The 64,018-nt window shown below is 38.1% G+C and overlaps 1 protein-coding gene and 1 long non-coding RNA gene across 7 annotated transcripts; both read right to left on the reverse strand.

The window, feature by feature from the left end:
• Positions 1-39,868: 39,868 nt before the first annotated feature.
• Positions 39,869-43,733, reverse strand: LOC111883218 (uncharacterized). 6 transcript variants are annotated; one of them, XR_002847372.3, is made up of 11 exons: positions 43,250-43,733; positions 43,066-43,136; positions 42,853-42,926; positions 42,676-42,756; positions 42,332-42,587; positions 42,181-42,226; positions 41,784-42,043; positions 41,380-41,435; positions 41,112-41,240; positions 40,839-40,944; positions 39,869-40,699 (listed from the first exon to the last, which is right to left on the reverse strand). It is a non-coding gene; the product is annotated as an uncharacterized LOC111883218 (long non-coding RNA). The 6 variants fall into 6 exon arrangements; XR_006189907.2 differs by having other exon boundaries at positions 42,129-42,226; XR_006189903.2 differs by having other exon boundaries at positions 42,181-42,587.
• Positions 43,734-48,005: 4,272 nt separating this feature from the next.
• LOC111883219 (serine/threonine protein phosphatase 2A 57 kDa regulatory subunit B' kappa isoform) lies at positions 48,006-51,016 on the reverse strand. Its single transcript, XM_023879561.3, has 2 exons — positions 49,153-51,016; positions 48,006-48,523 (listed from the first exon to the last, which is right to left on the reverse strand). Exons 1-2 carry the CDS (start codon positions 50,296-50,298, stop codon positions 48,173-48,175), a joined length of 1,497 nt encoding a protein of 498 aa, XP_023735329.1. The 5' UTR covers positions 50,299-51,016; the 3' UTR covers positions 48,006-48,172.
• Between the last annotated feature and the right edge of the window lie 13,002 nt (positions 51,017-64,018).

A 64,018-nucleotide genomic window follows, 5' to 3' on the forward strand; every position in this document is an offset into this window, starting at 1 on the left:
TTTCTCTATTGTACATGCAATTCATCCAAGACTTTAAACCCTAGTTCTAGCATGCAATTAATCATATTAACATGTGAAAGGGTTTTAGATCTTACCTTGATTGTTATGTAGCAATAACAATCACAAATCCTCCTTATAATGACTTTAGAAAGCTTAGAGTCACAAATGTCACTCCTCTAATGGTTCACAAACACCAAGAGCAAGAGGATGAAGAATAAAGAGAGAGGAGGCTGCCCAAAACTGTCCAAAACCCTAAGGGGTTACTTCCACACGTTTTTGGTGCTCAAGGGATCTTTAAATAGTGAGGCTATTAGGGTTATCTAACAAGGAAACCCTAATTTGGATGCTTAGGCCCTAAGCAACCCATGGACTCCTTCCTTAAAGGCCTAGGACGATTTCTAATGGGTTTCCCCATAGAATTCGTCCACCCCTTTAACATGGAGTCCATTAGCTCAATATTCAACTATCATAAAATTGACAGTTCTAGTCCCTTAAGTTTAATTAATGTCTCTTACCCACAAAATTAATTCCTAATTAATTATTGACTAATATTAATTAAACAATATGATTTCTCCTTTAATATATTATTCTCATAATATATTAATAAATCATAATTAATCCTTTCTCTCCATAATTCATCCTATCAAGTTGCTTTGGTGAAGGCAACCCAAAAGGACCATGCACCATCGGGTCAAGTACATACCAAAATAGTTATGGACTTAGACACTAATCCAACAGTCTCCCACTTGGATAAGTCTAATAACTATTATGTGTATGACCTCAGATCCTGATCTACAATCGTAGCTTTCAAAAGCCACTGTTAACTCTGATCTTATCAGATGCGCGTGTCATTTAGATAAGGGATCATATATTCCTCCATTCTAGATATCGTATAGATATGAGACATGAAATTAATCATTCCCTCTATACTATTTCCCGACTTCCAATTTATGACGACTGACAACAGACTACATTTGAACCATCAATTTAGTCTCGGCTCGGTCAAGCGCTTAGGTGCCATCACTAAATCATCGAGGGGCCCAAAGATATCGCTTTTATCCTACTTTGGATAAAAGGAATGGATAAACATTGACTCAATGCTCGCTTGAACTCACTTACCGAATTACACACAACAATATGTTTTATAACACCAAGTTACTGGTGTGTTTACATATTATCAATGTGCAACCGACTCGCAAGATACAACTCACACATCTCGGTTTCAAGAATATAAGATGTTATCGTCTCACCAATCACTCGTGATAAAATCCATGAAGTGATCCAAGCGAGCGTGGGTTTAATCCAATGCTCAAATCATATTTATAAGCACTCATGAACGTTGCAGCAAACATTTGCTTATGTCTAATACACTTTAGACAATCCACACACCAATTCACGGCAATCTTCATTCATACCTACTTCCAACATATGAACGACTATGGGCCGTTCGAATAATTTGACTGTTCTGAACCAATTAAATTATTCAAGAAGTCAAAACATGCAAAGTGAAACACAAGAATAATACTAATCCCATATGGCCTCAAACCTTTGAGTATAAATAAAACACCTTTTATTTATCACCATATCGATTACTCATTATTTGTTGTTTCGGGTAATCAACTTCTTACTTGAATTATTACAATACTTGTCCCATGCTCATAACATGCACACAATGTTTACCTACGGTCCTTACTTTGTGAAATAGGTCAAATGAACACATTTCCTATCACACTCATTTCACAACTCCCAATCCCTATCACAAGTGTAAGAATATCAAATTCTTGCCACTTATAGAATATGCTAGATTCTAACATTTTATGCAATGATCCTTTCGTAAAGTCATAGCTCAAAATCATCAAGACTTGCCCGATCTCTATCAGAAACAATTCTATAGATATGATGTCTCTCACTCAAAGTACATTCCTTTGAACATCCTTTTGCATAAAATTTCCTAATCTAGACATAGACTCTCAATATCCAACTCCCAATATGGAAACATTTCCATATTTTCCATACGACAACTCATTCTTAATAGAATCTTGTCTATTCATAATAATGTCGATATGGTCCATCCAATACTATACTTCCAACTACTCACAAGCGACCAATCCTTGGCGAACTTTGGATCGTCCTTTGATAGTTGTTTAATTATCTTAGTCAAAACCGATTCTTGTCCTTTTTCCCTCTAAATGCGCTAGACATTTGGAAAATTTTAGAATGGTCAAATATAATAGCACTGGCAATCAATCCTATACCCGAAGCGTATAGGACTCGATGCATAATGTCATACATAAAGATATGATACTTTATCAATCTTCTGCCATAGTATTTTATGTGTCTCGTTCTTACAATTCGAACAATGAAGAGGGATACCGTAATCAGAATCGAAATTTAAGAACACACTATGTATCTTTGACTAAATCTGTTAACATTCCACAACCTAAGCCTTTAGATTTGAAATGAAGCATAATATTCTCTCCCTTAATTATAACAAAACAACTATTTAACCTTTACGACTTTGCAAAGTATAACTCTTGTTTTCTATAATTAATATTGCTAACTTGCAATACTTGCCTTAATAATCATACAATCACAACATTTATGCTCCCACTATCATGATGATTATTATCAAATAAGCATAACACTTATGCTCCCACTAGCTTTGACATGTATTCAGAAAACAGCTTAACTTCCAGAAAACAATGCCTATTGAATTTCATAGGTTCATATTTCTAATACGTAATGCTTTGATAATCCTTTATCTAAGCTTCTCAAACTTATACACCTTTGCCTTAAATAGCTCATATGTGTGTCTAAACAATTCAGACTAGTTGCCAAATCTCATAATTCGAATCATGGAAAGGGATACCGTAACCATAATCGAATTCGAGAATCTAATTTTCACAATCACTATCTTCTTAAAATCTCTCTTAGTGAAAGCATTTCCTCACAGTCATTTTCATGAAAGATGGAATCTTATGACACTTAGATTTTAATGGTGTATGTGTTCCTATCCATGCGAATTTGCCAAAACCAAATTTTGCGACAAACCCAAACTCATATGGACCGAACCTTCTCAATCTTGATTTCTTGCCTTATGGTAACTCGGCTGCCCACCATCTCTTCCAAGTAGTTAAGCAGCTCATCCTTTCTTATCAATGTACTTTTCATTGATCAAGGTCCTTGCCTTTTATGAATTCAAATGAGAACTTATAGAACTCACATGCATAATTAACTCAATTGGAACCGCACAGAAACAAGATAGTGTCAACACGATAGGTTGTAAACCTCAAGTCGTGTGCTAGTGAATTTCGATAAGGTTTATTTTGATTTGTTCTTGAACCCTTTCAAGACCATTAAGACTCCCACTGACTCGTTGACATATAAGATTATCTTGTCAATAAACATTTCTTGACAAACAAATATTCAAGAGTTAGTGTAGCTTTTATCAAGACAAAACACTTTAGAAAATTGGTCCTCGTTGGTCTTTGTCTAATCCAAGAAATCACAACTTACCATATTTTATGATTTTTATAAACCTTCTTAAGACTTGTCACTCAATGTCACAATCTTAACTCTAAGACTTGTTTTGGAACGAAGTATGATTGACCTTTTGATTTAACCATTTCTTCAATTCTTGATTCCTCTTCTTATACATACCATTGCACTAAGACTCACTTAGAGGATCAATTGAGATATGGTTCTTAATCATTAAGACCTATCATGGAACATAGTAAAAGGTACTCTCCCTTCTCCTTAGAATAGAGAAACTTTTATCTTTCGGCTTACTTGATTCTTCTTATTCCTTCTGCTATTGATTTAAACTCTTTCAATCAATTCAGAATTACACTTAGTCTTATAAGTATAATCATATTTACTAAACTTTTAGTAAATCATGACGAATATCTTTGTTACTCTTGTGGTGGACTTGATCAACACACAACCTTGTGTACTCGATCTCCTAGTCCTTCACTTGACACTTTGTCAATGAATTAGTCTAATTTCAAAATATGAAATTTCTCATTCATCATGCAACCAAGTTGTATGATTCCAAGTTTCTGTCCAAATGAAACTTGGGCGATGAGAAACTTTCCCTATTTGGTAAATTCTTGACCTTTCCACAAATAACATAATTAAGAATCAAACCCATTATTGCTAATAATAGAAACATTCAAACATCAATTTTTCATACACGCCATTGCAAGGATAAATAAATAATATAAATCAAAATTTATTTTATTGCGGAAAAATTTGTCCTTACAATGCAATTCAATTGAAAAACTATGTTAATACATATTTCTTAGCAATCTTATTCTAACTCCAAGTAGTAGCTTAAGAATCCAATCTTTAAGCAATGCGATCGAAATCCATTTTTTCACGATTAGATTCCGCTCACTTCTTCCCTTATGCTTCCTCTCCTTTTCTTTGATCCTATAAAACATCAATTGTAATCCTATCACATTATGTATTAAGAATCTAGAATAGGAACTTAAAAGAGTTAGTTAATGGATTTTACCTAACCCAGAGCCAGACGTTTTGACTCTCCCATCTCTTAGATCTCTTAGGTAAATAAAGCAGCTTCGTCTCCAATGCCCCTTCTCTTGGCAATAAAAACAAATTGAATCTTTTGGAATAGCACATGGAACTACTTCAGACTTTGCCTTTCTCTTATGATCAAACCTTTTGATCATGGCATGCCTTTCGTTGCCGTTGCTTATATCCATATAGGTCTGGAAGGCAGATTCACCAATCAACTTTGCTTTTCCATTGCGCCAAACCATTACTGATTCAGCAGCAATAAGCATATAGGTGAGATCTATGAGGGTCACGTCGCGGTTCATCATATAGTACTCTCTTACGAACTCACTATACGAGTTAGGATGTGCATGAAGAACCCACTCAACATCCAGCTCCTCACAGACAACGGATCCCAACATTCTTAACCTATCAATGTGTGACTTCATCTCTAGGACGTGTGCACACACCAACTTTCCTTTTTCATGTTTACTTGCCAATAGGGCTTGAGTGAGCTTGAACTTTTCAAGCCTTCGAACTTGTGGGTTAAGGAGAATAATTGGAGGAGGTGAAGGAAGTAAAGCATGATCTCTTGTTCCTCGATCGAATCGTGCAATATCATCTTCATGTGGAAAGCTTGTTCCACGGGATTTGGGAAGACTATAGTTGTCGTACTTTGACATCTACAAAACGGGAGAAGACAAATTCAAGTTATTTGATTGATTGAGTCTTTAATAAATCACCCAAATGAGATATTAAGGCTAGGACCCAACACAATACGCTACAACCTAGAAAAGGGATGTCGTAATCTAGTTGCAGAATATTTGAAGGTAAGTGAATGACGATTCACTAATTTTCCACCATGAAAAACAAAAAACAGATTAAGTTTTAAATTCTTTGAAAACTCCTAGATCCTTGGAGATTCATTGAACTTTTCAATGGCATGTTTAAATCTCGATATGCCCCTCGATTTGTGACTAGGATGCCGAGGATCACAAAACAGGGTGTGAATAACCATGCAAACTTACATGGTGCCCCCACATGTTACAGTCACCTATTCGATGTGCCGGTTAACCACACACGATCCACCGAACTATGACAAACACTGAGTCACCCTTTGCTACCTTCGCTTAAAACCATTTAGTGTGCTGGTTAACCACACACGCTCCACTAACGTCTTCGCAAGGGTACAAAGTGTAATTTCATGGAATTGCATCAATTCACTTTTGCCTAGAGTAACTAAGATTGGGAATATGTAAAAACATTTAGTTACTTTTGTACTTCATTATACTTATAATGGAAGGTTTCTATCCTGTCCTGCCCGTTCGGATAACGACCCTCCACTAGTCAAGAGTGCGGTGGGTAAGAGTGGATACCCATTCAATCGCCATTTTATAGGCAATTTCCTTAAACACCCCTTATAGACCAGCTTCGTGAATGAGGCCTACTAACGGTAAGACTGACTGTTTACTCATACATATATATAATATTAGACTTTTAATGTATATATAGTATAGGGTGTATTTTACACTTTTAAAGTATTAGGTGGTCAAATTTAACAATTATACTTTTAATTCTATCAAACTGTGAACCAAAACTTTATGGATTTAATAAATCTCTTTTAATTATCCATAAGGGTGAGAATTGAACTTTTCAAAACAATACTAGGGTTTTAGAATTTAACATTTCTAAATTAAACTTTTAATCAACTTTTAAATTCCAAAACTTGAGGGCAAGTGTGAAACTTTTCAAAACACAAAGGATCAAATAGCAAATAATTTAAATTAAAGAATTAATTTAATGATTATCTAAATTTGACCTAAAATCAATTTCTTGCAAGATAAGTTACCCAATTAATACAAATAATCAAACTTTAATTATATAAGGAAGTTATTATCTACTCAATTGGTAATTATCTTTTGTTTAATCAAGGATATACTCAAAAATATGTTTAAAATCGGATTTTAATGACCTAAAACAGATAAGGCAAGTATCCATGAGTAAAACAGCAAGAAATCCCGAAACTGCCTCCTTCTGATGCTCGAACTCGCCGAGTTCCTCTATGGACTCGCCGAGTTGGAGCTACTCGCCGAGTCTACATTGGAACTCGCCGAGTTCATCAGACAGGGGGCCAAAAATCGATTTTACAGCTTGAACAAACAAACAAGGCATCAATACAATAGAAACCAATCAAGGCCCTGATACCACTGATGGGTTTTGTCCATAAGAACATCATATGTGCTCATGCAAACCCTAATGCTTGGATCTAGGTTTCTCTATTGTACAAGCAATTCATCCAAGACTTTAAACCCTAGTTCTAGCGTGCAATTAATCATATTAACATGTGAAAGGGTTTTAGATCTTACATTGATTGTTATGTAGCAATAACAATCACAGATCCTCCTTATAATGACTTTAGAAAGCTTAGAGTCACAAATGTCACTCCTCTAATGGTTCACAAACACCAAGAGCAAGAGGATGAAGAATAAGGAGAGAGGAGGCTGCCTAAAACTGTCCAAAACCCTAAGGAGTTACTTCCACACGTTTTTGGTGCTCAAGGGATCTTTAAATAGTGAGGCTATTAGGGTTATCTAACAAGGAAACCCTAATTTGGATGCTTAGGCCTTAAACAACCCATGGACTCCTTCCTTAAAGGCCTAGGACGATTTCTAATGGGTTTCCACATAGAATTCGTCCACCCCTTTAACATGGAGTCCATTAGCTCAATATTCAACTATCATACAATTAACAGTTCTAGTCCCTTAAGTTTAATTAATGTCTCTTAGCCACAAAATTAATTCCTAATTAATTATTGAGTAATATTAATTAAACAATATGATTTCTCCTTTAATATATTATTCTCATAATATATTAATAAATCATAATTAATTCTTTCTCTCCATAATTCATCCTATCAAGTTGCTTTGGTGAAGGCAACCCAAAAGGACCATGCACCATCGGGTCAAGAACATACCAAAATAGTTAGGGACTTAGACACTAATCCAACACCATTGTCCTTCAAAGGGACTGGCGGAGTCATTGCCTTCTCGCAATGGTTCGAAAAAACCGAATCAGTTTTCGAAATCTGCTCTTGTTCCGAGGAGAGCAAGGTGAAGTACGCTGCTTGCACCTTCGAAACTAAAGCCCTAACATAGTGGAATGGCCATGTTAAGTCACTATCTCTAATAGTGGCTAATGGGATGGTCTGGGAAACTTTGAAAGACCTCATGATTGAGGAGTACTGCCCGAGGGGCGAGATCCAAAAGTTGGAGGAAGAGCTATGGAGCCTAACCATGAAGGGCTCCAACGTAGTCGCCTACACCGCCAGGTTCTGTGAATTGGTGGCCCTCTGTCCCAACATGATTCTTTTAGAGTGAAAGAAGTTCGAGAGATACATATGGGGATTGGTGCCCCCATACCAGGGAGATGTTTTGGCATCACACCCCACCACATTTGACAGTGCCAAGCGATTGGCACAACGGCTCATAGTTCACGGGGTTCGTACCCCGGCCGCAACAACTACCCTAGCCATCTCAGAACCTGCAAGAACCGCTGACACCAAGCGGAAGTTTTGGGATGACAAGAAGAAGGCTAAGGCTGCCAAAAAGCAGCAGGTCGTGGCAGTACATGCTGCGATAGCACCTGCCGTTGCTGCTCCGGTGAAGCAGTATGCTGGAAGTTTGCCTAAGTGCAACAAGTGCAACTTCCTTCACGTCAGCGCATGCCGGGAGATGCAGTGTCTGAACTGCAACGGGAAGGGGCACACAGCCCGTTTCTGTAAAGCTCCGGCGAAGCCAATCAACCAAGCCCCCGGTGTTGGAATGGGCCAAACTTGCTACGGATGTGGCGAGCTAGGCCACTTCAAGAGAAACTGCCCGAAGGCAGGGTTTGCCGGTGGAGCGGCAAGAGTTCTGGCCATAGGCCATGAGGAAGCGGTTGCCGACCCCACAGTGGTCACTGGTACGTTCCTCCTCGATAACTCTTATGCATGGATTCTATTTGATAGTGGAGCGGAGAGGAGTTTCGTGAACCAAAAATTTTCTCATTTACTTAAGCAAAAATCACGAGCACTTATTGAACCGTTCACTATAGAAATGGCTAATGGAAAGACAGAGAGCGCTAGCAGTATATTCATAGAGTGTACCCTAACTTTAGATAACCATTCATTTTCCATCGATCTTATGTCGGTCTCAATTAAAAGTTTCGACGTTATTATCGGCATGGATTGGTTGAGTCTTCATCGTGCCGATATCATGTGTTACAAAAAGGCTGTTCACCTTAATCTGCAGTCTGGCGAAACCTTAGTAGTTTATGGCGACAAACCCGGCACGAACCTTCGTATCATCTCGAGCATCCAAGCTCAGAAATTCTTGTGAAAGGGGTGTCGTGCATTCCTTGCTCATGTGGTCGATGTGAGCCAAGAAACGAACGACATTCAGAACATTCCATTAGTACGCGACTTTCCCGACATCTTTCCAGAAGAACTCCCAGGATCACCTCCGCAACGTCAAGTCGAGTTCCGAATCGACTTAGTTCCAAGGGCTACCCTAGTAGCCAAATCGCCCTATCGTCTAGCACCTGTAGAGATGCAAGAACTGTCCGGTCAACTTAACGAACTACTCAGCAAGGGCTTTATAAGAACAAGCTTCTCACCCTGGGGAGCTCCAGTCTTGTTCGTCAAGAAGAAAGACGGATCGTTTCGTATCTGCATCGACTACAGGGATCTCAACAAACTGAGTGTCAAAAATCGTTATCCTTTGCCTCGGATTGACGATTTGTTTGACCAACTTCAAGGGGAGAACTTCTTTACAAAAATCGACTTGAGATCCGGATATCACCAACTACGAGTGCTAGGGGAGGATGTTCCAAAGACAGCCTTCCAAACTCGTTATGGGCACTACGAATTCGTAGTGATGCTGTTCGGATTAACAAACGCGCCCGCAGTATTCATGGACTTAATGAATAGGGTGTGTCATCCTTACTTGGATCAGTTCGTCATCGTCTTCATCGATAACATACTTATCTACTCTCGTAGTAAGGAGGAGCATAGTCAACATTTGCGACAAGTCCTCAAAACATTACGTTCGGAGAAGCTCTACGCGAAGTTCTCGAAATGCAAATTTTGGATTCGACGAGTCGAATTCTTAGGGCACGTGGTTAGCGAAGAGGGTATACACGTGGACCCTTCCAAAATCAAGGCCATTGAGAACTGGTCAGCACCGAAGACGCCTACGGAAATTCGTCAATTTCTAGGCCTCGCTGGCTACTATGGTAGGTTCATTCAGAACTTCTCCCGCATAGCGAAACCTCTTACAACACTGACCCAGAAGGGCGTGGCCTTTGACTGGGAAGAGAAACAGGAAAGACTGTTTCAAACACTCAAACGAGCCTTGTGCACCGCACCAATACTATCCCTTCCCAAAGGAATAGAAGACTTTGTCGTCTATTGCGATGCGTCGAATCAAGGACTCGAATGTGTTCTGATGCAGCGAGGTAAGGTCATCGCCTATGCCTCGAGACAGCTAAAGACACATGAGGTCAAATACACGACCCACGATCTTGAATTGGGAGCAGTTGTGTTTGCTCTGAAGATCTTACTTGTACGGGACGAAAAGCACTATCTTTATAGACCACAAGAGCTTACAACACATATTCGACCAGATGGAGCTCAACATGAGACAACGATGGTGGGTTGAGCTACTCAGTGATTACGAATGCGAAATTCATTATCATTTGGGTAATGCCAACGTAGTAGCTGACGCCCTGAGTTGGAAGGAATATTCTGGTCGTAGAGTCAAATCATTGACTATGACTATCCATTCACACTTGTCCATGCAAATTAAGGTAGCCCAGCTTGACACTTTGAAGCCTAAAAATGTCGCGGGTGAATCCCTAAGAGGGATGGATAAGAACTTGGAGGTTAAGGGTGGCGGAGCTTATTATTTCATGGACCGGATCTGGACCCCAAAACTTGGTGGTTTCAAAGACTTGGTCATGAACGAGGCGCACAACACTTGTTATTCCGTGCACCCGGGATCAGATAAGATGTATCTGGATCTCAAAAAGCTATACTGGTGGCCTAACATGAAAGCAGAGATTGCTACCTTCGTGAGTAAATGCCTTACTTGTGCAAAGGTCAAGGTCGAATACCAGAAACCCTCCGGTCTACTACAACAGCCTGAGATACCAGAATGGAAGTGGGAGCGGATAACTATGGATTTCATAACCAAGTTGCCCAAGACGACGGGTGGACTTGATTCCATATGGGTTATCGTCGATAGACTGACCAAGTCTGCACACTTCCTGCCGATCAAAGAAACAGACAAGATGGAGAAACTTACAAGAACTAACATTAGGGGGATTGTAAGACTGCACGGTGTTCCCTTATCCATTATCTCGGACAGATATAGTAGATTCACTTCGAGGTTCTGGCAGTAGTTACAAAGTTCCCTAGGAACTAGGCTGGACATGAGTACAGCCTACCATCCACAGACCGACGGGCAAAGTGAGAGAACTATCCAAACCTTGGAAGATATGTTGCGAGCATGCGTGATAGACTTCGGGAAAGCATGGGATACTCATTTACCCCTTGTCGAATTTTCCTACAACAACAGTTATCACACGAGCATAAAGGCGGCTCCATTCGAGGCCCTCTATGGCCGAAAGTGCAGATCCCCTTTTTGCTGGGCTGAGGTGGGTGATACCCAGTTAGCTAAAGGACGAGTTCCTAAAAGCACTCTCACAGGTCCGTAAATCATGTGGGAAACGACGGAGAAGATCGTTCAGATCCGTGAATGATTGAAAGCCTCCAGAGACCGACAGAAAAGCTACGCTGATAAACGTAAGAAACCGTTGCAATTCCAGGTGGGTGACCGTGTTCTATTGAAGGTCTCACCCTGGAAGGGCTTGATACGCTTCGGAAAGCTAAATCCAAGGTACATAGGGCATTTTGAGATTCTCACAAGAATCGGCCCAGTAGCTTACAAACTTAACTTACCGCGCGAACTCAGTAACGTACATTCTACCTACCACGTGTCGAACTTGAAAAAGTGTCTGTCCGATGAGACTCTTGTTATTCCACTCGACGAGATCGAGATCAACGAGAGCCTCAACTTCGTGGAGGAACCAGTAGAGATCATGGACCGAGAGGTCAAGCAAACGAAACAAAGCCCTATCCCGATAGTGAAGGTTCGCTAGAACGCCAAGCGAGGACCGGAATTCACTTGGGAGCGTGAGGATCAGATGAAACTGAAATATCCTCGTCTTTTTACTTAGTTATTTGTAACTACTTATTTGCTTAAATTCTAATTTCGGGATGAAATTCCTTCTAAGGAGGGGATGATGTGACAACCCGAAATTTCTATTCGGTACAAACAATATCAAGTCAATAGAAGTCAGAACAGTTGCAGTAAATTTTCAGACTTTTTAGTATAAGTTTGAGTATTTCCGGATTTACACTTAAAGAGATATCAGGAGAGAGGATGCACTAGGGTTTTGTGCAACTCTGTTATTCCAAAATTCTATGATATTAGAGTTCATTGCTTGAATAAAATATTTTCTGCCAAAAACCCCAGGGGTATATATATGGATCTTAGCCATATTTATTCATTTGTTACATTTCCAACTAGAGAAAAGCAAAATTCTCTCTCACGGATCTTAGGACTTTCGTCCCAAAACATGAGTACTTCTATCTAGGTGTATTAAAGGGCTTAATATGTGTCTTATAACCTAGAAATCATATCAAAACAACATGATCAAGGAGTTTACGGCCCAAGAACATCTTGGACCGTAAACCCTTCTTAAGGGGACAAATGAGTGCCTAGTCCTTTCCTTTTGCAATGAAATTGGCCTAGACTTGTATCCTAATGTATGTAGGACTAGAAAACACCACAAGAACACCAAGAGTAAGGTGTTCACGGCCCAAGAAGTTCTTGGACCGTGAACTCCAAACAAAAGGGCCAAAGTGTGCTTTAAACTCTCCATAAGCCTTGGACACTAGCCTAGATTCATTCCTAGTTAAATTAGGGACTTGAAATCACCAAAAACACCATACCCATGAGACATTACGATCGTAATCTCTAAGGGAATTGGTCCCAGGGCCGTGAACTCTCAAAGGAGTTGAAAGGTGCCCCAATCTCTTCCACGGACTAAGCCATCAAGTAGCAATACTTCTAAGGGACATATGAGACTTCAAAACACCAAATAAACTAAGGCTTAGGAGCTTACAGCTGTAAACTCCTTGTTGTTATGGTATTGGAGAGTAAACTCAAGAATGGGGTCCTTTGGAACCCTAAACCCACTAGCCTTGACCTACGACAACTTAGATGCCATCCTTAGGGCTAATAACACTTATATAAGGTATTTAGCATGTTCTAGGAGGTCTTAACATTTTCAATTAGTAGTTTAAGACTAATTGGGTACATATATGTGTCATTATATGTTAACTAGGATCATAGAGTGTGTTCAGGACTTCACTTGACACCTAGCAATCCTACATCTTCAGTTCATCCGTACCACTCACTGCAGGTGAGTTCATACCCCTTAATCAATGGTTTAAATGTTTTTAAATGCTTTAATGGGGGGAATACAAGTTGAATACTTATAGTTATTATATCAATATCATGTCATTAATAACTACAAAACCAATGGTTTTTCTTACTGTTCAAACTGTTTATCAAACTGTTTTGCTTCAAACTGTTTTACAAGCTATCTTACTTATCAAATATATTTACTTAAGCTCTGTTATACTTATTATCAAATGCATGCCTATGTATGTATAGTTATATAAGCAATGTTTAAAAGGCTTAGGAAGGCCAGCCCACCTTATTTCCTTTTCTCCGTTGGGATGTGGTCTGGTGGGGTATCGGGTATCCGTCCAAAGGTCGTTTAAATATCAGTTATATATCATGTGTACATATATAGTCATAAAGGTTCTTCCAGTTCATTCAATACCCTTGGGTAGCAAGGGTATACTTCCGTGTTAATACGTACCAGATACATCACTAGTAAGTTACCATAGGGGTAGCACAGGAGGATACTAATATTATTACTAGAACAATGAAACATACAATGAGTCAGTTCATTCATGAGTCAGTACATTACTATACATGCTAGATAGAGAAAGAACATACATTACAGTTAGCACACGCAGAACATTTCAGTACATACAGGCTAGACATAGAGAGAGTACACTTTCAGTTAGCACATTCATTACACATACATTCATGCAGTTATGTGAACCATTGAGCGGGTCATGGCACTTCCTGCCATGACCGCTTTTGTATCCCGAATCTCCTTAATTGGGGAGCGTATGAGTTTGCGTATAGATCTATACTGGATCGACTATCCTACACCTTGCTGCTCTCTACAGTGGGACTTGCATGTCTACGGGTGCCAAATGTCATTTCTTACGGCGTCTTACATCGTCGTTTTACTAGAGTCGGTAGCAGGATACAGGTCGATCACATGTTACTTTGAACACCTTTTGTTTTAAGGTAGTGCAACGGTAGTCACTTATTACAAATACTACGGTACTATAATATTTTCCCATTACATTCACTTCGTGAATATTCACACGATGCAAGGTAATGTAAAAACTATATTTTTGTATAATGATAGTCAGAATTAGGAAAACACGCACTCTAACAAGAGACATACACATAAACACTAGATGCCTTGGTAGAAGGCTACAGTTAGTAGGAAACATAGGGTTTTCTAGGAGAGTTCAAACATTATACAAAACATTGTACAAAACATCTTACAAATGTTTTCATACAAACACAGACATTAATATACTTATGATCTCACCAGCATTAAGTTGATACTCACTTTCAAAATAACTTGTATTCTCAGGTCACCACTAGACAGGTACAGGTGTCAGGCTTTTGAGAAGATGGAGTTCGTTCAAGACTCATCTTTTATTTTGATATGTATATTTTTGGTGTCTATAACTTTGACAGAACACACATGTATGAAATTATATTATTAATGCAATGGATGATGTTGTTGCTTGTTTACTACTATTCATTGTTGTGATACTGTACATGACGTCCTCCGCCTCAGAATGTTTCCGCCATTCATGGTTTTGGGGTGTGACACAACTAATATTCTCTAGAATGCTCCAAACTCACAAAGGTCCAAGCTTTGGGAAACAAAGGTTATAAAACTCATCCATGGAGATCTAAAAGGAAACTCATCAAGGTATAAAGTTCATACCTAAAAAAGATGCACAACGAAGAGTAGTTTCTGGATCTACAAGCTTGCAAGAAACACATCCCTCTTCACTAGCCTTCTTCTTCAACAAATAAGCACCAAAAACACTAATAAGCTCCAAACTCTCTCAAACAAAGCTTTGACTCGAGATTAGGGTTTTTGAGGGAAGGGTGGCTGATAAGGAATGTCCAAGGAAGGCATAAGGTGGATTAAATAGGGAGCAAACCCTTAAAATTAGGGTTTAGATTCTGGGCTAGTACATCCATCGTACTTGCATGGCTTTCGTGATCTGACTCCTCACAAGTATGTTGCACGTACCCCCATGTACGCCCAACGTATAGACTGAAATGCGAAACTTAAACCACGACCAATGTTCAACTTTGATTAAGTTAAGGGCTAAAATGATAACACTTGATAATCGGTTGTTACAGGTATTTATCCTTACTCCTTGTTCCCGAGTTCTACTTAAGGAGGGAAATGGATGGGTATGGAGGGGAAGTGAGGGGTATTGAAGGAAAATCGTGTCCCCGATTTTAATTGATGGAAGGAAAGTGAGGGGAAGGAAAGGATTTTGGAGTCATACTTTTCTTCTAAATTTCCCTCTCAAATTGGGCGGATTCGGGAAGAAAATAAGGGGAAAGATAATTTTTTTTAGTTTTGTTTTCTTTTCCTTCCTAACTCGCGAACACCAAAACTTAAATTTTTTCTTTAATTTTCCAAATTTCTCCTAGTAGAATATCCATTGATGAATAGAATTCTACCTCCTCCCATGAATTTCTTCAAACCATCAATGTTGGGAATGAAATCGCTTCCTAATTTATGACAACAACCTGGTTCTTGAAGCAGTAATGAATGGAGAAAACAGAGAGAATGAAGTTTCCCAATGAAGTGTTTATCCTTAAACATCAGAGGTGTGGGTGAAACTCATAAAGGGGAATGGGTTTGTAGATTGAAATCAAGATATAATATTGGGTTTATCACTTTGCAGGAGACAAGAGTGGGTGATGTTATGGATATCGACATTACAAATTGTTGGGGAATAATAATTATAGAAATTTTTTAACCCATGTGGAAGATCAGGCGGTCTGCTAAATATTTGGGACAATAATCTTTTTCCTATAACAAAGTCGGTGGAGTCTAGATTATTCTAGCAACTTATGGGCATTGTACTAGTACTAATCAGCCTCTCATTATTGTTACTGTATATGCTCCCCAATCTCGTTCTAGGAAACGGAAGTTATGGGCAGACCTAATTAAACTTAGAGCTGGAACTAATGTAATGTGGATTTTTTTTGTGATTTCAATTAAGTTGTACACATACATGTGTGATGATGGTCTGAAGTTGAGCAAATTAGACCACTTTCTAGTTTTTCATAACTTTATATTAAAACAACCACAGGCTTCGACAACAGCCCTACCTCAGGAATACTCTGATCACTCCCCGATAGTACATTGTTCTTCAGTGGCGGACTTTGGCCCTCCACATTTTCTATGTTTCAATTCGTCGATGCTTAGGGCTAACTTTAATGATGTGTTCCTAGATGCTTGGATTTCCTTTGTTAGCTTTCGATCTCCAGATATGTATCTTGCTGCTAAATTCAGATTTCTCAATACAAGATTGAAAAAATGGAGACATGGGGTTATTAAAAAGGAGACATAGCATATTGACACCTTCCAGAATATAATTTAAGACATTGATGCTATTGCGAAATCAAGAAGGCTTACTGAGGAGGAAATTATGGAACTTTAAGGGAACAAACAAAAAAATCTAGAGTTCATCGTATTGCAAAACTCGATCTCAAGAAGAAGGCACGAATACGTTGGATCATTGACGGAGATGAAAACTCACATTTCTTTCATGGATTATTGAAAAATAGAATCCGTAAAAACAAAATCCATAGATTACTCATAAATGGCTCTTGGCCTGTCTAGGTGCATCAAACAGGAAGTGTGGAACTTCTTTTCAGTCAAATTCCATGTGAAATAGCCTCATAGACCCAAGCTAGTTAGTCCACTCTTTAAAACATTATATGTTGAAAATGCCTCCTTTCTTGAGGTTCCGCTCGACTGTGATGAAATTGGAGCTGCCATATCGGATTGTGGAAATGATAAGGATCCCGAGCCTGATGGTTTTATTTTTAAACTTCTAAAAACTAAACGGGATGTCATCAAAGCTGATATTATGGCCTTTGTTAAACATTTCGATGTGTTTGGTACTCTAGGTAGAGGATGTAAGTCCTCTTTCATCATGCGTGTACCAAAGATTAAAGATTCACTCTCCATTAATGACTATTGACCTATTAGTCTTATTGGATGCTTATACAAGATCATCTCCAAAGCGCTTGCAAATATACTCAAATTGGTGGTAGGTTCTGTTGTCGATACGGTTCAATCTGCCTATATAGAAGGGAGAAATATCCTTGAGGGTGCATTAATCGCTAATGAAATTTTCTAATGGGCAAAGAAAAATAAGAAAGAAATATTTCTATTCAAAGTGGATTCCAAGAAAGCATTCGACTCTGTGAACTATAATTATTTAGATTTGTTGATGCTTCAAATGGGATTTGGCAATAAATGGATGTCATGAATCAAGGGGTGCCTATACTCTACCTGTTCATCGGTTTTAGTCAATGGTTCCCCAACCTTAGAGTTCCCTATTACTAGAGGTGATCCCCTATCGCCCTACCTGTTCATTTTTGCAATGGAGGGTTTGAATGTCTCCATGAAAGGATCTTGTGAAAAATCACAATTTCGGGGTATTCAACTTCTGAATAACGATCATTCTATTTCACATCTCTTTTATGCTGAGAAGGCCATTTTTATGAGTGAATGGGAAAATTATTACATCAAAATTCTTGCTTGAATCCATAAATTTTTCCACGCCTCCTCAAGACTTAAAGTAAATTTTCACAAGTCGCAAGTCTTTGGCACCTGTTCATCAAAATCAGAGTTACTTAGATGGGCTCACACTCTTGGCTACAAAATGGGAACTTTCCCTTTCACTTACTTAAGGGTGCCTGTTGGTACTAACATGTCTCTCAAAAAACACTAGAAGCCAATCATTTAGTGATTTTGTTCTAAGTTATCTTCATGGAAATCCAAGTCTCTTCCTTTTGGGGGAAGATTGACTTTGGTCAAAGCTGTCTTGGAAAGCTTTTCGACCTATTATTTTTCTCTATTTAAAGCATCGTATGGAATTATTGAAGAGTTGGAGAGAATTCGGCGAAAGTTCCTTTAGAGTAGCAACGTAGATAAGTGTAACACCCGTTTATTTATTAGTTAAATAAATAAATTAATGAGCGAATGGTAGCCTAAAATAAATAATTATATATGCAGGGTGGTGGGTTCGAGGAGTTAATTGCCACATTTTTAGAAGTCAGGGGTTAAAAGCATGAGTTTGGGACTCATTTTATAAATATTTATGAAGACAGGGGCTTCGTGGTAATTATTTGAATTTAATTTAAAGGGAAATGAGGTGGAAGGGCTGATTATGTCATAATTAAGATATTGGGGGCTGTTGGATAGTTTATGGGACTTAATTTGTAATGGATTTCAATGGATTGGGTTAAAAGGTAAATTTTTTATTAGTCTAGTAAAGATTTTTAGAATTCAGGGGCTGTTTAGTAAAATGCGGAGTTATCTTGTTAATATTTTCAAAAGGAGGGGTCAAATGGTAATTTATTGGTCCTGCTTTGAAAGAAAATGGGAGGGGAGGGGCTAAAGGTGTCATTATGGGATTAAGTTTGGGATGGTATCGGGTATAAAGCTTTTCCGTAACCCTAACCCTAAGGAAAACCTCTCCAGCCGCCACCCTCACTCCCGACGCCGCCAACTCCTCGGTTAATGCCATCGTAGATGTCGGAAACCACCACGGGATGCCTTGCATTTTAGCTACCGACGTGACGTTTGTGTTACTGTTTCATTGCCACGTCGCCGCCGGATATCATTGTTGTTGCCGGAGACGGAAGGGAGGTTGGAAGCGCCACCAAGACCGGTGACTGCCGCTGTAGTCGTCGTCGTGTGGGTTCTGTATGACCGGAGGTTTTTGGTAAGGTCATCCACCGCTCCTTCTCCCATTCTTTGATCGTTTTGATGTTGTGACGCCGTGTTTGAAGGCTGTGAGCGCCGACAGCCCTCCAACCGCCACTTCTTCCCAATCCGACAACCCCAGCCTCCTAGTTGGTGGATGGGAGTCTTGATTTCGTGTTGTTTCTGGATATGGTTGGCTGCCACCATTTCATCTCCTTTTGCCGCCGCCAGCCACCATGTGGAGGTGGTTGTGGGCGTGAATTGTGGTGTGTATGACGATATCTTGTAAGAATAATGTTGTGAAGATTTTTGCTTGCCCAGGAATCGGATGGAAACTCGTTCCCGCCGCCTGCTGCCACCGCTCTGCCACTGCTAGCCACCATCTCGGATGGTTTTGGGCTTCCGGGTGCGTTTGGATGAATACTTGTAGTACCTTAGTGTTGTGTTAACCGAAGATCATAGTCACCATCACCGTGAGGTTGTGGCTGCCACCGCATGTACCGCCACCGACCACCACAAGGGTGGTTGCGTGTGTGTGTTTATTTTAGTATTGTGCGTTTATTTTAATATTTTCATTGTAATTGTAAAAATGAAATAATGGAAAATTGAGAACCACCACCTTAGGGTGGTGGCTGCCGCCACCGACCGCCGTGTCGGGTGGCGGTGTGCTTTGCCTCGTGGTGTTGATTCGTTTGGGGCGCTTGAAACCCTAATGGGCCCAATGAACCTTAATGGACTCTAATGGACCCAATAAAACCCTAATGGGCTTAATAATATTTTAGTGGGCTTAATAGGCCCAATAAAGCCCTAAATAACCTAAAAGTCCAACAAATTAATAATTGGGCTAGTACTTGGGTTGGAAACCTTAATTAGGGTTTAGAAAACCCTAATGCAATCAAAACCCTAATTTTTCGGAAATTAATCGGGAATTATTTAATAACCGGGGATGTTAAATAATAATCATTGGCAAGATTAATCTAAGCGGCAATGGACTTAATGGATTAAGTCCTTAGAGGATTAAGTCCTTAGGTTAAGTAGCAAACTTAACCCTAATCGTCATTTTATGTGAAACCCTAATTTCACTTGGGTTTATTATTGGGCCTTTCTATTGGGCCTGATGATTGGGTTGTTAAATGGGCGATCCAAGATCAAGCAAAAGGACTAGAATAATTAATGGGCTTTGGGGTAAGGCCCATGTAAGGGGTTTGGGCCCAATTTGGAAAATTGGGCCATAGTTTGGACCTTAATGATTATCTGATGTTGGGCCTTAGAGTAAGACCATGTATAGGCCTGGGCCCAATTAGGAAAATTGGGCCATATGTTGGGCCCTGATTCCTAGTCGGACTTTGGTCCTATGGATTGGGCATGGGCTTGAATAAAGCTGAGTTAGGGTTAAAGTAGTATTTACCCCAAGTATGTATTTATGGTTATGTGTTGGAACCCAATTATTAATTGGGTGATGTTTTGATGTTGACAGTTCGGGAATCTATCATCCAGCAGCTAAGGTTAGGTCTGCGGGACTTCAGCAGTATGGGGTTGAGTCTACGGGACTTCAGCAGTCTGAGGTGAGTTACCTTCCAGTAGCGGTGGGTCTACGGCCACAATGTCGGCCCTCCAGTAGGAGTTGTATGTTAGATGATTGTCTTTGTGATATCATCTAGGTTTGCTACTACCTGATATGCTATATCCTGGCATGGTATGTTATATGTGATAGTAGTAGAGTTCGGTTGTTAGGACCGAAGGGTAGGTCAAACACCCTAGATATATCTGACAGTGTGTGATGATATGTTTATATGATGGCATGATATGTTATATGTGATAGTGGTAGTAGGAGGGGAATAGTCCCCAAGTTCGGTTGTTAGGACCGAAGGGTAGTTCGGACACCCCAGATATGTCTGATAGTATGTTCATGTTATGATATATGCGATAGTAGCAGTAGGGGTGAAATAGTCCCCGGTAGTCGGGTGATATAGATCGACGGGTACGTCAAGCACCCCATAATGGCTTGACCTGGGTAAGTCAGACACCCCAGAATTGTCTGACAGTACATTATGTTATGATATGTGTTTATGTGGTAGTAGTAGGGGTGAAATAGTCCCCGGTAGTCGGGTGAAATAGACCGACAGGTACGTCAAGCACCCCAGAATGGCTTGACCTGGGTACGTCAAACACCCCATAATGGTTTGACCTGGGTAAGTCACGCACCCCAGAATTGCCTGACAGTATATTGTATGGTATGTGGTATGATGGGGGAACTCACTAAGCTTTGTGCTTACAGTTTTCAGTTTTGGTTTCAGGAACTTTGTTTTTGAAGGAAAGGAGCTGGCTTGATCGCAACACATCACACTATGGTTTTCCGCACACGGGATCTTTGGGATTACACTCTGATATTGTTTTATGATAACATGTTTTGATTATTTCTACTTGGGTTTTAACATGACATGATATTACAGATGTTTTCTTATACTGTTGGTTTTATAATAATCTATTTAAAAATGAAATTTTTGGCTTGTATTTTTGGGATGTTACAAGTTGGTATCAGAGCCTTGGTTTGAGGGACTCGGGCATATTCTCGGGTGTGTCTGAACTCAAACTAAGGACTTGGTATGAAAATTTTCAAAAGTAAAATTATTTTATAAAAGACGTTTGAAAAGAGAAAAGAACTTTGAAAAGAACAAGGTGTGTGATGCATGCAATCAGCCGAGCTCAAGTAAGTCTTCCCCAAGATATCTATACATGTATGAGATGATATGTTATGATATGATTATGAGAATTGCATGCTAGATTAGGGCTAAGGATCTAGGAGGATGCCTTATATGCCTATTGTATGTGCTTGTAGACTTGCATGCTAGTACTGATCAGTCAGTGATAGGATAGCCTGTTTAGGTTATGACTGATTGTATGAGCCTTTGAATTGCATGTACAGATTCCTGATTAGGGGATAGAATGATTTGATTGGAATATGATGGTTAGACTTTCCATTGTCTGAATGTTGCTTGCTTTGTGCTTTGTGGGACTCTTAGTAATGTGAGTTAGCTATTAAGTGAATATGCTAATTCACATGTGGCACAGGCTGGATAATCTCATAGTGATAGATTTAACCCTATTGCATAGCTCTCGTTTGAGTCTAACCGTTATAGGGATGAGTCTGTTACTTGAAGGATTATCTAATCTTTGTTTCATGTGGCTATATTCATGAGGGAGCTAGTTGACATTACTGGGAATCTTTCAGCAGCTGAGGACTGGGTGAGTTCGGGAACCTAGGGAAGCCTAGGATATATTTCAGTGAGGCTCAGTTAGACTTGGGTGTACCAGTTGAGAAAGTGACTCGGAGGATCCGGGAGGATTGTTGAGGAAAGTATGGATGGGTGTGGAAGGTAGTACTGGGCCCGTACTACTTAAAGCACAAGATTCATACTCGAATCGGTGAGAGTCTTGGAGAATCTGAGAAGCTTCAGGAAAGATTTTGTGACCCAGTTTGTGGACAGAGGATGTTCCAGTTGCTGCAGCTTAGCCATTGGCAAGTGAGTTAGTAAGTGTAGCAGGGTGTCAGACCCTGAGGGATATGATTTCCATGAAGTTGCAGATGAGAGATCAATTTGGAGCACTTTGAGAAGAGAGGTTTGTGCTAGGTGCGTATGTTAAGGGTCCTGGGAAGAGACCCATGATTTCTGATCATCAGGTGAAAGGCCAGCAGGGCCGGAGTCAGTGCAGCACATATAGGACAGTGCACAAGGGAGTTTGTCGCTCCGAGGGTTTAGGCTACTTCAGGGTAGCAGGGTTGATCATGTCAGCAGAAGGAGATTAGTATTCCTCCAGATGTTGCGGGTATGTCATCTTCTATTGCTACTAGATGGATGTTGGGAATACGTATCGCTGTGGAATTGTGAGTGAGTTTAGGTAAGTCAGACCTCGGGTCGGTTTTCTTGCTAGTTTTGGGTTATCAAGGTTCATATATGCCATTCTGCATGTCGAAAGGTCCTTGATGAATCCACAGAGGGATGCATCTTGGGGAGTGGGTTTTGCGTGTACCATTATCATTCTGGATCTTCGCCAGGATCTACGTGAGGTATTGTTTGGAAGATCCTCGGTCAGGGTTAGAGTGATAGTTCTCTAGTGAAGTCAGCGTTCAGGGGTTCTATCATTGTTCAGGTATGGTCGATAATTGTCTATGGATGAACTTTGGAGTTCAAGGCACAACCGTTGCTAGGACAGAGTTGGTGACATGAAAAGGGTAGTGTCAATCACGGGTGTTAGATGCATAAGTGGTTGGTCATCGCCTGTTCAAGAGAATTGTAATTTTGCATGGGCTGTGTTCGATTAGAGTTCAGTGGTACTATAAGATTGGAAGTGGGTACGAGGATTTGTCAGCCAGAGTGAAGATTGAGACCTTCAATTGACAGCATGGGAGATGGATTGAGGTGTCAGATTGGACCGGATTTCAAGAGTACTCTTCAAGATTTCAGAGGATGGGTGATCTTAAGGTTTGATTGGGTATGGATCGCTAGCACTGGTAAGTACAGGTTATCATCAGTGGACTATTTGGAAGTTAGAAGGATTGGGAATCCTTCAATTCTCGCATATAGTGAAGACTTAGTCGAATCTAAGTGGGGGAGAGACTTTTCGTAAGTTCTCTGAATGTGAGTTCTAGTTGTGTGATGTGCAATCTCTTGGGAACCTTGTCAACCAGAAGGGTATTTTGGTCCATCCAGCCAAGATAAAGGTCGTGATGCAGTGGCAGATTCTGAGGTCTCTAGCTGAGATTTGGAATTTCCTAGGTCTAGTAGGTTATTACCGGAGATTTATACGGGACTTCTTCGAGATTGCGGTTCCTTTAACCCGACTGACCAAGAAACCAATGACCTTTCGTTGGGAGCCTAAGCAGTAGACAACCTTCGAGGCTCTCAGACAGCATTTGTGCGAGGCACCGAATCTCACCCTGCCAGATGGTGTAGATGATTTTGTGGGTTTACTTTGACGCTTTGATCACGGGCATGGGTACGGTACTGATACAATGGGGTCACGTGATAGCAGGTTTCAGGAACCAGGTTAGAGTTCCGGTTAGGACTCTAGTTCAGTGATGTGTTAGGTCGAGTGCGTGTTTGACCCGGTTTGGAAAGTGTTGTAAGACTACGGGGGTAGTCGTAGCATTCACTAGTAGTCAGATGGTATGGAAAGTGTTATAAGACTAAGGGGGTAGCCATAGCATTCACTAGCAGTCAAATAGTATGGAAGGTGTTGTAAGACTACAGGAGTAGCCGTAGCATTCACTAGTGGCCAGTTAGCATGGGAAGTGTTACAAGACTGCGGGTGTAGCCGCAGCATTCACTAGGTTAGTAGATAGTGTGAGCGCGTTGTTAGGAAGCGGAAGGAACAATAGTACCCACCAGTTCGGGTGTAGCAGTAAGGATAAGGAAATCCACGGATTGGATTTCAAAATTACCTTGATGGATTAGATCTGGTTGAGCCAGTGATAGGACTGTAGGAGCGCCGCTACAGTTATGGGATCAGGAAAGAAATGGAGTGTATAAGATTGCTTGTGATATAAGGCTACCAGCGGTTAGGTGGCAATCACTTTCAGCCTTGGATTTGATGATTACAGGATTCGACGCATGGACCCGATCGGTTAGATCAGAAAGTTGTTAGAGCCTCAGTGGCATTTTAACTAGTGGTAACTAGTTCCAGAGAAGGATTTCGTTCAAAAGTCATGTGAGGCGACAAATTGGGAGTCCTTTGGCTCTACAGCCGAGCTGGAACCCGATATTTCAAATGATTGGCGAGCGAATTGAGACCTGCGAGGTCTCAGTAACTTTTGGGAAGCAGCTATGTAGCAGCATACTGCTTCAGGCAGTTCAGTGTTCGGACAATTTCAGTGTTTGGGCAATATTAGCATTTGTGTTTCAGGTTGCAAGTACGGACAGAATAGTTGGTTGATCTGGGAAGTGACAAGTCACTCACAGCGGGATCAGTTGAGCCTTGTCTAAGTATAAGTGATATGCAGGGATAATTAGGTCTATAAACCTGTTTTATAGTGAGAGCCTAAAGCTATCAGAAGTTGAGTAGCATGTTGAGGGATGAACATACTGGATTCAATGATAATGATTCAGTATGAGTGGTCTGTCGGGGAATTAGACCATCTCGAGATAGTAGATTCAGATGAAGTTCTTGTGATCCCATTGCGAGGAATTCATTCATATGAGGATATTAGGGCTTTGCGAAGATTGGCCATAGCTACCCTGGGAAGGCTAGGGTGTGCCCAAGACGGTGATCATGTTACTAGAAGTGGTTTGGCATATAAGAAATAGTAAGGAGTGATTTCGAGGACGAAATCTAATTTAAGTGGGGGAGAGTTCTAACACACGTTTATTTATTAGTTAAATAAATAAATTAACGAACGAATGGTAGCCTAAAATAAATAATTATATATGTAGGGTGTTGGGTTCGAGGAGTTAATTGCCACATTTTTAGAAGTCGGGGGGTTAAAAGTGTGAGTTTGGGACTCCTTTTATAAATATTTATGAAGACAGAGGCTCCGTGGTAATTATTTGAATTTAAGTTAAAAGGAAATGAGGTGGAAGGGTTGATTATGTCATAATTAAGATATTGGGGGCTGTTGGATAGTTTATGGGACTTAATTTGTAAGGGATTTCCATGGATAGAGTTAAAAAGGCAAATTTTGGATTAGTCTTGTAAAAAAATTTAGAATTCGGGGGCTTTTTAGTAAAATTCGGAGTTATTATGTTAAGATTTTCAAAAGGAGGGGTCAAATGGTAAATTATTGGCCTTGCTTTGAAATAAAATGGGAGGGGAGGGAATAAAGGCATCATTATGGGATTAAGTTTGGGATGGTATCGGGTATAAAGCTTTTCCGTAACCCTAACCCTAAGGAAAACCTCTCCAGCCGCTACCCTCACTTCCGACGCCGCCAACTCCTCTGCTAATGTTGCCGTAGATGCCAGAAACCACCACAAGGATGCCTTGCGCTTTAGCTGCCGGCGTGATGTTCGTGATACTGTTTTATTGCCACATCGCCGCCAGATATCATTGTTGCCGCCAGAGACAGAAGGGAGGCTGGAAGCGCCACCAAGACCGGCGACTGGCGCTGCGGTGGTCGTTGTGTGGGCACTGCATGACCATAGGTTTTTGGTAAGGTCATCCGCCGCTCCTTCTCCCATTCTTTGATCGTTTTGATGTTGTGACGCCGTGTTTGAAGGTTGTGAGCGCCGACAACCCTCCAACCGCCACTTCTTCCCAATCCGACAACCCCAGCCTCCTAGTCGGTGGTTGGGAGTCTTGAATTTGTGTTGTTTACGGATATAGTTGGTTGCCACCGTTTCATCTCCTTCTGTCACCACCAGCCACCATGTGGAGGTGGCTGTGGGCGTGAATTGTGGTGTGTATGATGATATCTTGTAAGAATAATGTTGTGAAGATTTTTGCTTGCCCAGGAATCGGATCGAAACTCGTTCCCGCCACCTCCTGTCACCGCTCTGCCACTGCTAGCCACCATCTCGGATGGTTTTGGGCTTCCGGGTGCGTTTAGATGAATACTTGGAGTACCTTAGTGTTGTGTTGACTGAAGATCATAGTCACCACCACCGTGAGGTGTAGATGCAAAATTGTAAAAGTCGAATATTGTGTTTGTATAGTTTCGCATCTTTATGTTATTTTACTAAGTCATATTTGTGCGAAGTGTAATGTTTAGACTTAGTATATTTTTTGTACACTCATGTTCCCTATAAATAGGGACTGAGGATAGAAGTAGAGGATAATGTTCTGAAACGCAAATATCCTTTCTGCTTATTCTGTAATCAGTCTTCATCAATATAAGATCTGATTAATATTTACTCTTCGTGTTCTAACTCTTCAATCACTCAAATCATATTTTGCTTTCGTAAATGTCGATAACAATTCTCATCAATTGGTATCAGAGCAGGATTCAAACTGCATTGATCTGATTTTCGTGTTAGAATCATTTGCTTTTTGAGTTGCAACTTTACTCAAAATTTTCCACGCATTTTGGTTTTGAAAATCAAATTTGATCTTCAGATTTGAATTGATTCTGTCTTTGAATTGTTAAGTCGAGTAATCGATCAGTGATTTGTGATCAATTCAATTGATCAATTCTCAATTTCATCAAGTTTTTCAAGCTTTCTGAAAATTTATGTGTTCATCAATGGCGAACTTCAACATGAATACAATGACTTCATTCTCTCACTTGCTTGGTTCCTCAACCAAAATTCCGATGTTAATTCCAGAATACTATGATCAGTGGGCTGATAGAATGGAAGATTACTTAAATGGAATTGATGAAGAACTTTGAAATTGTATCGATGGAACAGTGCAAGCTCCTACTAATGTTCAACCAATTGGTCCATCTGCTGCATCTGCTAAAGTTGCTAATCAAGAAAAACGATTGAAGAATAATGAAAAGAGGTGCATGAGGGAACTAAGAGGTGCTCGTCCTCCTGTGGTTTATAATTACATTCGTAGTTGTAAAATAGCAAAGGACATCTGGAACACTCTAAAATAGAAGTATCAAGGTAGCGAAAAGACGAAGATCAACTCTATGAAGCAATGTCTAGTTAAACTGAAGGAATTCAGACTCAGGAATTTACTGTCACTACTGCAATGGTGCGAATCACTTCGCAGTCGATTGCATGTTGCGAAAGAAAGAAGAGAAGAAGGAAAAAGTTAAAGATGAAGCATACTATTCTGAAAAGATTGAAGAGATACGTGCTAAGACCAAAGGAGTGTCTCTGGTTGCGAAAGGTGAAACTGATGATGATGAGAGTGGTACGTATCAGATCTGGTGTTCAGGATCTGATGACGAGGAAATGAAGCATCCCACACATGGAGCCATGTTCGCAAGTTTTGAAGATTGTGAAGAGGAAATTTCAGGGAGGTGCTTCGTATCCAAATCCACAGACAAATCACCCATGACCACCAAGGTACGTCTTATACTTGAATCTTTTAATATTCCTTTATCTGCTTATGATGTTGAACTCACTTCATTTGATGATACTGTGGCTTATTTTGATTCTGTAATTGTGTCTGCTAGTACTGAAGCTCTTAAATTAAATATGCAACTAGGATAGACACGAAGAGAATTAGAAATAAAAAGAAGCAGAGTAGACAAACTTGAATTACAGCTCAAAAATATAGATTGTGATAGGAATAATCTTACAAATGATGTTAGGTTGTTGCTAGCACAAAGGAACATATATTGTAATTATGTTAAGCGATTGTATGCAAAATTAACTGCTTTACATCATTCTTCTGACATTAGCAAAGAACAACATAGGAAACTTTTACCTTTTCTTGAGTATGAACGTGAAAAAGTTGATGTTGTTTCTTATGATTGAGAAAATACAATTGCTCAATTTGACAAAATACCTGATGATAGATATCCATATGGTATTGTCAAAATTGATGAATTTCTGAATGCTGATGAGTTGGTTAATATTGTCAATGAAAGTTTGACAAAGAGTGAACAAGTGAAAATCTTAAAGAAAACAGAAACTTCAACTCTTGCCTCTCAATTCAATTATGCTGATATTGATGACAATTCAGATAATGTGAGTGAAATCAGTGAGATAGAAGAGGAAGAAGAGGTTGATTGTTCTCAATTGTCAATCATTAATATCACATCTAAGATCAAAGGTAAAGAAATTATTGTTGATTCGATAGTAGAGGATAAAATTGATAAACCTTCAACTTTGCAACATTGTAAGTTTGATAATGTGGAAGTTGAAAGCTGGATATCTGATGATAATGAAGAAAACAAAGAAGAAGTGAAAGATTCACATGAAATACCTCCACGAGTTGTGGTTAATCAAGTGTTTGAGAATACAAAAGAGTTTGACAAAATTTTAAATGACAAAGGCGCACATTATTTGGAAACCAACACTGTGGTATATCCAAATTTTGTATGCACTGATAAAATCATTTTTCCAAATCAAGTTTTTGTCACTACTGGAAATGCTGAGAAAATTCATCATGAATTCAACAAAATGATTGAAAAAGATAATCTAAGGTCAACCACTGAAGGTTTTTTCGCAAATCAAAACATAGAAGAAAACAATTTAACTAAAAATTCTTATGTGTTTCAAAAACAAAAATCATTACAAAAATGGGTGGTTAAAGGTGAAAAATCAAACAAAGTTTTTGAAAAAGTTGAAAAACCAAAGACTGAAGTGAAATTAAATTCTCATGAATTCAAATTGATGATTGGAAATTATTCAACAGAAAATAATGTTTCAAAAAGAAAAGCAAGAAAAGCAATTTTCTGGCAAGTTGTGTCAAATGACAAACCAAGAGCTGAAAAAGAACAAATTTCAAAAACAACATCATCAATATTTCAAAGCAAAAATAAACAAACAGATTCAAGTTTTCATAAATCAATAAATTATGTTGACAAAATTTCATATGTTCGCAAATATGACAACAATCGAAAATTTGAGAATTCGCAAAAATTTGTAAATAATCAAAAGTTTCAAAATGTTGGCAAATTCACGAATACTTCATCAAGTTTGAAAGATTCAACTCAAGAAAAAGTAAAATTTTCACCAAAACAACCAAATTTTCCAAATCCTTCAGTCTCAAAACCGACCAAAGTTTCATATACAAAAGGAAAATCTGATGTAAGTACAATCAATTGTTGGTTTGAAGGGAGAGGAAGAAAATATCAAAGTGGGAAGTTTTCAGAGCAACAAATCAAGAATGCATTTGACAAGTTCGCAAATAACTCTTCCACTGCTAGTTCATCATCTCATCATTCGCAAGTTCCAGTTCAAAAATGGAAACCAGTTATCAAAAATGTGAATGTTGTGCAGGATAAGATCACAATCAATGGAAATCCAAAATTATTGAACGACTATATTTCAATATCTAGATCTGATGATGTTGATATAATGGATTATGTCACAAACAAAGTGAAAACATGGTTTTTAAATTCAAATAATTTGTTTCATTCTACTAATGATGGACCCAACAAGTCTTGGGTTCCTAAATTTTTCCAATAAATGGAGGTGATGTGTGACGAGCAATATGATATGAAATGGTATATTGATAGTGGTTGCTCTCGTCATATGATTGTAATAAAGGAAAACTTGTGAGATTATAGAAGCTTGGAAAATGCAGGAGTAGTCAAATTTGGGAATAATCACAAGTGTAAAGTGAAAGGCTATGGGAAAGTCACAAATGGACAATTCACTGTGAACAGAGTTGCTTATGTTGAAGGACTTCAACATAATTTGATAAGTGTATCACAACTTGTTGTTGGTACTGAAAACCAAGTTGTATTTAATGAAGAAGGAAGTATCATTTCAAATGCGAAGTCAAATGAAGTACTTCTCAAATCCAAAAGATATGGTGATATGTTTACACTGTACATCAAACCAATTGTGGGAAAACCTGCTGTGTGTTTACTATCAAAAGCATCTAATGATGTCAGTTGGCTTTGGCATAGAAGATTGTCACACTTGAACTTTCGCAATATTAACAAACTTGTCACTGAAGATTTAGTTCGAGGGTTACCTGTACTAAAATTTGACAATGATTCTCTGTGTGCAGCTTGCGAACAAGGAAAACAACATAGAAAAGGTCATCCGATTGTGATCGATTCAAAAATCGTAGAACCATTGGAACTTCTTCACATTGACTTGTGTGGACCGTCAACTGTTGCTACAATCAATAAAAAGCGGTACATTTTAGTTATTGTAGATAATTTTTCTCGATTCACATGGGTATTTTTTCTCAGGTTAAAATCTGAAGTTGCTCAGACGATGATTGATTTTATCAAAAAGATTGAGCTTAGTCTGAAGAAGAATGTTCGTAAAATTAAAAGTGATAATGGTTCTGAGTTTAAAAATCAAACTCTTGATTCTTTTCTAACAAGTAAAGGCATTTCGCATAATTTCTCATCACCATATACTCCGCAACAAAATGGTGTTGTTGAAAGAAGAAATCGATCTCTATGCGAAGCAGCCAGAACCATGTTAACATATGCGAATCTACCTCAATATCTTTGGGCTGAAGCAGTTTCCACTGCATGTTTTACTCAGAATCGATCATTCATTCATCGAAGATTCAATGTTACTCCATATGAAATAATAAATAATAGGAAACCTAATGTCAAATTCGTTCATGTTTTTGGTTGCAGGTGTTTTATCATGAATCTCAAAGATAATTTGTCAAAGTTCCAAGCTAAAGCTGATGAAGGCATATTCTTAGGCCATTCGCACAATTCAGTTGCATACAGAGTGCTCAACAAAAGAACCAGAAAAGTTGAAGAAACTTTCAATTTAACATTTGATGATTACTATCTTAAACAAACGGATAGTAAATTTGAAAATAAATCTATTCTTGTTAATTCAAATACACAAATTGATAACTCTGAAATAAATGATTTTGATTATGACTTAATTTTCGGAATTCCTGACAAGGCAATTGAAGCAGAAAATAATGCTCCTGATAATCAAACATCAGAATCCTCAAAACATACTGATGATTCGACAATTACTAAAGGTCAATAACTTGCGAAAGTATGCCTGATGCTCGTATGGAGGGGGAGCATATGAGTATCCATGAAGATTGTCAGCCAACTTTCGAGGGGGAGAATGAGAATATGAATCATCAAGTTGAGGGGGAGCATTCGCAAAATCAACACGAACATCATTTTGAGGGGGAGCATCAAGATGAATATCATGTTGAGGGGGAGCATGATGAAACACATACAATTAATCTTGATGAAAATGATGAGTTTCATGAACTAAATGATAATTTTTCTGTTGCAGGATCTGAAAATGAAGAAATGTATGAAGATGCACCATTGGAATTTGATCCTAATTTTCCACCACTTGAGAAATGGACAAGAACTCATCCAAAAGATCAGGTAATTGGTAATCCACAAGATGGTGTGTTGACAAGAGCTCAAATTCGTGCGAAAAATGAGGTACTGAATGCGAACCAAGAACTATGTATGTTTAATGTCTTTATTTCGAAAATAGAGCCAAAGACAGTAAAGGATGCTATGGAACACTCAGATTGGGTTGTTGCTATGCAATCTGAACTGGCTGAATTTGAACGAAACAAGGTTTGGAGATTAATTTCTAAACCTTCTGATGTTTCAATTGCCGGATTAAAATGGATTTTTAAAAATAAAACTGACAAAGATGGCAATATTATTCGCAATAAAGCTAGACTAGTGGTTAAAGGTTATTCGCAACAAGAAGGAATAGACTATGAAGAAACATTTGCATCTGTTGCAAGACTTGAAGCAGTTCGCATATTTTTAGCTTATGCAGCTCACAAAGACTTTGATGTTTATGAAATGGATGTTAAGTGTGCATTCTTAAATGGAGAACTAGAAGAAACAATGTATGTTGAACAACCACCAGGGTTTATAAACGATGAACATCCAGATCATCTTTACATCCTAGATAAGGCTGTATATGGATTAAAACAAACACCAAGAGCCCGGTACGCAACACTTACAAATTTCTTGAAACAATCTAAATTTAAACAAGGATCAGTTGACCCCACATTATTTCTCAAGAAATTTGGGAGTCATCTAATGCTTGTTCAAATTTATGTTGATGATATTATCTTTGGCTCGACTGATCCAGCATTGTCAATTGAATTTGAAAATCTAAGAAAAAGTCAGTTTGAAATGAGCATGATGGGAAAAATTAATAATTTTCTTGGTTTGAATATAAGACAGAACAGGGATGGAATCTTAATCAATCAAGAAAAATATATGAAGAACTTACTTGAAAAGTTTGGAATGACTAATAGCACGAAACTAAGAGTACCAATGGCAGTAGGAACAAGACTAACTCCTTCGTTAGATGCTCCTGCTGTTTATTTAACACTTTATCGAAGCATGATAGGGTCTTTATTGTACTTAACTGCAAGTAGACCTGATATTATGTTTTCGGTTTGCAATTGTGCTAGATATCAAGCTAATCCCAGAGAACCTCATTTGACTGCAGTGAAAAATATTTTTCGCTATCTTAAGGGAACAGTTTCGTTAGGACTTTGGTATCCTTCGAAAACGGGGTTTTTCATTAAAGCTTTTTCAGATTCTGATCTAGGAGGATGTACTTTGGATAAGAAAAGTACGAGTGGTGGATGTCAACTATTGGATGGGAAGTTGGTGAGTTGGCAATCGAAGAAACTTGTGTGACTATATCAACTGCTGAGGCTGAATACATTGTTGTTGCTGCTTGCACATCGCAAATTATTTGGATTCAGAGTCAACTTCGTGACTATGCAATAAATATGAAAAAGATTCCCTTGTATTGTGATTCGCAAAGTGCAATTCGCATTTGTCATAATCCAGTACAACATTCAAAGACAAAACACATTGCTCTTCGATATCATTTTATCAAAGATCATGTGGAAGATGGGAATATTGAAATTCATTTTGTTAAAACAACTGAACAACTTGCTAATATTTTTACAAAACCTCTTGATGAAAAATCATTTGTTAGAATTTTAGCAGGTTTGGGGATGATTGATGCGAATTCAATTCCTAAAACTCAAGCATGAAAGTGTAGTTCAACAGTTATGAATCGAAATTGTTCAGATGTTACTGTTCATCCAGAGGCTTCGCATGGCTTCGCATCCACATCTTTTCGCATTTGCGATCATAACAACTACGGTTAGGTTTATGATTCATTTTGTAGTTTTAATTTTTGAAAAATCAAAAATCCAGAAAGATTTTATGTTTATTCATTTTTGTTTTTTTTAATATCCAAAAAGATTTTATTTTGTTATGTTTTTAATTTTGAAAAATTCAAAAATCACAAAAATATTTTTGTTTTCTTTGTTCTTTAAATATTGTGTGCTGAGAATTTAGTACAGGGCATAATGCGAAGAGGTCATGCTTATGTGTTTCTACGGGAAGGTATTAATTTTTTTTTAAAACTAGTTAGGATGTCCCTAGAAGCATGTTGTTGTATGTAGACCAAAAGCCTCAACAAGACTCTATGTGTGAGAAAAGAAAGCCTTAATGAAATTATCACATGAAAATTTCTTCCCAAAAGGCTTATATTCGCATAAGTCAAAAGAGCTACCTTACTCTTCTCAAATGAGTTAAAAGTTTTCTATCTTGTCCATTATAACAGAGGTACACTTCGATTCTTAACCAATCTTTTTATACGAAACAATTCTTTCAATCCAAATTTTTGAAGAGATTTGTCCTTGAGGTCTTTGATCAAACCAATCAAAACCTAGACAAATCACAAGTCTGTGTTTATGATCTAACATCATGAGACCGTGATGGAAGTGAAACCCAAACATCATAAACCTTAAGGAATTGACGGGGAACATCGTTCCAGATTTTAATGAAACCTTTGTTTCTGTACCAAAATTTCGAAACTCCAAATCATATTCAATTCGCATGTGTGGTCTTGATCAAACATTCGCAACCCACGATGTTTGTTACCCAACAAGATCCAGTTCAAATTTTTTTGAATATGATTTATGTGTGAGTTTTATTCGCAAATCCTAGTCATGATAAATATTTTCAAAAGCCAACTTGTCACTGAATACACTGGTCAAACAAGTAATTTCATTTACAATTTCTCACCTTATGTTAAGGCTGATATGTAATGAAATTTGAAACCAACCCCAAATATCTTTTAAAAGAACCCCTTCGATACTTATCTAAAAGTATTCGATTGTAATTCACGGGAAAATACACAAGCTGTTGAGCATCTCTCTTGATGATTAACGAAGCAACCTTTGCCTGGGGTTTAACTGCATTCATGTCAAATTGAATTTTTAACATCACAGAATTCCAAAAAAAAAAATTGTTTTGTTTCTCATCTTATTCTGTTGACACACTTACACACATGAAATCCTTGAGGTTCTGAGTAAAACCAACTCAGGCTGATGATTTCGCAAATCTGGCATATGACTTCACTTTACATCCCAAAAGTGAAAGAGCCTTGACTCCATGCGAAGGGTTTTAACGGTTCAGATTCTATAATGGGAAACTTGACAGGATGTGTACTCAAGATGGTTGGTATTCTATCCGGTTTTCAAGGGGATGTGATAGTTACTTTTAGAAGCGTAGTTATCTTTTGCAGTCATGATCCGATTTTCAAGGTGCCACATCGGATAACATTAAATGCATCCCGCTTTAATTTCAAATCAATTTTGGCAAACTATAAAATGGGGATCACGAACACTATATACGGTTACGCAAACAGAACTCTCACAAACCTCCAAAGATTCAAACTTGATCAAACTTCATCTCTTTCAAACCCTAACAATGGCGGCCACTCAATCCAACACTGATGAAGTTCTTTCTCAATCCCTGATGAAAATCCAAAGCACCAATTATCAAGTTGATCCAAATGTCTCTTCTTATCCCAAAGGCTTGAAGATGCTCATCGTTGCCCTGAAACGATCACCTCTGTCAACTGCCATGTTTAGTTCCTTCTCCGTTCCGATGATATGGTTATCCTTGGCAGCTTCAACAGCATCATACAACCATACTACTGATGTGATAACCTTCAATCTGATAAACAACAAACGGGTAAAACTTTCCAAGAAGATGTTTGTTGAATTCATGCAGATTCCGAACAATCCTCCATTTTTCAAACCTGTTAACTCTCAAATCATTCATATGTTCAATGAGATGGGCCATCAACCAGAGCTTGAGAAGATAAGTGACTTTCGAAAGTCTGGGTTGCCGTGCATATGGAATTTCTTATTTAGAATTTTTCTCCGATGCCTAACAGGAAGAACAGTTGGACTGGATAGAGGGAGAATGGAAGTATATGCCATGGTTATGGGCTTGTACTACGATATCGGTGTAGATTATGCAACCCAGTTGTGGAAGGAATTTGTCAAGAGTCTAGAAAACACAAACTCTGAAAAAGGAATTTCGTGTGCGAGGTATTGGAGTTTGATTCTAGAGAAGGTGTATGAAAAAGAAGGGATTCTTATCCCTGAGGATGTTGAAGTTGCTGAATTATCTTTATATCAATTTCCGAAGGTAGTAGAAGATGATGAGGCAATTTTTACTCATGTTGCTCGCATTCCAGATGCGATGCTTCGCAAGGTCTCTCAAACTCACAAGGTCTTGGTGAGATATTGAAAACAATTGATCAATCGGTGCCGACTGGAGTGTTATTAGATGTTGCTGCACCATCAAAGAAGAAGAAGTCCACAAAGAAGGATGCGAAAGGTCCATTTTCGCAACAGGTTCAGGATGAAGGTGTTCATATTAAAGAGACTTCATCTCAATCAAATAAAGAAACAATACCTTCCAAGTCTGGGGTATTGAAAAAGATTCGCAAGACTGAGGTGAACAGTAAAAGGGTTACCATTCGCAATATTCCAGCTCCGGTCTCTCCAGGAAAGAAAAGGCAAAGAGCTGAAGACGTTGCGAAAAACATGCAACGTACTCTAATAAAAAGACGGAAGCTGGTGGTTCGCAATGAATCATCTGATGAAGAGATAGTTCCAGAAACTCCACCGGTGTCATCTACGGTAAATGTTTCCTTACCAATCATTTCCATTATCCCTACTTCGCAAATATCTACCACAACACCACTCACAGAACCACTCGAAATAGTCACTACCAAATCAGTTTCTGAGGAGGTACCTATTTCTGATACGGTTGTCAACGTATCTAATACGGGGGCACCTATCACGAGTGTTGAAACCACTTTACCAATCACCTTACCCATTTCTTTACCACTTGTTTCATTTCCATCTACAACTCTATCCACAACCTCATCAATTTTTTATCATCCACTTCAAAACCCATTTACAACCATTTTTCCCTCACAATCACCAAAAACTCCTCAACCTTCGCAACCTTTATCTGATAATGAAAATAAAGGAGGAGCCTTTGGAGGAGTACTTGAAGACATTCATTTTGATTCAGAGGAGGAGGATATTCCTAATCATATGCTTATGATAGGAAAGCAATTTAAAATCCTGAATCATAAGTTGAATGCCATTATTCAGTCGCAAGCTGATTCTGGCAGGATGTCTTCTATCTCAGCAATGGAGGTTGATATAATGCTCAAGGGTGTTGAGAAGCGTATAATGGAGAAGGTTCATCAGTCTGATAAAAATAATGAGCTTCACATTAAAGCTCAAGGGAGTAATTTTTCTTCAGTGGTCCAGGATTTGAAAACTGTTGCAAAAGAACGTCATGTTCTCTTTGTACAGGATGTGAAGAAAGTTTGGTAGGATGTCAACTTTAAGCTTGAAGAGTTGAAAACCGAACTTGCGAAGGAGATCAGGGATATTACTTCTCAACATGTAGAAATTCAAAAGAAGATTGATGTGGTTGCTACAAAAGTACACAAGGTTGTTGTTGTCCCTATCCTTGAAGCAGCTAATCACAAAGAAACCCAGGAGAAGTTTGATCACCTGATCAAGTTGGTGACTGAGCTTAAAACTGTGGTTTCGCAATCTTCATCTACTCAAATTCTCACTCCTGAGTTCTTGTCTCTAAAGGTTAATACTTTAGAACAAGCAATTCATAAAGCTCTTGCACCAATCGCAAATTTTACCTCTTTACTACCGAAAAGTGCCCCACCTGCTTTCACAGGGGTGCAAGGGGGAGAGAAGAATTCAAGTAAAGAGGAGGATGCGAAGACAGTGAGAAAAGTTATATCTACCCAGCTTAATACTACTCTTCCCATACTTACGAAGCTAATTTCCTCAACTACAGTAACCACAAAACCTATTACCAAAGGAATTTCTATTAGGGAAAAAGAAGGAGGTTCGAGTTCAAAACCTCAAACAGATGTAGTGGGAAAAGGAAAAGGGATATTGTACGAAAAATCGAATGAGGAGAAGAAAGTTGAGGCTGAGGCTGAGTTGGAAATGATGAGGCAAGTACAAAGCATCATGAGGCAAAGGGCAAGTGATCCTCCCATGATGAACAAAGGAGATCCTGCGAAGCTATACTCTTACGAAACCATAGAGTCAAAAGTTGTGGGGAGGGAAATGTATGAATTCGAGAAGAAGCCAAAGAGAAGTTATGATATTGCGAATTCAGACAATTGTCAGCTAGATTTTTCAATCAACGAAATGCTCTTCATTACTGCTCAGTACAAGATTAGCGAGAAGTTTGATAATCCTGATGATTATATACACATGAAAATCAGATTTCATGCTATATTGGGAAAGAATCCGGATGAAGTTTGGTCTTTAATGAAGATCAAAAAGGTGTTAACAATCAAGAAAGATATATTGTTTGAAGACATGCTTCAAAATTTCCGTTATTTTGTTATTCGAGCAGACAACAAGCAGTATGACTTCACTGTAGCTGATTTTCCTCTGATGAACTGCAACGATTTGATTCAAGTGGCTCTTATTTTGAAGCATATGGAAGAGAACAAGCTCAAAGGCTCTGAGACTGAAGTGTTCAAGATAGGCTTCGCACATGTTAAGACATACATCGACAATTACTTCGATTGTTTGGCTCTTACTGATGAAGAATTAGCGAATGTGTTGGGAAGAGAAGTGAACGTTCCTTGGGAAGAAACCTTATCCCAATCAGCATTATCAAAATATGTTGTTGGGGAAATATTCCTGAAACCTTTCGGCATGGTGTTTTCAGGAAGAGATACGAAGGGGAAGCCCAAGAAATTCTTGTTTAAAGTCTCAGAGGTGGAAAGATATACTTCTTCGCAATATACGCACTTTATTGTTGGTATAAACAATTGCAAGAAGAACAATGAAGGAGACAAGAAGGAACTTAAGAAGGTGATTTCCTGGTATGGAGAAGTGCGAAAGACAATTCACTCTGCTGTTCAAAAGCTTATGGACTGAATAGCTTCGACTGTTTACAAAGGGGTAGATTGTAGATGCAAAATTGTAAAAGTCGAATATTGTGTTTGTATAGTTTCGCATCTTTATGTTATTTTACTAAGTCATATTTGTGCGAAGTGTAATGTTTAGACTTAGTATATTTTTTGTACACTCATGTTCCCTATAAATAGGGACTGAGGATAGAAGTAGAGGATAACGTTCTGAAACGCAAATATCCTTTCTGTTTATTCTGTAATCAGTCTTCATCAATATAAGATCTGATTAATATTTACTCTTCGTGTTCTAACTCTTCAATCACTCAAATCATATTTTGCTTTCGTAAATCTTGATAACAATTCTCATCAGTGAGGTGGTGGCTGCCACCGCGTGTACCGCTACCGACCACCACAAGGGTGGTTGCGTGTGTGTGTTTATATTAGTATAGTGTGTGTGTGTGTGTGCGTTTATTTTAGTATTTTCATTATAATTGTAAAAATGAAATAATGGAAAATTTAGAACCACCACCTTAGGGTGGTGGTTGCCGCCACTGGCCGCCGTGTCGGGTGGCGGTGTGCTTTGCCTCGTGGTGTTGATTCGTTTGGGGTGCTTGAAACCCTAATGGCCCAAAGAAGCTCAAATGGGCCCAATGAAGCTTAATGGACTCTAATGGACCCAATAAAACCCTAATGGGCTTAATAATATTTTAGTGGGCTTAATAGGCCCAATAAAGCCCTAAATAACCTAAAAGTCCAACAAATTAATAAATGGGCTAGTACTTGGGTTGGAAACCCTAATTAGGGTTTAGAAAACCCTAATGAAATCAAAACCCTAATTTTTGGGAAATTAATCGGGACACACGGGAATTATTTAATAACTGGGGATGTTAAATAATAATCATTGGCAAGATTAATCTAAGCGGCAATGGACTTAATGGATTAAGTCCTTAGAGGATTAAGTCCTTAATGTGTTAAGTAGGAAATTTAACCCTAATCGTCATTTTATGTGAAACCCTAATTTTACTTGGGTTTATTATTGGGCCTGATGATTGGGTTGTTAATTGGGCCATCCAAGATCAAGCAAATGGACTAGAATAATTAATGGGCTATTGGGTAAGGCCCATGTAAGGGGTTTGGGCCCAATTTGGAAAATTGGGCCATAGTTTGGACCTTAATGATTATATGATGTTGGTGTTGAGTTTTGAGCATTGTAACACTCCTAAGTGTACATGCAACCCTAAATACCTTCGATCTATGTTTTCTCTATTATACATGCAAATAAGAACTTTCCAAGGTATTCATCCTAATTAGCATAATAACATTGATTCATATGAATATCTCAAGTTAGAATTACATACCTCTTTGATGTAGAATGTTTTCATGAAGCTTGAGTGCCTAGTGCCCCAAGTGTGATACCTCAAATGGTTCACACAACACCAAATACACATGGAATGACTTGAGAGAAATTGGAACACTTCATAAAATCGGCTAGCCCTTTCTATCACACATAGTGACCGATTGTCTCCAAGAATAAGATCATTATATAGTTAGGGTTACACCATGTAAACCCTAATTGTCATGGCCTTTCATTTCCATGATCCATGGGTACAAATACATCATGGAGCATCCATGGAGCATCTTATGGGTTTTAGCCCAACTTGACAATCCATAGAGCATTAGCCCACTATATAAGTATGGATGATTTACACAATCAACCCATATATTTAATTAGTCTTCTTTTGATCACTTAATTAATCCTAGATTAATTCTTGATCAATACTAACTAGATGGGGAACCCCCGCGTTGCGGGGGTCGGATGCTACAGTTTTTTCCGTTGTTTGTTCTTCGTAAATGTTATTTGATCAGCTATTTGTTTATTTGATCAATCAGATATACCCTTTAATACTTATACATGTAGAAACAGTAAGGACATGCTGTCCAAAATGTAGGCGAGTCGTCCACATTCTCAGCTTCTGCTTCTGCTTCTATTTCTGTTTCCACCTCCTTTACACCATTGTCACTATTAACCTGATTAGGAGACTGAACACGAACAACATTTTGTTCTACCCATCCTTCTTGTTGTTGGGGCTGCAATGGAGGTTGCTAATTCTGATGTGGCTGTTGTGGCTGTGACAGAGGTGATTCTTGTGGCCAAGCTATAAATTGAATGTAATAGAAAGAGAAAGTAAAATGATCATCAAAATGGAAGAAATTTTGTAAATTGATTAACAAAATACCCACCAAAGCAACTTCGGGCTTTGTATTGGGAAATTAATGTATGCTATAGCTCAGTACCTCCACCAATATGTCTACTCATTAAAGCAGCAACAATTCTTCATTCTTCTTGGCCAACTGGTTGCATTAGAAGGTTGTGTATTGGTCCAAGCATCTAATCAAACGCCTATTGTGCATAAAAAACACATAATTTAATGACAAAATATTAAGAAGTCTAGGAAAAAGTCCTGCCAAAAGGTAGATTGGTACATAAAATGTTCCAAATTGAAGGATCACATGTACATGAAACTAATAATGATGGTAAAAGAAATAAGAGTTACCTATGAAAAGTACCTTGCTAGTAATTTCTCAGAAAAAAACCTTTTTTCTTTAATAACAATCTTATGAACACTTAATTTGACAGTAAACCCCTGTCAGCTCTTTAAAACCACCTTTAAACCACATGTTCTTATCTAAACAATCCTGTATTACCAAGAAATAAACATAAAGTATATTAGTTTTCCCTGATGTATGATAATAGAGTTGAGCTTCAGAAATATATGATAAAGATTCTGACATTTGATGAAAGAAATGTAGATTGATATTAATAACTTTAACAAACCTCGCATGGCTATCTGAAGTTGCAGACAATGGACACCATTGGCCATCCCCACACTCCTGCATTTCACAAAAAAAATACAAGGCAATCAGATATCCTTTCATTAAATTTGTCACAACTCACAATCACATCAGACTGTTTCAATCCAATGCAATAAATACAGTCTTAATCTCAGACACAATTGGCTTAATCGCAACAGCTCTGTTTAATCTGTTGGACATAATAATGACCTATTTTCCCTTCAAACTTAATGAATATTGTTAAAAAGATTTATTGGAAAGCAAGGGTAAAATGGGCATTTAGTCTTATTGGTAACATTTTATCCAGATCGACATAATTACCCATTCAGTCACTCTACAGGAAGGACTTAATGCCCCAAGTAACATAGGGGTAGAAAAGGAATTTACCATTTTTTCCAAATATCAGGGGCCTTACGGAGAGTACCATCTCCACTGCATGGAACATCACAGAGCACACAATCAAATAAAAGTTCAGTCATACTCATACCCCCCAAATCAGAACCATTTGTGGTATTATTCTTTTTCCAGCGACAACTCGGGAAATGTTGTGCTTTGTGATTCGTCACAGCCAAGTTAGAAGTGCACATTCTCTTTGTTTGGTGAATAAGAAGATTGCATCGTTGTACATCCACATCATTTGTTATAACCTAATGAATCCATCAAAAATCATTCACTTTCATAATCATACCCTTTTCCATATACAAACATTAAAAAAAGATGATTGTAGCTTACAAACTCATATGTGTAAGATACTATAACAGGAGAAATTACCAATAGGTTTTACCTGTAATGATAAATAAGTGTGGATCATTAGCGTCCGGTTACCATAACTGTAAGAATTTGATGGCTTTAGAAGAAAATAACTTCTTAGTTTTAAGAATCTGAAGACAATTATGCAATAAAAAACTTATAGTGTGGTGGTTTTCAAATTTTACCCTTTGCCAAATTCCCCTAACTGGAATCGATTGACCACCATATGAATTGAAATCCCTACTTTGAATCTAAACCAACGGTTACCCGTGTACAACAACAACCAGCCATGTGTGTGATATAATTCATAATATGAACAACTAAAAAATAATATTAAGATGCAAGCAATATTGAATACCATAGAAAGGCAACAAAGAATAAGAGCTTAGTTTTTCCTGCACTGGTTTGCGTAGTGGTGCTGTCATTGTACATTTGTACAATCTGCATATTAAACATACAATAATTTGCATACACTTCCAGGAATCTTCAAGAAAATGGACGTTAAAGTTACTAATTTTCTAGTATATACCTGAATAAAGAGGATCTATTGATAGATCCCTTTTCTTCTGGTGAGCAAGTTTTTAGTCTTTCCGTTCGGTCTTTCTACAAGCTAGTCAACAAAAGTAAGTAATCAATTAGCAAAATTCTTGCAGACCGCTGATATGCCAACTAAAACTGTAAATAGAAACATAAATTGGTCGCATACCTTAGTCGATTGCCTTTCGCTGCCTTCCATGCTCGATATCTATGGTGGTGGCCAGAAGGTGCCTTCCCTACGACCTGCTTTCCATTGATCGAAGGAAGAAAAAGAGTGAAATAGGAGGGGTATGGTTTAGTATTGATAATAACAAGAAAATGCATAAATCAAACACAAATTAACTTAAATAAGTTAAGATTACAGCTCCAAAAATACACTTACGGTGTCTGTAGTCTAGTGAGTTTACCAATGCTAGGAGATATAAACCCCCAAGCTCCATGTATCGCAAGTTTCTGAAACAAATCACAAAACAAAAATCAAGGGTTAGAACTTAGAACTGTATGCAATCTGTTCCGAAATTAGGTTTTTCTGTCACTCTATTCATCCTCGACATCAATGATTGAACCTGGAGTTGGGACCTATGTTTCGAGAGATGGAGCCTAAGCCGTAAGCGAAACCGTTGTTTACGGTTGCAATGGAGACGAAAACTGAAGACAGAAGGGTAATCCAAGTTGGTGGAAACGGCAACACGATCAAACCGAGGCGGTAACCCTGCCGGACCGGATAGGATGGCGGTGGCGATGAACTGTTCCCGAATAAAAAGGATCAGGAAGTGGTTGGCGGTAGAGGGAGCAAAGGGTAGAAGAAGAAAGGAGCGGAGGCTGTGACAGGTTTTCCCTTTCGATTCCGATTCCAAATGTAATTTGAATATTGGCACCGAATAATAATGGGTGTTGCGTAGGGGAGATAAATGGCACCATTGACAGGGAGATAAGGCGGTGGAGAAAGTTGGTGGGGTTGCTTATGGCGGTGGATTGTTTGAGGAGTAACACGTGACGCACACTAATCCATCTAGTAACGTGCAGCAAGGAAGAAAAGAAAAAAAAACATAAAAAATTCAACCAATGAAGAGCAAGAACTGTTACAATTTTTCACATCTTTAATATATATATATATATATATATATATATATATATATATATATATATATATATATATATATATATATTAAGTAAATAATCTTATTAATATATTAGAACTTATAATATATTAACAAACCTTAAGTGTTATTTCTCTCATTATAGTCTATCCAAATGCATGATGCCATGTAACCCAAATGGACCATGTCGAGTCGGGTCAAGTCTTACCAATTATAGTTATGGACTTAGACATTAATCTAACAGTTGGGCCTTAGAGTAAGACCATGTATAGGCCTAGGCCCAATTTGGAAAATTGGGCCATATGTTGGGCCCTGATTCCTAGTTGGACTTTGGGCCTATGGATTGGGTATGGGCTTCAATAAAGCTGAGTTAGGGGTAAAGTAGTATTTACCCCAAGTATGTATTTATGGTTATGTGTTGGAACCCAATTATTAATTGGGTGATGTTTTGATATTGACAGTTTGGGAATCTGTCATCCAACAGCTAAGGTTGGGTCTGCGGGACTTCAGCAGTATGGGGTTGAGTCTACGGGACTTCAGCAGTGTGAGGTGAGTTACCTTCCAGTAGCGGTGGGTCTACGGCCACAATGTCGACCCACCGGTAGGAGTTGTATGTTAGATGATTGTCTTTGTGATATCATCTAGGTTTGCTACTACCTGATATGTTATATGTTGGCATGGTATGTTATATATGATAGTAGTAGAGTTCGGTTGTTAGGACTGAAGGGTAGGTCAAACACCCCATATATATCTGACAGTGTGTGATTATATGTTTATATGCTGGCATGATATGTTATATGTGATAGTAGTAGTAGGAGGGGAATAGTCCCCACGTTCGGTTGTTAGTACCGAATGGTAGTTCGGACACCCCAGATATGTCTGATAGTATGTTCATGTTATGATATATGCGATAGTAGCAGTAGGGGGTGAAATAGTCCCCGGTAGTCGGGTGATATAGATCGACGGGTACGTCAAGCACCCCAGAATAGATTGACCTGGGTAAGTCAGACACCCCAGAATTGTATGACAGTACATTATGTTATGATATGTGTTTATGTGGTAGTAGTAGGGGTGAAATAATCCCTGGTAGTCGGGTGAAATAGACCGACGGGTACGTCAAGCACCCCAGAATGGCTTGACCTGGGTACGTCAAACACCCCAGAATGGTTTGACCTGAGTAAGTCAGGCGCCCCAGAATTGTCTGACAGTATGTTGTATGGTATGTGTTATGATGGGGGAACTCACTAAGCTTTGTGCTTACAGTTTTCAGTTTTGGTTTCAGGAACTTTGTTTTTGAAGGAAAGGAGCCGACTTGATTGCAACGCATCACACTATGGTTTTCCGCACACGGGATCTTTGGGATTACACTCTGATATTGTTTTATGATAACAAGTTTTGATTATTTCTACTTGGGTTTTGACATGACATGATATTACAGATGTTTTCTTATACTGTTGGTTTTATAATAATGTATTTAGAAATGAAATTTTTGGCTTCTATTTTTGGGATGTTACAATAAGTCCAAGATACACTGGGTGTCTTGGCAAACAGTGACTGCTCCCAAATGTCGGGGAGGTCTTGGAGTGGGATCACTCAAAATACAGAATCACACCCTATTAGCTAAATGATGGAGGAAGTTAAGTTCTGATGATAACTCTTTATGGTGCAATACCATACATAGTATTCACAACACCAAAAGAAAGCTAGCACATTGTATTTCGAACAAATCAGTCATTGGAACCTAGAATAATATAGCTAAAAGTATTACCAATTTAAAATTGATTAATATCGACCCCAAAGATTTATTATTGATAAAAGTTGAATCTGGAAAAAAGTGGCTCTTTTGGAAAGATACCTAGCCCGGTTCTTCCACACTTCAGTCCCATTTTCCCCTTCTTTATGCTCTCGAATCCTCAAAATGTTGCAAAATTGTTGATAGATTTTCACCTAACATTATCTAGTGTTAGAAATCCAATCCTTAGAGTCCTGAAGCTAGAGATGAATTGAATGAACTAAACCTTCTTGTATCCTCTTATCCTCTCACAATGAACTCGAATAAACTATGGTTTAATGGTGCCTCGGATGGTCAATTCTCGGTGAACAGCATTACAGCATGCATAAATTCTTGGAACAGAAATTGAATTTATATGAGGGACCAAAGATTGAATGGTGTAACACAGTTCTAATCAAGGTTCCGTGCTTTATTTAGCGTGTTAGGTTGGGCAGAATTCTAGTTGGGGAGTCTCTAGCTCATCGAGGTGTACATATTCAAAACCCAAATTGCCCCCTTTGTGAGTCTGAACTTGAATCAGTTGAGCACCTACTTTTCCATAGCAGGTTTACCACAACAGCTCGCTCTAAGATTCTAAAATGGTGCAGACTTTCTTCCTAGCAATACTCTAATCTAGTGGATTTCATTGACTTTGGTGCTAATTGGGGCATTTGTCCCTGGAAAAGGAAAATATTAATATCAATTTTTACTGTTTTATCTGGTGCATTTGGACGGCGAGAAACAACAAGGTCTTCAAAAATATCCACCCTTTTCCTGTATTGGTTGCAGATGACGTGATCTCATTATCCTACTTGTGGTATAAACATAGGGATAGGGTACCAATGTAAACTTTGTGAATTGGTCTTGTTATCCTTTTAATTTTCCTTTGTAAATTGTGCCTTGTCACGATCATGTCTTAGCCCCTTGCTAAGTGTGGTTTCTTTTCATTTATTTTATATATTTCATTGTTTCCAAAAAAAAAAAAGAATACTTGAAGTTTGTGTCATAGATTACTCCTTCAATTTCTCAAGCTTATCCTATACAAAATATTGAACAAATAAGAACAATTATGTTAATAAAATCATACTTAAGATTTGTGTAAAAAACCCTAATTCACCATTAAAGCACCAATTATGTTGTTTTTTATTGATTTGAATATGAGGTTACATAAATGATGAAGATAATACAAGTACAAATGTAGTAATAGAACTAATCGTGTATATAGTATGTGTAGTACACTTGTATTTATAGTCTAGACTAAATAACAATAAGTCCAATATTTTCAAGATCCTCTTGAATCAACATATGCACATTGTTTGTCTTGGTATTCTCGGGTCTTAAGCCTGGTTGGAGCGATTTTTCATTGAGAATGAGTCTCATACTGACCATTTCTACACATGTGAGAAAAAAAAAATATAAATATGACCATTAAGAGTGTTATGAAATAAAAATAACAATTGTCAGGATCCTGAGAAAGGTTTGGGATCCTGAATAATTTTGAAGATCTGGGTCCTAAGCCTGGTTGGAGCGATTCTTCATTGAGAATGAGTCTCATACTGACCATTTCTACACATGTGAGAAAAAGAAATAGAAATATGACCATTAAGAGTGTTATGAAATAAAAATAACAATTGTTAGGATCCTCAGAAAGGTTCGGGATCTAAATAGAAATATGACCATTTCTACACGTGACTTTTAATTAGTCATTTTTTTGAAACGGTACAAAACAAACAATCATATTTAGCATATCTAATTAAATATTATCCACATCACTGTAAATAACATGATCGATAATATGTATCTGATCTAATATATGTTACGATTAAACCACAACATACAATGATTGTAATAAAAGAATCCAAAAACCAATAAAAATATTATTTGAAAAAAAAAAAAGTATATAACAAAGTTACAAATTAAAAGTTATAACATATCTCGAAAATTGGTCATAAGACCTCAAACAAAGAATAAAACCCTTAAGCTTGTTTTCGTTGTGAAATTTGTATGTAATTTGAATACATGTCTACCTAAAAAATTAATTTTTTATAGTAAACTTTTCATTAAATGTTTATTAAACATAATATAAATTATAAAACCTTTGAGTGTTAAAATCGTAATTAAAAAGACTTTTGAATTGTATTAGTTAGAAAAAGGGTTTTAAATGAATATGATTTGAACAATAATGCTAAATAAAATTTGAAAATTATGATAAAAAAACATGAGGGTTAAGTTTAATGCATTGGTTCCAACGTAGCTTACTTGAGGTTTGAGATAAAGCAGATATCCCTTCTATAAAGGAGCTTCTTGCTAACTAATTACTTTCATGAACTTTATTCCATATATGATATCTACAATATGGGGTTACATGATTCAACCTTATCTTGGGATTTGGGAAAGAGTAGATAGACCAATGAGGCTTGCATCAAATATTTAAAAGACGAGTGTGTGTCATGATGCAACAAAGGGGTGGTTGTTAATTTCCATAAAATCCATGAGCACCTCATCATAAGATTTTCCATGATGCAACTCATATTACAACAATGAATCATCAAAATACAAAAACTTAACACCACCTAACAAAAAGACACCCATACTTAAAAAAGAAAGAAAAGTCGATTTCAATTTACTCGAGGCATCGGAACAAGAACAGCCGTTGTATTCCCGGATATCGGCTGAAGACTTGCAGCGTTCTCGAGCCGATCCCACGCTTCCTTCCTTTTCTCCACTGCTAAACTCTGTTTCTCTTGTTCTTCAATGAAATGGGCATGGCAGGCTAGAAACAACATGTTATCCATCTCTGTGAACACGTTTCTAACATTCAGTGTTAGATTAAGAACCGACTGATTCCAATGAGTCTGCACGTTTGTTTCAAGAGCTGGGAAGATTATTGGTAAGATCACTTGTCGATTGTGTCCGATTAGATTGAAGATTTGGTCGTTGTTCCATAAAAGTAGCGCCCTCTCCGCCACCTGAAACCATGAACATTCCTAAATGTATCAATCTCAATAATTTCGGAAAATAAAACAGAACAAGTTGTACTGTATTTGACATACATTAGTTGGAATGGGATAAAAAAATCCATTCAAAAACTTTCTAAGGTTATTTTTAATAATGAAAATGAGAAGGACGTTCACGTCTTTTGCACAAACAAGAGATCAAGAGCAAGTGTCGGTCCCACCATTTTGGATAAGGACAAAAAAATTGCAATTTTTTGACTCAATGATAATCAGGTGGTACAATGCATGCCAAATGCAATACAACCTGTATTGTCATGTCTTGCTTAACAAACGGGGCCCGGCCCCGTTTGTTGCACATGATAGGACATGACATACATTATCCTGCATTTGATTTGCATTGTACTAAGACTAAAACCTGATTATCATTGAGTCAAAAAATTGCAATTTTTTGTCCTTACCCAAAATGGTGGGACCGACACTCGCTCTTGATCTCTTGTTTGTGCAAAAGACGTGAGCGCCCTCCAGATTCTCATTATTAAAAATAGCCCTAGAAAGTTTATCTAGCCTTTTCCATTATAACAAAAGCAGCCTAAAGGGCCAATAATCAAGATTTTGAATCAATTTTACACAAAAAAAGATACCTGAAAATGCGAACTATTGATGCAGCATCCAATCCGCCAAAACAAGGGAACCATGACTCTTTCAAACTCCCCCATATTAATCCCTTCAAGAATCTCCTCAACCTCTCCCAAAAACATCACTTCCTTCTGACTATTAGTAATTGGCCAATACTTCAACAACCCCCTAATCACTGTGCTAGCTAACTTCGGATCTTTCTCTATAAACTGTGTAACACAATAACACAATTGCTGGAAATAAACCGCTAAACTTTTCGGTTTGTGTAATGGAATCAAAACCCGCCAAAGAAAAATCTTGTGCTCTTCTTTTAAAGGTAATGCAAACCCCGTGATCACACTCCCAAATATCTCCAACAATTCTGCTATTCCATTGTGCTTATCGGTTTCGAAAACAAATCGATAAAACACGTTGCTTATGCTCTTTCGGATGAAGGGCCGATGAACCATAAATTTGCCATAAATCCGATGCATTATCGCCTTCAAACAGTCTCGTTCTCGAGGATCTTCGGATTCAAAAAGGTCGAGAATTCGCAATATGAATGAATGATTGATGTATTTTTTTGCAATTTTGGGTTCGACAGAAGGTGAATTTACGAATTTGAGTAAGATATCATACACAAGTTGTAAATGGGGCCATGCTGGATCGAAGGAGGGTTCATCATCATCATTCTCTCCGCCATTGTTGGATCTTGAAGCTCGGTAATTTGGAGGGAAAACTCTAAAGAGATTGATCGAACACATTTTACATAATGCTAAGATGGCAGGCTCGGAGAATTTGGGGGGCCCAGATGCGATGAATTCGAGAAGCTCGATTAATGTTAATCGTTTGAGATCTTTCTCAGCTGTGTTCTTAGTGGGATTATTGAAATCGAAAACCATACAGCAAAGACTTAACTTACTGATGAAAAGCGACATTTTTTCTGAAGCGGGAGCATCTTTGAAGGGTAAAAGAGGTTCGATTCCGGCGATGACGCTTGATGGGAAAACAGCTGATGATGTTCTTTTGGGTGCGTTGGGTTTTGGTGATGCGCTGTTTAAGCTTGTGGTTCTTTGAAATCCGCCATTGTTGGGACTATTTGAAGGATCTTCGAAAGATTCAAAAGACTTCGGTGATCTCCTGGGAAGCTTGGCGAGAAATTGCTTCAACATTGTGAGATTAACAGGTTGAATTCGATTGAAAACAAACGAAACCACTCAGATCAAAGCGACTACATTTTGGGGAAAAGAACCCATATTCAGAAACCCTAGAAAAGTCTCCAGAATCCAAGAAACCCTAGAAATCGAACATACCCACAATCAATATTTCAATTGCGAAACGACATAAAAGGCATTTGCGAATCTCGAATTCTTTTTAATAAGAAAGAACTTGGAAGAAAGGGAAGAAATCGACGAAAGCTGTTTCAAATCACAAGATCTGGACACAAAAAAGAAAATCAGATCTTGAAGAAACCCATGCCTGGTTCGATCAAAAAACGAGATTTTTTGCAGTTCTCTCACCAAAATGGTAAAGTTAGAGAGAGGAAAGCAGGAAGCAAGTGAAATCTTGTAGATCTTTTTGATAAGAATACAAAAAATTTGAGGCACATGAAGCCAAAAAGCTTCAGTTTTTACTTTTTAGACGTAGATTACGATCCTTTTAATTGCATACACCGAGTCTTTGGTGAAGATCACGTTACATTACAACTCTTTTTCTCTCGCACATACATACAAATAGACACAAAGAGAAGAAGAAGAAGAAGAAGGGGTAAATTTGAAACAAAGACAATTAATTCAAAGGGCTCAAGATTCTATAAAGACAGAAGAAAAAGCAGAGGGATAGGGGGAACTTTTACAGAAAACCGAGACAGATAAATGAGATTAGTTTTTTAAATAGATCTATCAAATCTACGTTAAATGTTCTTTCATGAAACATTAAAGTTTATAAATAGTATCCCAAATATGATAGTATTGAATAGACCCAGATCTTTAAATGTATTCTTCCTATAAATTATTATTATTATTATTTTATAGTTTTTAGAAACCGCAAATCATTAAAAACGTCACACGTCTAGCTGGTAATTAGACGGTGCAAACAAGAAAATGATACAAAATTACAATCACATAAACGGGGAGCAAAGCAACACCAATTGTTGTCGTTACATTACCCATTTTTTTCCTCAAAATGGGGAGTAGAGCAACACCAATTGTTAGTAACGACCCACTTTTTTCTTTATATATGTAAACTATACATACATCATTAAGATTATACTATCTTTTATGCTAACTAAGTTGTTGTTTGTTTTTCTGAAGCAAAAATGTCTGCAGTCTGCGGACTATATCAGCAAGTTTCTGCAGCAGAAAAAGTTGACCAAATGACTGCAGTCTGCAATAAAAAATCTGTTTGTTTTTTAACGTCTAGAGGTACTGAAATAAACTGATTTTTCAAACTTAATTTCATGTCATAAATATAAAAAAATACATTTTCAGCAAAAAAAAGATAGGTGGCGGAGAAAGGAAAAAAAGATAGGCGACATTTTTTTTTTGTTTAGGTTAAAATGAGGCGTGAAGACCTTTGAAGACAGTGGTCCATGTCTGCGTCAGAAAGACCTCGTGCTGACGTTTTTTGATATGCGCACTTTCAAAAAACAAATACTCTGTGAGAACATATGTCTACTCATTGTCTGTGCGGCGCAAACAAAAATGGTTGAATAGCAAAAAATAATAATAATAATAATAATAATAATAAATAATAACATTCTCTAAGTAAGTAGTCACCTTCTGAAAAACATTTGTTGTTTTTTGTATTCCATAAGTTTTAAAGAGGCCCATGACAATTATTTATAGATAATTTCTTATTTTTCGGGCAATTGTCATAATTTGTTGCATAGTTCATTATTGGTGATATATCCATTATGCTACATGTTAGTGACATGATTGATTACATGATTATTTGTAGGTTACGTAGTTACCTAAGTTGAAAACAAAAAATAAATAATCAAAGATGAATTAGTTTATTATTTATTAAGGTGTCAATAAATAACTAAAAGTTAATATGATAATGTTTATTAAAATGTTAATAAAGAATTACATATTAATATAATAACTATTTATTAAGAGTGTTAAGAAGTGATACAGAAAACAAGTAAAACCAAAAGGACACAAAACATATTATTTACATGGTTCGGTCAAGGTGACATACGCCCACAGACAGAAAGAGAGTATTCGTTATTAATGACCTCTCAAATAGATATTACAAATACAATTCAACAGAGATTCGTCTGTCACTCTAAAATACAAGACACAAATAAATAACTAGCAGATACGTCCATGAATGGAATCAACCAATCACAATCTGTTATGCAGTAGCTTCTGGAATCTTCAAAACTCATGAGCATCACCCATGAGCATCATTAATGAGCATCTTCCATGAGAATCATCGATGAAAATCTTCCATCAACATCGTCGATGAGCATCTTCCATGACCATCATCGATGACGATCTTCCATGAGCTTTCTTCATAAGTATCTTCAACTTCTAAGCAACACTAAACAATCTTGAGCATCATAGCATAAGTGGTTCATCAATGGATACCATGGCTCATCAAGGAACACATGTGGCACACCTTGCATCAAGATGGTGCATCATGACTTAAAGGCGGTGCATCTAGACAATGAATGGCACACTTGTATCCCAATGTGGCGCATCCTCATCAAGGATGGTATATCTATGCCCCAGAGTACTCCATTCCTTTCTCAGGTGCTCCATACCCTCTTTTACAAGATCCGTTTCTTTGTCACTTAATTCGCTCTTTTGACTGATGATCAATTCCATTCTCATAATATTTGTTCCTTTGTCACATGCTCCATGAACCCCAAGTGCTCCGTTAAGTTCCAAGTGTTCCGCTAAACTTAACTGCTCCATGAGAATGCTCAAAATGCTCAACTCACATTTAACAATCTCCACCTTGACTTGAGTGTCCTATAAACCCCACCTCAAACAAGAACTTCCTCTCCCTACCTTCCATCCATCCCCGAAGGGACGTAACTCCTACGAACAACAACGTACTTCAAGCAAAACTTTAACTTCGCTATGGGAAACGACTTTGTCAACATATTTGTTGGGTTCACCTTGGTATCAATCTTCAGTATAAAGAATTTGTTTGTTTCTAGAATGTCTCAGATGATATTTAACCTGACATTTATGTACTTTTTCTTCTCATGATACATAAGATTCTTTGCAAGATTAATCGTATTCTGACTGTCATAGTACAAGACAAGCTTCTCCACCTTCAGAGTCTTGGTCGTGTAATGTTGTAGAAAAAACAACAATATCTTGTAACGTTGACTTCCAATTGATGGTACATCTGAACAAAGTGAAAATATAACACATTCGTGACCTGCGATTCAATAAATCATGTCACAACAAGAAATTTGATGCCTTGTAAACATTAAACAATGATAACAAATGTGAGCCAACAATGTGAAAGCATGTATGAAGCTTATTCAGTAACAACAAAACTTCATCAAATACTTCATTCAAGCACTACAAATAGTCAACAAATAATTGGAAAACCCTTGAAATCCCGGTTTAAGTCCATTTTGGGCTAGGATTTCCTTATTGGACCTAATGGATCAATAAGTTTCCAATTTAACTATTTTAACCTAGAACCCTCAAATGGGCCCTAATTGGACCCATAAACATGAAACTTAACATTTTGGGCCTTATAAGCCTAAAATGAACTAGGTTATCTTTAATGGGCCTTATTGGGTCACAACAAATTTAAATTAGCCCTAATAGGTCATAAAAATTATTTCTTGATTTATTTTGGGCCAAAGATGATCAAATTAAGTCATAATATGGGCTTAAGCATTCAAGGCCCAATTTTTCTTTCTCCTTTCTCCTCTCTCGGCCCAAACCACAAAACAAAGGAGGAAGGGTTGACTTTAGGAGGTGTCACCTCCTTATTGCACACCATGCACCCATGCATGGACTACAATGTATCCAGACAAGTCACCTCACTCTCTCTCTTCCCCTCTCTCTTCTTCTCTCAGCCGAGAGTCTCCCAAAACACACACATATCACAACAACTCTCTCTAAGTCTCTCTAAACTCATCCATTCCTTCATCCAAAAATTCTCAAGACTTTGCTTATGCTTCAAGAGATTTTCTCAAGATAATCATCATTCTTTTGTAAGTTTTTACATGTATAAGTTATACAAATCTTCTCTCTTGTAAGATCATCCCTTCTAAACAAGTTTTTGGTGATCACACTCCTAGAAAACTCCATAAGTTCGAGATCTTCCAAGAAAGGTTGCTAAAGCCGAAAATCACACCACTTACTTCCTTTCTCTCTTCAAAACCGAAACTACAACTCAATGTGAGCTTCATACCCCTCTCTTTTCGGTTTTCATGTGTTTTTATGGGGGAGAATACAAGAAAATGTGTAGATATATGTGTATATGTGTGTTATGTGTGATTTTATGCATGTATGTGTATATTTATTTGTTTTTGTGATAAATATGTAACTAAAAAGAGGTGAATCTCGAGATCTATGATATGAGAAGAGAAACAAACATAATCTAAGTTATTCTACACTAAACAAGTCAAGAAGAATAATTTATAAGATTATGATAAACATATTTCAACATAAAAATCCATTTTTGGGCTTAAAATGTAAAATATACAAAATTAGGGTTAAAAATGGTCAAGTCACGGTTTCTTCAGGGCCAAAAGAATCAAAACAGTTTCCATAATGGTTTTTCTGAATAATAAAGTTTTCAAAGGACTTGAAATGTAAATTTTGAGCTTAATGGGCTAATTTTGGGCTTTTTAGCCCAATAAGCCTAAAATTGTGAAAAATGACAATTTAAGGTTCTGAAATGAAACTTTCTTCAAAACAGGGGATAAATAGCGTAATAAAACTATTTCAAGGGTCAAAAATGCTTTTCACTATAAAAAAGGACCAAAAATGTAAAGTTTTTGGATTTTAGGCCAAAACTGTAAAAGTTGCGAAAATGGGGTTTTAACCAAGAAATACCATTATGGAAGGGCTGAATCTGTTAACAAAATAAAGTTTGGGTTAAAACTGTCTTTTCAACAAATTTATGATGCAAAAGTGTCAGGAAAATGTTTTAAGGACTAAAAATGAAATTCTTTTATATAAAGGACTAAAATTGTTATTTTTATAAAAGAAAGGTATTGAAAAGATCAAACTTCTACTTTTAAACAAATTAATTCATTAAGTCAAAAATACAGAATCCACGACTACCGACAAAATGGAAAACGAATACACGTTCAACTCCAAATATCGTTATAAACGAATTGATTCGGTCTCGAATTAATACAAAAACAACAACCGTTAAATCATACACTTCAATAGATACGCGATAACTACGATGAGTAAACTTACAAACTTTGGGCTTGAGAGTTTCAAATCATGCTTGTTGGATCTTGCACGTCCATCAAAATGATCTTTGGGCCCAAAGGGATAACGCTTATGTGTTATTGGGCCTCTTATGACCCAATTCCGTGTAAAAGGACTTTCAATAGCCTTTCTGTGCTATTGGGCCCTAGTGGCCCATTAGTAAGGCTAGTAAGGTCAAAGTAATCAAATGCGAGTTGGACCATCGTGTCTTTTGCATTCCCGAAAGCCTAAGGTACTTACGATAGTAGTAGGACATAATGCTCCTCTTCTCTTCGTTCGCTAAGGCTTATGAGAAATCAAAGTAAAAGAAATTAGGACGATATACAATATGGAGTAATCAATATTCATTCGATATGACAATACAAAAATCAGTAATCACGGATACAATTAGCATCGGAAAACATCGGGTTTTTCGGGGAATTCAATACTACTCGCTCGAAATTTTATAACTATAATACAAAATATCCTTCATATATACATGTTTTTGAAATCATTCATGCACCAGCTTCTAGATCTTCACACTTTGATAAACAAAAGTCTTTTCAGAAAATATTGGATTTTCTGGGTTTTACAAACTATACAAAATCATTTTATCACAACATTGCTTATGAACTCACCAACATTTCATATGTTGACGTTTTTCCAAAATAACTTGTATTCTCAGGTAACAGGTAAGTGGAAAGGTAATATGAAGTAATGTTAGGATGTGGGAGGCTCGACTCCGAGATGCGGAACGACAGGTGGCTTGTCTTCAGGGAGCGTCCACTTCCTCAGCACCACCCCCTGGCGCACCCCACCATGACTAGGACTAGTCGTACCCGTCTTTAATATTATGTTACTAGGATATATGCTATGTACCATCGACTCTATGTTTAAGTGATTACACTACTCATAGAACCGTTATGCTGCCAAGCTTACACCACTTATGTACGCTCTTTTGAGCAAAGTTTTCATGTATCAAAATGCGGAAAATATTAATGGAATATTCTATGTGTTCTACTGTGATGTTGTAATCTGCTATGTGTTATATATCCATGATTGTATGCTAATTTGTGAAATTGCTTAAGTTCGTGCCACACACCTAGTTTATAGGATCACAATCTCACGAAACCATAGGCACTCAACATCTTTCCGTTCCATGACAGAAAGATGCCTCAACGACCAACTCGCGGTAACCTTGGGCCAACCCCACCAGAAGTTGACTCAGCTGCATTCCAAGCAGTTGTGTCTGCTGCAGTCACCGCAGCAAGGGCACAGATTCACCAAGGGAACAATGGAGGAGTCAATGGACAAGGGGCTGGAAGTTCGAACAACGGAATCAATCAAGGACTTACCAAAACATGCTCCTACAAAGATTTCACCAATGCCAAGCCACGAACCTTTAATGGCACCGGTGGAGTGATAGCCCTGAAAAGATGGATTGAGAAGGTGGAATCAGTGTTCAAAATATGTGAATGCCCCGAGGAGGTGAAAGTGAAGTTTGTCGCGTGCACGTTCATCGACCAGGCCCTCACCTGGTGGAATTGACGTATAGAGGCCATGACCCTCCCTGTAGCCAACTCTATGCCATGGACGGAGCTGAAAGAAATGTTGATGGCTGAGTACTGCCCTCGTGGCGAAATCCAGAAGATGGAACAAGAGTTGTGGGATCTCACCGTCGGAAACTCTGATATAGATGCATACATATCAAGGTTTAGCGAGCTGTCATTATTGTACCCTGGCATGATTACGTCCGAAGGAAAGAAAATCGAACGATTCATCTAGGGATTGACCTCCCCAATTCAAGAAAATATGATCGCTGCAAAACCTGAAACTTTCGACAGTGCCAAGACATTGGCCAAGAAACTGTACGACCACAACAACAACAAGGGCGAGAAGCTAACAGAAGCTGAAGGAAAGAAAGAGAGTGACAACAAGAAATGAAAGAACAACAAGAGGAAGGGCCGCCAAGGCTCGAAATCGTCCAAGAAGCAACAAACAATGACAGTCAACGCTGCAACCACCCAAGTTCCACCCACACCACATGCTCCAGCCTCAGCTAATCCAAGTGCTCCTCGGCAATATTCGGGAACTCTTCCAAAGTGCAACAAATGCGGTCTCCACCATAATGGAGAATGCAGAGAAATGCATTGTACCAGTTGCAATCGGAAGGGTCACACAGCAAGGTACTGCCGAACCTATCCTCCCCAAAATCAACCACAAGGAAACAACAACAACAGCAACCGCAACAACAACAACAACAACAACAACAACAACAACACCAACAACAACACCAACAAAAGCGGCAATAACACAAGATCAAGCCCCACTTGCTACGGATGTGGAAGGACCGGGCATATCCGTCGAAACTGCCCCAACACCAGCAACCCCGGAAATGGAGGATCAGGAAGGATGCTAGCTATGGGTCAGGGAGAAGCGGTCCAGGATCCCGCTGTTATTACCGGTACGTTTCTCCTAAACCACACTTATGCATGCATCCTATTTGATACCGAAGCAGAACGAAGTTTTGTGAGAAATAAATTCAAACACTTGTTAAAACAACAACCATAGAAGCTTAATGAAACCTTCACGGTGGAAATGGCTAATGGGAAGACAGAATCTACTGGGGAAATCTATATCGGATGTACCCTATCCATAAATCATCACGTCTTTCAAATAAACTTAATGCTTGTTTCCATTAGGAGTTTTGATGTGATTATCGGCATGGATTGGTTAAGCCCTCACCATGCTGAAATTATGTGTCACGAGAAGGCTGTTCGCCTTCATCTCCCAAATCACGAAACCCTAGTTATTTATGGAGACAAACCCGACACGAAACTTCAGCTTATCTCGTGCATAAAAGCACAAAAGTACCTACGAAAGAAGGACTTGACGTTCCTGGCTCATATAGTAGACAAATCTAAGAAAGAGGTCAACATCCAAGACATTCCAGTAGCTTGTGAGTTCCCAGATGTCTTCCCTGATGATCTTCCGGGGATACCCCCAGAAAGATAAGTCGAGTTTCGAATTGACCTTGTACCAGGATCTACCCCCATCGCCAAGTCGCCCTACAGATTGGCTCTTGCAGAGACGCAAGAGTTGTCCAGTCAACTCAGCGAGCTTTTGGATAAAGGATTCATCCGACCCAGTTTCTCACCTTGGGGAGCTCCGGTTCTCTTTGTTAAGAAGAAAGACGGTACCTTCAAGATGTGTATCGACTACAGAGAACTTAACAAGCTCACTGTAAAAAACCGATATCCACTCCCACGAATCGACGGCCTATTTGACCAGATCCAAGGAGCTAGTCACTTCTCAAAGATAGATCTGCGATCTGGATACCACCAACTCAAGGTCCGGGAGGAGGATATTCCAAAAACCGCCTTCCGAACTTGTTATGGACATTACGAATTTGTCGTAATGCCCTTCGGTCTAACGAATGCTCCTTCCGCATTCATGGACTTAATGAATCGAATTTGCCGACCATTCCTTGATGACTTTGTTATCATTTTCATCGATGATATCCTCGTCTATTCTTGAAACGAAAAAGAACACGACCAACATCTCCGACAAATCCTGGAAACCCAGCGAACCGAAAAGCTATACGCAAAACTCTCTAAGTGTGAGTTCTGGCTCCGAAGCGTGAACTTTTTGGGACATGTTGTTAGTCAGGAAGGAATTCATGTGGATCCTTCTAAAATCCAAGCCATCGAAGGATGGGCAATTCCAAAAACACCCGCATAAATTCGCCAATTTCTAGGTCTCGCAGGCTATTACAGGAGATTCATCCAAAACTTCTCTAAGACGGCCAAACCGCTTACCATCCTTACACAAAAGGGCATACCCTTCATATGGACGGATAAGCAGGGAGCCGCATTTCGATCTCTGAAGCAAGCACTCTGTAGTGCGCCGGTGCTATCGCTACCCGAAGGAACGAAAGACTTTATAGTCTACTACGATGCGTCAAATCAGGGTTTATGTTGTGTACTCATGCAGCGTGGAAAGGTGATAGCTTACGCGTCCCGACAACTAAAGACGCACGAAGTGAATTACACGACCCAGGATTTGGAGCTAGGAGCAGTGGTCTTCGACTTGAAGATTTGGAGGCACTATCTTTACGGTACTAAGTGCACCATCTTCACCGACCACAAGAGTCTCCAACACATCTTGAATCAAAAAAAGCTAAACATGAGGCAACGAAGATGGGCCGAACTGCTAAATGACTACGAGTGCGAAATCAAGTACCACCCATGCAAGGCTAACGTGGTAGCCGATGGCTTGAGTCGGAAAGAATACTCAAATCTTCGTGTGAAAACTCTCTCGATGACCATCCAATCCCACCTAACCTCTCAAATCAGGGCAGCCCAATTCGATTCCATGAAGACAGAAAACAAAACAAGTGAAGCGCTGCGTGGAATGGAGAAGAACTTTGAAGGGAAGGAAGATGGAACATAATACTTCATGAACCGCATATGGGTCCCTAAACTTGGGGGATTCAGAGATGTAGTCATGAACGAAGCCCACAAGACGCGATACTCCATCCATCCAGGTTCAGACAAAATGTTATTGGACATTAAGCAACACTATTGGTGGCCTAACATGAAGGGAGAGATTCCCACCTACGTTAGCAAATGCCTTACTTGCGCTAAAGTAAAGGTGGAATATCAGAAGCCCTCGGGATTACTACAGCATCCAGTAATTCCAGAGTGGAAATGGGAAAGGATTACTATGGATTTAGTGACCAAACTACCCAAGTCGACGGATGGTTTGGACACGATCTGGGTAATAGTTGACAGATTAACAAAATCTGCCCATTTCCTACCGATAAAAGAATCATACAAGATGGAACTGATGGGTTTTAGCCATTAGAACATCCTATGTGCTCATGCAAACCCTAATGCTTGGATCTAGGTTTCTCTATTATACATGCAATTCATCCAAGACTTTAAACCCTAATTATAGCATACAATTAATCATATTAACATGTGAAAGGGTTTTTAGATCTTACCTTGATTGTTATGTAGTAATAACAATCTTAAATCCTCCTTGTAATGACTTTAGAAAGCTTAGAGTCACAATTATCACTCCTCTAATGGTTCACAAACACCAAGAGCAAGAGGATGAAGAATGAGGAGAGAGGAGACACCCAAAAACGGCTGGAAACCCTAATCAATTAGTTCACCACGTTTTTGAGTCTCAAGGGTCCTTTAAATAGTGAGCCTATTAGGGTTATCAAACAAGGAAACCCTAATTTGACTGCTTAGGCCCTAAGAAACCCATGAACTCCTTCCTTAAAGACCTAGGACGATTTCTAATGGGTTTCCCCATAGAATTCATCCACCCCTCTAATATGGAGTCCATTAGCTCAATATTCAACTATCATATAATTCACAGTTCTAGTCCTTTAAGTTTAATTAATGTCTTTTAGCCACAAAATTAATTCCTAATTAGTTATTGACTAATATTAATTAAACAATATGATTTCTCCTTTAATATATTATTCTCATAATATATTTATAAATCATAATTAATAATTTCTCTCCATAATTCATCCTATCAAGTTGCTTTAGTGAAGGCAACCCAAAAGGACCATGCACCTTCGGGTCAAGTACATACCAAAATAGTTATGGACTTAGACACTAATCCAACAGTCTCCCACTTGGATAAGTCTAATAACTATTTTGCGTATGACTTCAGATCCTGATCTGCAATCGTAGCTTTCAAAAGCCGTTGTTAACTCTGATCTTATCAAATACGCGTCCTTTAGATAAGGGATCATATATTCCTCCATTCTAGATATCGTATAGACTGAGACATGGATTTAAATCATTCTCTCTGTCTATGTGTTGTTTCTTGATTTCCGATTTACGACGACTGACAACAGACTACAACTGAACACATCAAATTAGTCCCGGCTTGGCCAAGCGCTTAGTGTCATCACTAAATCATTGAGGGGCCCACAGATATCGCTTTCATCCTACTATGGATAAAAGGAACGGATAAACTTTGATTCAATTATTGCTTGCGCTCACTCACCGAATCACACACAACAATATGTTTTATGACACCAAGTTACTGGTGTGTTTACATATTATCAATGTGTAACCGACTCGCAAGATACAACTCACACATCTCGGTTTCAAGAATATAAGATGTTATCGTCTCACCAATCACTCGTGATAAAATCCATGAAGTGATCCAAGTGAGTGTGGGTTTAATCCAATGCTCAGATCATATTCATAAGCACTCATGAACGTTGCAGCAAACATTTGCTTATGTCTAATACACTTTAGACAATCCACACATCAATTCACGACAGTCTTCATTCATACCTACTTCCAACATATGAATGATTGTGGTCCGTTCGAATAATTTGATTGTTCTGAACCAATTTAATTATTCAGGAAGTTAAAACATGCAAAGTGCAACACAAGAATAATACTAATCCCATATGGCCACGAACTTTGGGTATAAATAAAACATTTTATTTAATCACCATATTGATTACTCATTATTTGTTGTTTCGGGTAATCAACTTCTTACTTGAAATATTACTACACTTGTCCCATGCTCTCAGCATGCACATAATGTTTACCTACGGTCCTTACTTTGTGAAATAGATGAAATGAACACATTTCCAATCATACTCATTTCATAACTCCCAATCCTTATCATAAGTATAAGAATATCAAATTCTTATTACTTATGCTAGATTCTAACATTTTATGCAATGATTCTTTCGTAAAGTCATAGCTCAAAATCATCAAGACTTGGCTAATCTCTATCAGAAACAATTCTATAGATATGATGTCTCTCACTCAAAGTACATTCCTTTGAACATCCTTCTTGCATAAAAGTTTCTAATCTAGATATAGATTCTCAATATCCAACTCCTAATATGGAAACATTTCCATATTTTCCATATGACAACTCATTCTTAATAGAATCTTATCTATTCATAATAATGTCAATATGGTCCATCCAATACCATACTTCCAACTACTCACAAGCGACCAATCCTCAGTGAACTTTGGATCGTCCTTTGATAGTTGTTTAATTATCTTAGTCAAAACCGATTCTTGTCCTTTTTCCCTCTAAATGCGCTAGACATTTGGAAATTTTTTAGAATGATAAAATATTATAGCATCTGCAATCGATCCTTTACCTGAAGTGTATGGGATATGATGCATAATGTCTTACATAAAGATACGATACTTTATCAATCTTTTGCCTTAATATTTTATGTGTCACATTCACACAAATCGAACTATGAAGAGGGATGCCACAATCATAATCGAAATTTTGAGAACGCACTATGAAGAGGCTAGTAAGGTCAAAGTAATCTAATGCGAGTTGGACCATCGTGTCTTTCGCATTCCCGAAAGCCTAAGGTACTTACGATAGTAGTAGGACATAGTGCTCCTCTTCTCTTCGTTCGCTAAGGCTTATGAGAAATCAAAGTAAAAGAAATTAGGACGATACACAATGTGGAGTAATCAATATTCATTCGATATTACAATACAAAAATCAGTAATCACGGATACAATCAGCATCGGAAAACATCGGGTTTTTTGGGGAATTCAATACTACTCGCTCGAAATTTTATAACTATAATACAAAATACCCTTCATATATACATGTTTTTGAAATCATTCATGCATCAACTTATGGATCTTCACACTTTGATAAACAAAAGTCTTTTCAGAAAATATTGGATTTTCTGGGTTTTACAAACTATACAAAATCATTTTATCACAACATTGCTTATGAACTCACCAACATTTCATATGTTGACGTTTTTCCAAAATAACTTGTATTCTCAGGTAACAGGTAAGCGGAAAGGTAATATGAAGTAATGTTAGGATGTTATGTTGTTAAAAACACTCAAACAATTTATGTTATGAATGTGTAATGTTAAAACAATGTACTTGATGTGAACAATTCCAGTTGTAATATATTGATGCATGGTGACGTTTATGTTATGATTCATGTATATTCATTGTGATGATATTCAATTAAAGTCACGTGAGCCCTCGGACGTTTCCGCCGTCTGGTTCGGGGGTGTGACAGGTTGGTATCAGAGCTTTGTTTATAAGAACTAGCATATCTAACCACACATTGATATGCAACTATAAACCAAAGAGGGACTAACACAACTTTGAACAAAACAAAACAAATAAAACACAACGATAAAACCTCTTTGTTTGTGTGAATTAGGAAACAAATATAATACTAAACCAAACAAGATAATGCTAGCATCTCGGTTAAACCGGGACTGTTCATAGTTGTATCAAGGAGAGGATGTAGCCTGATCAACTACATTTCCTACGAGGTACAACTATCATGTGTCCCGAGAAAATTGCAATGGTAGGAAAACCTAACAACATACCCCTTTATCACCAAAAAGAGAACATCAACTCAATCTATACAATAATTAAAACATCTTAAGAATGATACTAGCATGTTTATACACCCCCGCAGACAACATGGC

Source organism: Lactuca sativa, chromosome 3, assembly GCF_002870075.4.
Source record: "Lactuca sativa cultivar Salinas chromosome 3, Lsat_Salinas_v11, whole genome shotgun sequence".
NCBI lineage: Eukaryota > Viridiplantae > Streptophyta > Magnoliopsida > Asterales > Asteraceae > Lactuca > Lactuca sativa.

Excerpts from the sequence above, each read along its gene's own strand:
- LOC111883219 (XM_023879561.3), bottom strand. The coding sequence starts at position 50,298 with ATGTTGAAGCAATTTCTCGCCAAGCTTCCCAGGAGATCACCGAAGTCT. Across the intron at positions 48,524-49,152 it reads TCAATAGTTCGCATTTTCAG|GTGGCGGAGAGGGCGCTACT; the intron begins GTATCTTTTTTT and ends TCATGGTTTCAG.